The sequence below is a fragment of the Heterodontus francisci genome, chromosome 27 (genome assembly GCF_036365525.1).
Source record: "Heterodontus francisci isolate sHetFra1 chromosome 27, sHetFra1.hap1, whole genome shotgun sequence".
Taxonomy (NCBI): Eukaryota; Metazoa; Chordata; class Chondrichthyes; order Heterodontiformes; family Heterodontidae; genus Heterodontus; species Heterodontus francisci.
The window spans coordinates 51,513,816-51,585,904 of NC_090397.1; the positions used below are offsets into that span (position 1 = coordinate 51,513,816).

Consider the following 72,089-nt stretch of genomic DNA (forward strand, 5'->3'; position numbering starts at 1 on the left):
ATCCTCACTCTGTGTCTCTGATAATCCTTTGTCTGTGTCTCTGACAATCCTTTTTCTGTGTCTCAGATAATCCTCACTCTGTGTCTCTGATAATCCTTTGTCTGTGTCTCTGATAAACCTTTGTCTGTGTCTCTGATAATCCTCACTCTGTATCTCTGATAATCCCCGCTCTGTGTCACTGATAATCACCGCTCTGTGTCACTGGTAACCCTCACTCTGTGTCACTGATAATCCTCACTCTGTGTCTCTGATAATCCTTTGTCTGTGTCTCTGACAATCCTTTTTCTGTGTCTCAGATAATCCTCACTCTGTGTCTCTGATAATCCTTTGTCTGTGTCTCTTATAATGCTCACTCTGTGTCACTGATTATCCTCACTCTGTGTCTCTGATAATCCTTTGTCTGTGTCTCTGATAATGCTCACTCTGTGTCACTGATAATCCTCATTCTGTGTCTGTGATAATCATTTGTCTGTATCACTGATAATCCTCAATCTGTGTCACTGATAATCCTCACTCTGTGTCTCTGATAATCCTTTGTCTATGTCTCTGATAATGCTCACTCTGTGTCTCTGATAATCCTCACTCTGTGTCTCTGATAATCCTCACTGCGTCTCTGATAATCCTTTGTCTGTGTCTCTGATAATCCTTTGTCTGTGTCTCTGATAATCCTCACTCTGTGTCACTGATAATCCTCACTCTGTGTCTCTGATAATCCTTTGTCTGTGTCTCTGATAATCCTCACTCTGTGTCTCTGATAATCCTCACTCTGCATCTCTAATAATCCTTTGTCTGTGTCTCTGTTAATGCTCACTCTGTGTCACTGATAATTCTCACTCTGTGTCTCTGATAATCCTTTGTCTGTGTCTCTGATTATCCTCACTCTGTGTAACTGATTATCCTCACTCCATGTCTCTGATAATTCTTGGTCTGCGTCTCTGATAATGCTCACTCTGTGTCACTGATAATTATCACTCTGAGTCTCTGATAATCCTTTGTCTGTGTCTCTGATAATGCTTTGTCTGTGTCTCTGATAATGCTCACTCTGTGTCACTGATAATCCTCACTCTGTGTCTTTGATAATCCTCACTCTGCGTCTCTGATAATCCTTTGTCTGTGTCTCTGATAATGCTCACTCTGTGTCACTGATAATCCTCACTCTGTGTCTTTGATAATCCTTTGTCTGTGTCACTGATAATCCTCACTCTGTGTCTCTGATAATCCTCACTCTGTGTCTTTGATAATCCTTTGTCTGTGTCACTGATAATCCTCACTCTGTGTCACTGATAATCCTCACTCTGTGTCTCTGATAATCCTTTGTCTGTGTCTCTGATAATCCTCACTCTGTGTCTCTGATAATCCTCACTCTGCATCTCTAATAATCCTTTGTCTGTGTCTCTGTTAATGCTCACTCTGTGTCACTGATAATTGTTACTCTGTGTCTCTGATAATCCTCCCTCTGTGTCTCTGATAATCCTTTGTCTGTGTCTCTGATTATCCTCACTCTGTGTAACTGATTATCCTGACTCCGTGTCTCCGATAATCCTTGGTCTTCGTCTCTGATAATGCTCACTCTGTGTCACTGATAATTCTCACTCTGAGTCTCTGATAATCCTTTGTCTGTGTCTCTGATAATCCTCCCTCTGTGTCTCTGATATTCCTTTGTCTGTGTCTCTGATAATGCTCACTCTGTGTCACTGATAATTCTCACTCTGTGTCTTTGATAATCCTTTGTCTGTGTTACTGATAATCCTCACTCTGTGTCTCTGATAATCCTCACTCTGCGTCTCTGATAATCCTTTGTCTGTGTCTCTGTTAATCCTCACTCTGTGTCACTGATAATTCTCACTCTGAGTCTCTGATAATCCTTTGTCTGTGTCTCTGATAAACCTTTGTCTGTGTCTCTGATAATCCTCACTCTGTATCTCTGATAATCCCCGCTCTGTGTCACTGATAATCCCCGCTCTGTGTCACTGGTAACGCTCACTCTGTGTCACTGATAATCCTCACTCTGTGTCTCTGATAATCCTTTGTCTGTGTCTCGGACAATCCTTTTTCTGTGTCTCAGATAATCCTCACTCTGTGTCTCTGATAATCCTTTGTCTGTGTCTCTTATAATGCTCACTCTGTGTCACTGATTATCCTCACTCTGTGTCTCTGATAATCCTTTGTCTGTGTCTCTGATAATGCTCACTCTGTGTCACTGATAATCCTCATTCTGTGTCTGTGATAATCATTTGTCTGTTTCACTGATAATCCTCAATCTGTGTCACTGATAATCCTCACTCTGTGTCTCTGATAATCCTTTGTCTATGTCTCTGATAATGCTCACTCTGTGTCACTGATAATCCTCACTCTGTGTCTTTGATAATCCTTTGTCTGTGTCTCTGATAATCCTCACACTGTGTCACTGATAATCCTCACTCTGTATCTCTGATAATCCTTTGTCTGTGTCACTGATAATCCTCACTCTGTGTCTCTGATAATCCTCACTCTGTGTCTCTGATAATCCTCATTCTGTGTCACTGATAATCCTCACTCTGTCTTTGATAATCCTTTGTCTGTGTCACTCATCATCCTCACTCTGTGTCTCTGATAATCCTTTGTCTGTGTCTCTGATAATGCTCACTCTGTGTCACTGATAATCCTCACTCTGTGTCTTTGATAATCCTTTGTCTGTGTCTCTGATAATGCTCACTCTGTGTCACTGATCATCCTCACTCTGTGTCTCTGATAATCCTTTGTCTGTGTCTCTGATAATGCTCACTCTGTGTCACTGATCATCCTCACTCTGTGTCTCTGATAATCCTTTGTCTGTGTCTCTGATAATGCTCACTCTGTGTCTCTGATAATCCTCACTCTGTGTCACTGATAATCCTCACTCTGTGTCTCTGATAATCCTTTGTCTGTGTCTGTGATAATCCTCTCTCTGTGTCTCTGATAATCCTCACTCTGTGTCACTGATAATTCTCACTCTGTGTCTCTGATAATCCTTTGTCTGTGTCTCTGATTATCCTCACTCTGTGTAACTGATTATCCTCACTCCATGTCTCTGATAATTCTTGGTCTGCGTCTCTGATAATGCTCACTCTGTGTCACTGATAATTATCACTCTGAGTCTCTGATAATCCTTTGTCTGTGTCTCTGATAATGCTTTGTCTGTGTCTCTGATAATGCTCACTCTGTGTCACTGATAATCCTCACTCTGTGTCTTTGATAATCCTCACTCTGCGTCTCTGATAATCCTTTGTCTGTGTCTCTGATAATGCTCACTCTGTGTCACTGATAATCCTCACTCTGTGTCTTTGATAATCCTTTGTCTGTGTCACTGATAATCCTCACTCTGTGTCTCTGATAATCCTCACTCTGTGTCTTTGATAATCCTTTGTCTGTGTCACTGATAATCCTCACTCTGTGTCACTGATAATCCTCACTCTGTGTCTCTGATAATCCTTTGTCTGTGTCTCTGATAATCCTCACTCTGTGTCTCTGATAATCCTCACTCTGCATCTCTAATAATCCTTTGTCTGTGTCTCTGTTAATGCTCACTCTGTGTCACTGATAATTGTTACTCTGTGTCTCTGATAATCCTCCCTCTGTGTCTCTGATAATCCTTTGTCTGTGTCTCTGATTATCCTCACTCTGTGTAACTGATTATCCTGACTCCGTGTCTCCGATAATCCTTGGTCTTCGTCTCTGATAATGCTCACTCTGTGTCACTGATAATTCTCACTCTGAGTCTCTGATAATCCTTTGTCTGTGTCTCTGATAATCCTCCCTCTGTGTCTCTGATATTCCTTTGTCTGTGTCTCTGATAATGCTCACTCTGTGTCACTGATAATTCTCACTCTGTGTCTTTGATAATCCTTTGTCTGTGTTACTGATAATCCTCACTCTGTGTCTCTGATAATCCTCACTCTGCGTCTCTGATAATCCTTTGTCTGTGTCTCTGTTAATCCTCACTCTGTGTCACTGATAATTCTCACTCTGAGTCTCTGATAATCCTTTGTCTGTGTCTCTGATAAACCTTTGTCTGTGTCTCTGATAATCCTCACTCTGTATCTCTGATAATCCCCGCTCTGTGTCACTGATAATCCCCGCTCTGTGTCACTGGTAACGCTCACTCTGTGTCACTGATAATCCTCACTCTGTGTCTCTGATAATCCTTTGTCTGTGTCTCGGACAATCCTTTTTCTGTGTCTCAGATAATCCTCACTCTGTGTCTCTGATAATCCTTTGTCTGTGTCTCTTATAATGCTCACTCTGTGTCACTGATTATCCTCACTCTGTGTCTCTGATAATCCTTTGTCTGTGTCTCTGATAATGCTCACTCTGTGTCACTGATAATCCTCATTCTGTGTCTGTGATAATCATTTGTCTGTTTCACTGATAATCCTCAATCTGTGTCACTGATAATCCTCACTCTGTGTCTCTGATAATCCTTTGTCTATGTCTCTGATAATGCTCACTCTGTGTCACTGATAATCCTCACTCTGTGTCTTTGATAATCCTTTGTCTGTGTCTCTGATAATCCTCACACTGTGTCACTGATAATCCTCACTCTGTATCTCTGATAATCCTTTGTCTGTGTCACTGATAATCCTCACTCTGTGTCTCTGATAATCCTCACTCTGTGTCTCTGATAATCCTCATTCTGTGTCACTGATAATCCTCACTCTGTCTTTGATAATCCTTTGTCTGTGTCACTCATCATCCTCACTCTGTGTCTCTGATAATCCTTTGTCTGTGTCTCTGATAATGCTCACTCTGTGTCACTGATAATCCTCACTCTGTGTCTTTGATAATCCTTTGTCTGTGTCTCTGATAATGCTCACTCTGTGTCACTGATCATCCTCACTCTGTGTCTCTGATAATCCTTTGTCTGTGTCTCTGATAATGCTCACTCTGTGTCACTGATCATCCTCACTCTGTGTCTCTGATAATCCTTTGTCTGTGTCTCTGATAATGCTCACTCTGTGTCTCTGATAATCCTCACTCTGTGTCACTGATAATCCTCACTCTGTGTCTCTGATAATCCTTTGTCTGTGTCTGTGATAATCCTCTCTCTGTGTCTCTGATAATCCTCACTCTGTGTCACTGATAATCCTCACTCTGTGTCTCTGATAATCCTTTGTCTGTGTCTGTGATAATCCTCACTCTGTGTCTCTGATAATCCTTTGTCTGTGTCTGTGATAATCCTCTCTCTGTGTCTCTGATAATCCTTTGTCTGTGTCTCTGATAATCCTAACTCTGTGTCTCTGATAATCCTCAATCTGTGTCTTTGATAATCCTTTGTCTGTGTCTCTGATAATCCTCACTCTGTGTCTCTGATAATCCTCACTCTGCGTCTCTGATAATCCTTTGTCTGTGTCTCTGATAATCCTCCCTCTGTGTCTCTGATAATCCTTTGTCTGTGTCTCTGATAATCCTAACTCTGTGTCTCTGATAATCCTCACTCTGCGTCTCTGATAATCCTTTGTCTGTGTCTCTGATAATCCTCCCTCTGTGTCTCTGATAATCCTTTGTCTGTGTCTCTGATAATCCTAACTCTGTGTCTCTGATAATCCTCCCTCTGTGTCTCTGATAATCCTTTGTCTGTGTCTCTGATAATCCTAACTCTGTGTCTCTGATAATCCTCACTCTGTGTCTCTGATAATCCTTTGTCTGTGTCTGTGATAATCCTCTCTCTGTGTCTCTGATAATCCTTTGTCTGTGTCTCTGATAATCCTAACTCTGTGTCTCTGATAATCCTCAATCTGTGTCTTTGATAATCCTTTGTCTGTGTCTCTGATAATCCTCACTCTGCGTCTCTGATAATCCTTTGTCTGTGTCTCTGATAATCCTTTGTCTGTGTCTCTGATAATGCTCACTCTGTGTCACTGATAATCCTCACTCTGTGTCTTTGATAATCCATTGTCTGTGTCACTGATAATCCTCACTCTGTGTCTCTGATAATCCTCACTCTGCGTCTCTGATAATCCTTTGTCTGTGTCTCTGTTAATCCTCACTCTGTGTCACTGATAATTCTCACTCTTTGTCTCTGATAATCCTTTGTCTGTGTCCCTGATGTTCCTCACTCTGTGTCACTGATAATCCTTTGTCTGTGTCTCTGATAATCCTCACTCTGTGTCACTGATAATTCTCACTCTGAATCTCTGATAATCCTTTATCTGTGTCTCTGATAATCCTCTGTCTGTGTCTCTGATAATCCTCACTCTGTATCTCTGATAATCCCCGCTCTGTGTCACTGGTAATGCTCACTCTGTGTCACTGATAATCCTCACTCTCTGTCTCTGATAATCCTTTGTCTGTGTCTCTGATAATCCTTTTTCTGTGTCTCAGATAATCCTCACTCTGTGTCTCTGATAATCCTTTGTCTGTGTCTCTTATAATGCTCACTCTGTGTCACTGATTATCCTCACTCTGTGTCTCTGATAATCCTTTGTCTGTGTCTCTGATAATGCTCACTCTGTGTCACTGATAATCCTCATTCTGTGTCTGTGATAATCATTTGTCTGTTTCACTGATAATCCTCAATCTGTGTCACTGATAATCCTCACTCTGTGTCTCTGATAATCCTTTGTCTATGTCTCTGATAATGCTCACTCTGTGTCACTGATAATCCTCACTCTGTGTCTTTGATAATCCTTTGTCTGTGTCTCTGATAATCCTCACACTGTGTCACTGATAATCCTCACTCTGTATCTCTGATAATCCTTTGTCTGTGTCACTGATAATCCTCACTCTGTGTCTCTGATAATCCTCACTCTGTGTCTCTGATAATCCTCATTCTGTGTCACTGATAATCCTCACTCTGTCTTTGATAATCCTTTGTCTGTGTCACTCATCATCCTCACTCTGTGTCTCTGATAATCCTTTGTCTGTGTCTCTGATAATGCTCACTCTGTGTCACTGATAATCCTCACTCTGTGTCTTTGATAATCCTTTGTCTGTGTCTCTGATAATGCTCACTCTGTGTCACTGATCATCCTCACTCTGTGTCTCTGATAATCCTTTGTCTGTGTCTCTGATAATGCTCACTCTGTGTCACTGATCATCCTCACTCTGTGTCTCTGATAATCCTTTGTCTGTGTCTCTGATAATGCTCACTCTGTGTCTCTGATAATCCTCACTCTGTGTCACTGATAATCCTCACTCTGTGTCTCTGATAATCCTTTGTCTGTGTCTGTGATAATCCTCTCTCTGTGTCTCTGATAATCCTCACTCTGTGTCACTGATAATCCTCACTCTGTGTCTCTGATAATCCTTTGTCTGTGTCTGTGATAATCCTCACTCTGTGTCTCTGATAATCCTTTGTCTGTGTCTGTGATAATCCTCTCTCTGTGTCTCTGATAATCCTTTGTCTGTGTCTCTGATAATCCTAACTCTGTGTCTCTGATAATCCTCAATCTGTGTCTTTGATAATCCTTTGTCTGTGTCTCTGATAATCCTCACTCTGTGTCTCTGATAATCCTCACTCTGCGTCTCTGATAATCCTTTGTCTGTGTCTCTGATAATCCTCCCTCTGTGTCTCTGATAATCCTTTGTCTGTGTCTCTGATAATCCTAACTCTGTGTCTCTGATAATCCTCACTCTGCGTCTCTGATAATCCTTTGTCTGTGTCTCTGATAATCCTCCCTCTGTGTCTCTGATAATCCTTTGTCTGTGTCTCTGATAATCCTAACTCTGTGTCTCTGATAATCCTCCCTCTGTGTCTCTGATAATCCTTTGTCTGTGTCTCTGATAATCCTAACTCTGTGTCTCTGATAATCCTCACTCTGTGTCTCTGATAATCCTTTGTCTGTGTCTGTGATAATCCTCTCTCTGTGTCTCTGATAATCCTTTGTCTGTGTCTCTGATAATCCTAACTCTGTGTCTCTGATAATCCTCAATCTGTGTCTTTGATAATCCTTTGTCTGTGTCTCTGATAATCCTCACTCTGCGTCTCTGATAATCCTTTGTCTGTGTCTCTGATAATCCTTTGTCTGTGTCTCTGATAATGCTCACTCTGTGTCACTGATAATCCTCACTCTGTGTCTTTGATAATCCATTGTCTGTGTCACTGATAATCCTCACTCTGTGTCTCTGATAATCCTCACTCTGCGTCTCTGATAATCCTTTGTCTGTGTCTCTGTTAATCCTCACTCTGTGTCACTGATAATTCTCACTCTTTGTCTCTGATAATCCTTTGTCTGTGTCCCTGATGTTCCTCACTCTGTGTCACTGATAATCCTTTGTCTGTGTCTCTGATAATCCTCACTCTGTGTCACTGATAATTCTCACTCTGAATCTCTGATAATCCTTTATCTGTGTCTCTGATAATCCTCTGTCTGTGTCTCTGATAATCCTCACTCTGTATCTCTGATAATCCCCGCTCTGTGTCACTGGTAATGCTCACTCTGTGTCACTGATAATCCTCACTCTCTGTCTCTGATAATCCTTTGTCTGTGTCTCTGATAATCCTTTTTCTGTGTCTCTGATAATCCTCACTCTGTGTCTCTGATAATCCTTTGTCTGTGTCTCTGATAATGCTCACTCTGTATCTCTGATAATCCCCACTCTGTGTCACTGATAATCCCCACTCTGTGTCACTGATTATCCTCACTCAGTGTCTCTGATAATCCTTTGTCTGTGTCTCTGATAATGCTCACTCTGTGTCACTGATAATCCTCATTCTGTGTCTGTGATAATCATTTGTCTGTATCACTGATAATCCTCACTCTGTGTCTCTGATAATCCTTTGTCTATGTCTCTGATAATGCTCACTCTGTGTCACTGATAATCCTCACTCTGTGTCTATGATAATCCTTTGTCTGTGTCACTGATAATCCTCACTCTGTGTCACTGATAATCCTCATCTGTGTCACTGATAATCCTCACTCTGTATCTCTGATAACCCTTTGTCTGTGTCACTGATAATCCTCAATCTGTGTCTCTTATAATCCTTTGTCTCTGTGTCTGATAATCCTCACTCTGTGTCTCTGATAATCCTTTGTCTTTGTCTCTGATAATGCTCACTCTGTGTCACTGATAATCCTCACTCTGTCTTTGATAATCCTTTGTCTGTGTCACTGATCATCCTCACTCTGTGTCTCTGATAATCCTTTGTCTGTGTCTCTGATAATGCTCACTCTGTGTCTCTGATAATCCTCACTCTGTGTCACTGATAATCCTCACTCTGTGTCTCTGATAATCCTTTGTCTGTGTCTCTGATAATCCTAACTCTGTGTCTCTGATAATCCTCACTCTGTGTCTCTGATAATCCTCACTCTGCGTCTCTGATAATCCTTTGTCTGTGTCTCTGATAATCCTTTGTCTGTGTCACTGATAATCCTCACTCTGTGTCTCTAATAATCCTTTGTCTGTGTCTCTGTTAATGCTCACTCTGTGTCACTGATAATTCTCACTCTGTGTCTCTGATAATCCTTTGTCTGTGTCTCTGATAATGCTCACTCTGTGTCTCTGATAATCCTCACTCTGTGTCACTGATAATCCTCACTCTGTGTCTCTGACAATGCTCACTCTGTGTCACTGATAATCCTCACTCTGTGTCTTTGATAATCCTTTGTCTGTGTCACTGATAATCCTCACTCTGTGTCTCTGATAATCCTCACTCTGCGTCTCTGATAATCCTTTGTCTGTGTCTCTGATAATCCTCACTCTGCGTCTCTGATAATCCTTTGTCTGTGTCTCTGATAATCCTCACTCTGTGTCTTTGATAATCCTTTGTCTGTGTCACTGATAATCCTCACTCTGTGTCTCTGATAATCCTCACTCTGTGTCTTTGATAATCCTTTGTCTGTGTCACTGATAATCCTCACTCTGTGTCTCTGATAATCCTCACTCTGCGTCTCTGATAATCCTTTGTCTGTGTCTCTGTTAATCCTCACTCTGTGTCACTGATAATTCTCACTCTTTGTCTCTGATAATCCTTTGTCTGTGTCTCTGATGTTCCTCACTCTGTGTAACTAATTATCCTCACTCTGTGTCTCTGATAATCCTTGGTCTGCGTCTCTGATAATGCTCACTCTGTGTCACTGATAATTCTCACTCTGAGTCTCTGATAATCCTTTGTCTGTGTCTCTGATAAACCTTTGTCTGTGTCTCTGATAATCCTCACTCTGTATCTCTGATAATCCCCGCTCTGTGTCACTGATAATCCCCGCTCTGTGTCACTGGTAATCCTCACTCTGTGTCACTGATAATCCTCACTGTGTCTCTGATAACCCTTTGTCTGTGTCTCTGACAATCCTTTTTCTGTGTCTCAGATAATCCTCACTCTGTGTCTCTGATAATCCTTTGTCTGTGTCTCTTATAATGCTCACTCTGTGTCACTGATTATCCTCACTCTGTGTCTCTGATAATCCTTTGTCTGTGTCTCTGATAATGCTCACTCTGTGTCACTGATAATCCTCATTCTGTGTCTGTGATAATCATTTGTCTGTATCACTGATAATCCTCAATCTCTGTCACTGATAATCCTCACTCTGTGTCTCTGATAATCCTTTGTCTATGTCTCTGATAATGCTCACTCTGTGTCACTGATAATCCTCACTCTGTGTCTTTGATAATCCTTTGTCTGTGTCACTGATAATCCTCACTCTGTGTCACTGATAATCCTCACTCTGTGTCTCTGATAATCCTTTGTCTGTGTCTCTGATAATCCTCACTCTGTCTCTGATAATCCTCACTCTGTGTCTCTGATAATCCTTTGTCTGTGTCTGATAATCCTCACTCTGTGTCTCTGATAAGGCTTCATCTGTGTCACTGATAATCCTCATCTGTGTTTCTGATAATCCTTTGTCTGTGTCTCTGATAATCCTTTGTCTGTGTCTCTGATAATCCTCACTCTGTGTCACTGATAATCCTCACTCTGTATCTCTGATAATCCTTTGTCTGTGTCACTGATAATCCTCAATCTGTGTCTCTTATAATCCTTTGTCTCTGTCTCTGATAATCCTCAATCTGTGTCTCTTATAATCCTTTGTCTCTGTCTCTGATAATCCTCACTCTGTGTCTCTGATAATGCTCACTCTGTGTCACTGTTAATCCTCACTCTGTCTGTGATAATCATTTGTCTGTATCACTGATAATCCTCAATCTGTGTCACTGATAATCCTCACTCTGTGTCTCTGATAATCCTTTGTCTATGTCTCTGATAATGCTCACTCTGTGTCACTGATAATCCTCACTCTGTGTCTTTGATAATCCTTTGTCTGTGTCACTGATAATCCTCACTCTGTGTCACTGATAATCCTCATCTGTGTTTCTGATAATCCTTTGTCTGTGTCTCTGATAATCCTTTGTCTGTGTCTCTGATAATCCTCACTCTGTGTCACTGATAATCCTCACTCTGTATCTCTGATAATCCTTTGTCTGTGTCACTGATAATCCTCAATCTGTGTCTCTTATAATCCTTTGTCTCTGTCTCTGATAATCCTCAATCTGTGTCTCTTATAATCCTTTGTCTCTGTCTCTGATAATCCTCACTCTGTGTCTCTGATAATGCTCACTCTGTGTCACTGTTAATCCTCACTCTGTCTGTGATAATCATTTGTCTGTATCACTGATAATCCTCAATCTGTGTCACTGATAATCCTCACTCTGTGTCTCTGATAATCCTTTGTCTATGTCTCTGATAATGCTCACTCTGTGTCACTGATAATCCTCACTCTGTGTCTTTGATAATCCTTTGTCTGTGTCACTGATAATCCTCACTCTGTTTCACTGATAATCCTCACTCTGTGTCTCTGATAATCCTTTGTCTGTGTCACTGATAATCCTCACTCTGTGTCACTGATAATCCTCACTCTGTGTCTCTGATAATCCTTTGTCTGTGTCTGATAATCCTCACTCTGTGTCTCTGATAAGGCTTCATCTGTGTCACTGATAATCCTCATCTGTGTTTCTGATAATCCTTTGTCTGTGTCTCTGATAATCCTTTGTCTGTGTCTCTGATAATCCTCACTCTGTGTCACTGATAATCCTCACTCTGTATCTCTGATAATCCTTTGTCTGTGTCACTAATAATCCTCAATCTGTGTCTCTTATAATCCTTTGTCTCTGTCTCTGATAATCCTCAATCTGTGTCTCTTATAATCCTTTGTCTCTGTCTCTGATAATCCTCACTCTGTGTCTTTGATAATGCTCACTCTGTGTCACTGTTAATCCTCACTCTGTCTTTGATAATCCTTTGTCTGTGTCACTGATCATCCTCACTCTGTGTCTGATAATCCTTTGTCTGTGTCTCTGATAATGCTCACTCTGTGTCTCTGATAATCCTCAATCTGTGTCACTGTTAATCCTCACTCTGTCTGTGATAATCATTTGTCTGTATCACTGATAATCCTCAATCTGTGTCACTGATAATCCTCACTCTGTGTCTCTGATAATCCTTTGTCTATGTCTCTGATAATGCTCACTCTGTGTCACTGATAATCCTCACTCTGTGTCTTTGATAATCCTTTGTCTGTGTCACTGATAATCCTCACTCTGTGTCACTGATAATCCTCACTCTGTGTCTCTGATAATCCTTTGTCTGTGTCACTGATAATCCTCACTCTGTGTCACTGATAATCCTCACTCTGTGTCTCTGATAATCCTTTGTCTGTGTCTGATAATCCTCACTCTGTGTCTCTGATAAGGCTTCATCTGTGTCACTGATAATCCTCATCTGTGTTTCTGATAATCCTTTGTCTGTGTCTCTGATAATCCTTTGTCTGTGTCTCTGATAATCCTCACTCTGTGTCACTGATAATCCTCACTCTGTATCTCTGATAATCCTTTGTCTGTGTCACTAATAATCCTCAATCTGTGTCTCTTATAATCCTTTGTCTCTGTCTCTGATAATCCTCAATCTGTGTCTCTTATAATCCTTTGTCTCTGTCTCTGATAATCCTCACTCTGTGTCTCTGATAATGCTCACTCTGTGTCACTGTTAATCCTCACTCTGTCTTTGATAATCCTTTGTCTGTGTCACTGATCATCCTCACTCTGTGTCTGATAATCCTTTGTCTGTGTCTCTGATAATGCTCACTCTGTGTCTCTGATAATCCTCAATCTGTGTCACTGATAATCCTCACTCTTGTGAGAATAAGAAATACTGTAATGTTGTTTCTACAGTTTGTGGAAAGTTACCAAGAAGTCATTTGTGCACAACATATTGAAATCACTGACAAAGAGAACTGATAAGGGTATGTGGAGACCTTAAGACAGTACATCACTGACAAAGAATTGATAAGGGTATATAAGTGGAGACCTTGGGACAGTACATCACTTAAAAATTGTGCTTAGGCAGATAACAGAGAAACAGCAAGAGTTAGAACAACGGATGTAGTGAATAAGAAACTGCCCCACTAAGATAAAGGCTGACAGCTGCAAGTTAAAACACATAATTGGAGAGCCAAATAAGGTAAAACAAAAACAAGAGTTGGGGGCTAGAAAGTTAGAGTAGGGGGAGAAGTAAACAGAGGAGGAGACTGTAGCAACCATAGGATAGGTTAGTGTCATAATACGTTATAACCAATAATGTAAAATAAAGGCGTGGACAAATGGATTTGTATTGTATAAACATGAACTGAATATGTTGATGGGTGTGCCTGCTTGTAGGACACCAGATCTTGCAAGAACGTTAAATAAACTTACTTCTTCAGAGTTTGACTTGGTGTAAATTATTATTAAGTGGGCTACGTTTCTCACACTCTGTGTCTCTGATAATCCTTTGTCTGTGTCTCTGATAATCCTAACTCTGTATCTCTGATAATCCTCAATCTGTGTCTTTGATAATCCTTTGTCTGTGTCTCTGATAATCCTCACTCTGTGTCTCTGATCATCCTCACTCTGCGTCTCTGATAATCCTTTGTCTGTGTCTCTGATAATCCTAACTCTGTATCTCTGATAATCCTCAATCTGTGTCTTTGATAATCCTTTGTCTGTGTCTCTGATAATCCTCACTCTGTGTCTCTGATCATCCTCACTCTGCGTCTCTGATAATCCTTTGTCTGTGTCTCTGATAATCCTCACTCGGTGTCTCTGATAATCCTCACTCTGTGTCTCTGATCATCCTCACTCTGCGTCTCTGATAATCCTTTGTCTGTGTCTCTGATAATCCTAACTCTGTATCTCTGATAATCCTCAATCTGTGTCTTTGATAATCCTTTGTCTGTGTCTCTGATAATCCTCCCTCTGTGTCTCTGATAATCCTTTGTCTGTGTCTCTGATAATGCTCACTCTGTGTCACTGATAATCCTCACTCTGTGTCTTTGATAATCCTTTGTCTGTGTCACTGATAATCCTCACTCTGTGTCTCTGATCATCCTCACTCTGTGTCTCTGATAATCCTTTGTCTGTGTCACTGATAATCCTCACTCTGTGTCTCTGATAATCCTCACTCTGTGTCTTTGATAATCCTTTGTCTGTGTCACTGATAATCCTCACTCTGTGTCTCTGATCATCCTAACTCTGTATCTCTGATAATCCTCAATCTGTGTCTTTGATAATCCTTTGTCTGTGTCTCTGATAATCCTCACTCTGTGTCTCTGATCATCCTCACTCTGTGTCTCTGATAATCCTTTGTCTGTGTCTCTGATAATCCTAACTCTGTATCTCTGATAATCCTCAATCTGTGTCTTTGATAATCCTTTGTCTGTGTCTCTGATAATCCTCCCTCTGTGTCTCTGATAATCCTTTGTCTGTGTCTCTGATAATGCTCACTCTGTGTCACTGATAATCCTCACTCTGTGTCTTTGATAATCCTTTGTCTGTGTCACTGATAATCCTCACTCCGTGTCACTGATAATCCTCACTCTGTGTCTGATAATCCTTTGTCTGTGTCTCTGATAATCCTCACTCTGCGTCTCTGATAATCCTTTGTCTGTGTCTCTGTTAATGCTCACTCTGTGTCACTGATAATTCTCACTCTGTGTCTCTGATAATCCTTTGTCTGTGTCTCTGATAATCCTCACTCTGTATCTCTGATAATACCCGCTCTGTGTCACTGGTAATCCTCACTCTGTGTCACTGATAATCCTCACTCTGTGTCTCTGATAATCCTTTGTCTGTGTCTCTGATAATCCTTTGTCTGTATCTCTGATAATACCCGCTCTGTGTCACTGATAATGCTCACTCTGTGTCACTGATAATTCTCACTCTGAGTCTCTGATAATCCTTTGTCTGTGTCTCTGATAATCCTTTGTCTGTGTCTCTGATAATCCTCACTCTGTATCTCTGATAATACCCGCTCTGTGTCACTGGTAATCCTCACTCTGTGTCACTGATAATCCTCACTCTGTGTCTCTGATAATCCTTTGTCTGTGTCTCTGATATTCCTCACTCTGCGTCTCTGATAATCCTCACTCTTTGTCACTGATAATCCTCACTCTGTGTCACTGATAATCCTCACTCTGTGTCTCTGATAATCCTTTGTCTGTGTCACTGATCATCCTTACTCTGTGTGACTGGTAATCCTCACTCTGTGCCTCTTATAATCCTCACTCTTTGTCTCTGATAATCCTTTGTCTGTGTCTCTGATAATCCTTTTTCTGTGTCTCTGATAATCCTCACTCTGTGTCTCTGATAATGCTCACTCTGTGTCACTGATTATCCTCACTCTGTCTCTGATAATCCTTTGTCTGTGTCTCTGATAATGCTCACTCTGTGTCACTGATAATCCTCATTCTGTGTCTGTGATAATCATTTGTCTGTGTCACTGATAATCCTCACTCTGTGTCACTGATAATCCTCACTCTGTGTCTCTGATAATCCTTTGTCTATGTCTCTGATAATCCTCACTCTGTGTCACTGATAATCCTCACTCCGTCTCTGATAATCCTCACTCTGTGTCTCTGATAATCCTTTGTCTGTGTCTCTGATAATCCTTTTTCTGTGTCTCTGATAATCCTCACTCTGTGTCACTGATAATCCTCACTCTGTATCTCTGATAATCCTTTGTCTGTGTCACTAATAATCCTCAATCTGTGTCTCTTATAATCCTTTGTCTCTGTCTCTGATAATCCTCAATCTGTGTCTCTTATAATCCTTTGTCTCTGTCTCTGATAATCCTCACTCTGTGTCACTGTTAATCCTCACTCTGTCTTTGATAATCCTTTGTCTGTGTCACTGATCATCCTCACTCTGTGTCTGATAATCCTTTGTCTGTGTCTCTGATAATGCTCACTCTGTGTCTCTGATAATCCTCAATCTGTGTCACTGATAATCCTCACTCTTGTGAGAATAAGAAATACTGTAATGTTGTTTCTACAGTTTGTGGAAAGTTACCAAGAAGTCATTTGTGCACAACATATTGAAATCACTGACAAAGAGAACTGATAAGGGTATGTGGAGACCTTAAGACAGTACATCACTGACAAAGAATTGATAAGGGTATGTAAGTGGAGACCTTGGGACAGTACATCACTTAAAAATTGTGCTTAGGCAGATAACAGAGAAACAGCAAGAGTTAGAACAACGGATGTAGTGAATAAGAAACTGCCCCACTAAGATAAAGGCTGACAGCTGCAAGTTAAAACACATAATTGGAGAGCCAAATAAGGTAAAACAAAAACAAGAGTTGGGGGCTAGAAAGTTAGAGTAGGGGGAGAAGTAAACAGAGGAGGAGACTGTAGCAACCATAGGATAGGTTAGTGTCATAATACGTTACAACCAATAATGTAAAATAAAGGCGTGGACAAATGGATTTGTATTGTATAAACATGAACTGAATATGTTGATGGGTGTGCCTGCTTGTAGGACACCAGATCTTGCAAGAACGTTAAATAAACTTACTTCTTCAGAGTTTGACTTGGTGTAAATTATTATTAAGTGGGCTACGTTTCTCACACTCTGTGTCTCTGATAATCCTTTGTCTGTGTCTCTGATAATCCTAACTCTGTATCTCTGATAATCCTCAATCTGTGTCTTTGATAATCCTTTGTCTGTGTCTCTGATAATCCTCACTCTGTGTCTCTGATCATCCTCACTCTGCGTCTCTGATAATCCTTTGTCTGTGTCTCTGATAATCCTAACTCTGTATCTCTGATAATCCTCAATCTGTGTCTTTGATAATCCTTTGTCTGTGTCTCTGATAATCCTCACTCTGTGTCTCTGATCATCCTCACTCTGCGTCTCTGATAATCCTTTGTCTGTGTCTCTGATAATCCTCACTCGGTGTCTCTGATAATCCTCACTCTGTGTCTCTGATCATCCTCACTCTGCGTCTCTGATAATCCTTTGTCTGTGTCTCTGATAATCCTAACTCTGTATCTCTGATAATCCTCAATCTGTGTCTTTGATAATCCTTTGTCTGTGTCTCTGATAATCCTCCCTCTGTGTCTCTGATAATCCTTTGTCTGTGTCTCTGATAATGCTCACTCTGTGTCACTGATAATCCTCACTCTGTGTCTTTGATAATCCTTTGTCTGTGTCACTGATAATCCTCACTCTGTGTCTCTGATCATCCTCACTCTGTGTCTCTGATAATCCTTTGTCTGTGTCACTGATAATCCTCACTCTGTGTCTCTGATAATCCTCACTCTGTGTCTTTGATAATCCTTTGTCTGTGTCAATGATAATCCTCACTCTGTGTCTCTGATCATCCTAACTCTGTATCTCTGATAATCCTCAATCTGTGTCTTTGATAATCCTTTGTCTGTGTCTCTGATAATCCTCACTCTGTGTCTCTGATCATCCTCACTCTGTGTCTCTGATAATCCTTTGTCTGTGTCTCTGATAATCCTAACTCTGTATCTCTGATAATCCTCAATCTGTGTCTTTGATAATCCTTTGTCTGTGTCTCTGATAATCCTCCCTCTGTGTCTCTGATAATCCTTTGTCTGTGTCTCTGATAATGCTCACTCTGTGTCACTGATAATCCTCACTCTGTGTCTTTGATAATCCTTTGTCTGTGTCACTGATAATCATCACTCCGTGTCACTGATAATCCTCACTCTGTGTCTGATAATCCTTTGTCTGTGTCTCTGATAATCCTCACTCTGCGTCTCTGATAATCCTTTGTCTGTGTCTCTGTTAATGCTCACTCTGTGTCACTGATAATTCTCACTCTGTGTCTCTGATAATCCTTTGTCTGTGTCTCTGATAATCCTCACTCTGTATCTCTGATAATACCCGCTCTGTGTCACTGGTAATCCTCACTCTGTGTCACTGATAATCCTCACTCTGTGTCTCTGATAATCCTTTGTCTGTGTCTCTGATAATCCTTTGTCTGTATCTCTGATAATACCCGCTCTGTGTCACTGATAATGCTCACTCTGTGTCACTGATAATTCTCACTCTGAGTCTCTGATAATCCTTTGTCTGTGTCTCTGATAATCCTTTGTCTGTGTCTCTGATAATCCTCACTCTGTATCTCTGATAATACCCGCTCTGTGTCACTGGTAATCCTCACTCTGTGTCACTGATAATCCTCACTCTGTGTCTCTGATAATCCTTTGTCTGTGTCTCTGATATTCCTCACTCTGCGTCTCTGATAATCCTCACTCTTTGTCACTGATAATCCTCACTCTGTGTCACTGATAATCCTCACTCTGTGTCTCTGATAATCCTTTGTCTGTGTCACTGATCATCCTTACTCTGTGTGACTGGTAATCCTCACTCTGTGCCTCTTATAATCCTCACTCTTTGTCTCTGATAATCCTTTGTCTGTGTCTCTGATAATCCTTTTTCTGTGTCTCTGATAATCCTCACTCTGTGTCTCTGATAATGCTCACTCTGTGTCACTGATTATCCTCACTCTGTCTCTGATAATCCTTTGTCTGTGTCTCTGATAATGCTCACTCTGTGTCACTGATAATCCTCATTCTGTGTCTGTGATAATCATTTGTCTGTGTCACTGATAATCCTCACTCTGTGTCACTGATAATCCTCACTCTGTGTCTCTGATAATCCTTTGTCTGTGTCTCTGATAATGCTCACTCTGTGTCACTGATAATCCTCACTCTCTGTCTTTGACAATCCTTTGTCTGTGTCACTGATAATCCTCACTCTGTGTCTCTGATAATCCTTTGTCTGTGTCTCTGATAATCCTCACTCTCTGTCTCTGATAATCCTCACTCTGCGTCTCTGATAATCCTCACTCTGCGTCTCTGATAATCCTCACTCTGCGTCTCTGATAATCCTTTGTCTGTGTCTCTGATAATCCTCTCTCTGTGTCACTGATAATCCTCACTCTGTGTCTCTGATAATCCTTTGTCTGTGTCTCTGATAATCCTCACTCTGTGTCTCTGATAATCCTCACGCTGCGTCTCTGATAATCCTCACTCTGCGTCTCTGATAATCCTTTGTCTGTGTCTCTGTTAATCCTCACTCTGTGTCACTGATAATTCTCACTCTGTGTCTCTGATAATCCTTTGTCTGTGTCTCTGATAATGCTCACTCTGTGTCGCTTATAATTCTCACTCTGAGTCTCTGATAATCCTTGGTCTGCGTCTCTGATAATGCTCACTCTGTGTCGCTTATAATTCTCACTCTGAGTCTCTGATAATCCTTTGTCTGTGTCTCTGATAATCCTTTGTCTGTGTCGCTGATAATCCTCACTCTGTATCTCTGATAATCCCCGCTCTGTGTCACTGATAATCCCCGCTCTGTGTCACTGGTAATCCTTTGTCTGTGTCTCTGATATTCCTCACTCTGTGTCACTGATAATCCTCACTCTGTGTCTCTGATAATCCTTTGTCTGTGTCTCTGATATTCCTCACTCTGTGTCTCTGATAATCCTCACTCTTTGCCACTGATAATCCTCACTCTGTGTCACTGATAATCCTCACTCTGTGTCTCTGATAATCCTTTGTCTGTGTCACTGATCATCCTTACTCTGTGTGACTGGTAATCCTCACTCTGTGCCTCTTATAATCCTCACTCTTTGTCTCTGATAATCCTTTGTCTGTGTCTCTGATAATCCTTTTTCTGTGTCTCTGATAATCCTCACTCTGTGTCTCTGATAATCCTTTGTCTGTGTCTCTGATAATGCTCACTCTGTGTCACTGATTATCCTCACTCTGTGTCTCTGATAATCCTTTGTCTGTGTCTCTGATAATGCTCACTCTGTGTCACTGATAATCCTCATTCTGTGTCTGTGATAATCATTTGTCTGTGTCACTGATAATCCTCACTCTGTGTCACTGATAATCCTCACTCTGTGTCTCTGATAATCCTTTGTCTATGTCTCTGATAATCCTCACTCTGTGTCACTGATAATCCTCACTCCGTGTCTCTGATAATCCTTTGTCTGTGTCTCTGATAATCCTCACTCTGTCTCTGATAATCCTCACTCTGTGTCTCTGATAATCCTTTGTCTGTGTCTCTGATAATCTTCACTCTGTGTCTCTGATAAGGCTTCGTCTGTGTCACTGATAATCCTCATCCGTGTCTCTGATAATCCTTTGTCTGTGTCGCTGATAATCCTCACTCTGTATCTCTGATAATCCCCGCTCTGTGTCACTGATAATCCCCGCTCTGTGTCACTGGTAATCCTCACTCTGTGTCACTGATAATCCTCACTCTGTGTCTCTGATAATCCTTTGTCTGTGTCTCTGATATTCCTCACTCTGTGTCTCTGATAATCCTCACTCTTTGCCACTGATAATCCTCACTCTGTGTCACTGATAATCCTCACTCTGTGTCTCTGATAATCCTTTGTCTGTGTCACTGATCATCCTTACTCTGTGTGACTGGTAATCCTCACTCTGTGCCTCTTATAATCCTCACTCTTTGTCTCTGATAATCCTTTGTCTGTGTCTCTGATAATCCTTTTTCTGTGTCTCTGATAATCCTCACTCTGTGTCTCTGATAATCCTTTGTCTGTGTCTCTGATAATGCTCACTCTGTGTCATTGATAATCCTCACTCTGTGTCTGTGATAATCATTTGTCTGTGTCACTGATAATCCTCACTCTGTGTCACTGATTATCCTCACTCTGTGTCTCTGATAATCCTTTGTCTGTGTCTCTGATAATGCTCACTCTGTGTCACTGATAATCCTCATTCTGTGTCTGTGATAATCATTTGTCTGTGTCACTGATAATCCTCACTCTGTGTCACTGATAATCCTCACTCTGTGTCTCTGATAATCCTTTGTCTATGTCTCTGATAATCCTCACTCTGTGTCACTGATAATCCTCACTCCGTCTCTGATAATCCTCACTCTGTGTCTCTGATAATCCTTTGTCTGTGTCTCTGATAATCCTCACTCTGTCTCTGATAATCCTCACTCTGTGTCTCTGATAATCCTTTGTCTGTGTCTCTGATAATCCTCACTCTGTGTCTCTGATAAGGCTTCGTCTGTGTCACTGATAATCCTCATCCGTGTCTCTGATAATCCTTTGTCTGTGTCTCTGATAATCCTCACTCTTAGTCACTGATAATCCTCATAATGATCATACGCTCATTTTTAAATTTCTATCCTCAGAAATGGACTTAGAACACCTCCCTGATTTGGAAGATCATGATACTGAGGGAGGAGTTAAACAAGTACCTCTGAAACCACTTATAGATTATCATCAGTTTATTTACTGTGATGGGTCATCAATGATGATTAAAAAAGGGATATCCCAACCATCCTCAGCTGGGATGGGAATAGTAATAGGTACGTTTTGGGATTCTTGTTCTTTCTATCCAGAAGAATTACTGTCCATACCCCTTGGCCAACAGACAGCACAGTATGCTGAAGCTGTAGCATTACGGGGTATGCTTTAGAAAAGGCAGACCCTATTAAGGTTGCATTAATTTGTCCAGATAGTGACTATTGTAAATGGGCTTACAATCAAAACCTTGTGTTCTGGGAGCAAACAGGTTTTACCAATCATAAAGGTAAACCCATAAAACACAAGTCATTGCTGGAAGATATTTTCCATTTGCAGAAGGAGAAACATAATTGTCAGGTAATTCATGTACCCAGGCATACCACTGGTTCAGTACACTCAAAGGGCAACAGTCTTGCCACTGGACAAGCAAAACATTCAGTATGCATGACACCCCCTCGAGAGGGGCCTGCCATAGTTAATATAATCACTGGGCAGAAAGGGCAGCTAACCAGGCTGAGGAACTGATTCAGCTATTAGAGCTGACAAAAGGGAATCCAAAAGAATATCCATCAAAGTACTTCTGTCCGGAGACCTCGACTGGTATTGTACTGGTTAGGTAGCCCAGGGATCTCCAGGAGGTACCCCTGAATCACACACGAGAACAGCTTGTAAAAGAAGCTCACGCAGGTATAGGTCAGGCAAATAGTGGTGCCCGAACAACATTCTGTAAATTGATGCAGTTCCGAAGAAGGGTTACTGACCCGAACCGTTAACTCTGCTTCTCTTTCCACAGATGCTGCCAGACCTGCTGAGTGGTTCCAGCATTTCTTGTTTTTATTTCAGATTTCCAGCATCCACAGTATTTTGCTTTTATTATTATTATTCTGTAAATTGACTCCTTTATATTAGTGGCCAGGCATGCTTAAAGCCTGTGAAACATATGTGGCTAATTGTGAGCCATGTAATTTGATCAACAAATCACCACTTCTTCAACTGCCACCATTGGCTCCTGTGAAGCCGAATAAAGCAACGGAGAAATGTTTTGTTGATTTCATTGGACCACGACCCCCATCAATGGGGTATAAACATGTTCTCATTTGTGTTGATGCCTGCACTTCTTTCTGCTGGCTGGTCCCCAAAAAAACTGTTTCAGAAACCACACTTGTCAATGCTATTACTGATATTATTACTGTAGCTGGTGTATCCAAAATCCTACACTCTCATCAAAGCGGAGCCTTTGTTTCCAAGGTTTTTAAAGACCATTGTGTGCAAAGGGGGATTGGGTTTAAGTTCAGCACACAATATCATTCGCAATCAGCGGGACTGGTGAAATGTAAAAACCAGGAAGTAAAAAGGCTATTGACCAAACTGTTGAGAATCAGAGGGAATAAGTGGGCTGCCATCATTCCAGAAATATAGTTATCACTAAATAATGTGCCCATGTGCACATCAGGGACAGTGTTCCCTAGAACACCATATTATTTAACGTATGGTGTTGAAATGCATACACCACTTACTCGCAGTTGTTTTATTGCCCCTACGCTTTCTGACTCCTTGACTCAGCAGCAACAATTAGATTTGAAACATGAAATAGATCAAATTCATGAAATTGATCAGAGGATCAGAGAGAAGAATAGACAAAAACAGATAACTAACAAAGCTTGGCAACCAGTAACTGGGGAGTGGGTTCAGGAGAGAAAATTTGAACAGAAACCTGGTTTGAGACCTAAGTGGAAGAAACCTATTCAAATACATTCTGTTATTAATGAAATAATAGCCAAAATCTTTGCTAACCAGCCAAATGGCAAGAACTCTTTTAAAATTGTCTCTGTAGCCAACCTGAAGAGCTGTCCTGAAGGGTACAGGCATGGAGGAACAGTACAAGGTGCAGTTGTACACTGGCTTTCAGGATCCAGCCTGGAGGCTGGCATCACAAACGCCGCTAATCGAACTGAAACCAACTGCGTCAACATATGTTCCTCACCCATGCAGGACCTCACAGCACCTCAAAGGTGGATTTCACAGGGAACCACACTCGGACCAATGAGTGATAGTTAAGTCACAATGACAAAAGGAGGAAGCACTATGGGAATGGAATGACGTACTGCGGACTCTCAGTGATAAGACTTGCTCTTGAGTAAAGCAACGATTAAGGTACTGCTAGACTCTTTTGTTAAAGATCTTCTGGATGCAAGCAGTGCATGTGACATGCCAGAGATGTCTTACTACTTGAACACCTTACCCTATGCGAGTTCTTGCAGAGAAGCCGGAATAAAACATTTTACTGCATTTGCCCTGAGTGACTTTTGGAGGGGAGGCAATGCAACTAATGTTCTTATTCATCGCAACATTGGAAAAGTGTGCTGGTACCAAGGAGAACATGGTGGAATGGCTTTTCTTTGTATCGCCAAGTTAACTTCTGATGGAAAGTACACTTGTTATACAGATACTCAGGTTCTGAATAACACTTCTATCCATGTGACCTTAGAATTCCCTGATGTTAATCTCTTTTCATTTTATTCCTGGTATGAGGACATTGGCTGGAATGTTACTGACAATAGACGCAAGCACATTTTAGTTTATCGCAACAGGACTTAATTGGTTCAAGATCGAGTGGCAGCTATGGATCCTTACTTCACTACATCTCTATGTAATTTCATCAATTGTTCCTTGATGCTTGACATGTCGAGCTGCAGTCATCTTATTGAACATTTTGCGACCTCAGATCGTGGACGCTCCCCATAGTTTTATTCGGAACTGCGTACTGGAATTACAAGATTTATTTTGGGAGAATTTAGATGATCCATGTAAAAATGCGGACCATGATTGCTGTCAATGTATTCTTTTGTATTATTGTCCTGTTACACATAATAGGTTATAACATTTTACTGAATGTTTACATTTTAGGCATTGTTTAGTTAAACAACCTATCTTTGTTTCTTGTCTTTATACACATCAAGAGTGGGGTGTAATGGAATATAGGTATAGTAGGCTTGATTAAGTAGAATTTGGAAATAGTTAGTGTATTATGCCTCGAGAGTTAAAGATTGAATAATGGTTACTTTTCAGAGCTCACTGAAGTTCCTCTTTAAGATGGTAGAGTTAAACATTTCAAGGTCTCTGTTAGAATAGAACTGCTATTGTCAGGGGTTTGGAAGATAAACATACACATTGAAATATCCTGTGTGACCTCAGTAAAAGGTAGCAACAAAACCTAATTGGTTTATAGAGTTGCTGTTCAGACAGATCAGCTCCAGAGGTTGCTTTGGAGTGCCATGGAAAGGGTAATTAACAAGAAATGGAATGCACTCACAGGAACAAGTGAGATCAAGGAAAGACAATTATAAACACTTTGACCAGATAAAAGCTCACAACTTCAAATTCCAGTAAATCATTAAAGATATGGATTTTAAGAGGAACAAAGGAAAGTCACATCCAATGTAAAAGTCATATGACAACTTAGAAGTAGTATAAAAATACAAGGTTCTGAAGCAAACACTTAGGAGTGTCAAATCCTCAACAGCACTTCTCATCCCATGCCTTATTCGGGGATTTAAGGTACAAATTTACTTTAAATTTTGATGGATATTCTGGATACTCTAAGATAATTTTGTTGTAACATTAGCAAGGTTAAACTTTTGGATTCTATAACAGAAATGAGAATATGTGTTACATCTCTCAGTAATATTTGATATTGTGATATACTTATCCACTTAAGAAGTTTATTTCATGCTAAATTCTTTAATAAATATATAAAAATTAATAAATCTTCTCATAGTATTCTGTATACAACTACAAGAACCCTCTTCTCTGTATCTCTTGAAGTGGAGAGATATGTATTGAAGAGAGGTTCCCAGACCCTTATAATATCTGGGATAGTTATGACTTAGCCGTAAAAATATTAGAAATAGGCCATCCGAAAGGTGGTAAAATTCTCTGTTGGTTTTCTTTCTTTTAGGGAAAGCTAGTGCAATTCTTTGGACCCAAATCATGTCTGAGAATTTGTCTCGTTTGTACCTGTTTAAGGGAGATTTGTGGTAATGTACTCCTGATTTGGTTTAGTCCCTACAAGGGGTTATAGTCATATATCACTTCATGATATAAACATGCAAAATAGGGAGAGAAAAGAGTCGAAAAAAAGAGAAGTAGAACAGGCTGAGGCAATATCTTGTTACTGTTTCTCAAGCTTGCTGTAGTCCTTGATTGAAGATATGGTCTTGCATTTCTTTGGGGCCCAGTATTCATCTTTAAAAGCCTTGTTGATGTAGGAAACGGTTCTCTCTTGAGTTTCACGTGTTTTCACAAGATTCAGTTCTGTGGAAAGAGATGAAGGCAGGCAGACAGGAGAGGAGCAGTTCTCAGTCCCAGGAGAGGTCTTTACTCAATGAGCATTCATTGAGGCTTTTTCTGCTTCATCTTTGTTGGAAGTTCAAATTCAAAACTCCGGCCAGCTATTCATGTGACTAAAACTGGTTTGACCACTTCTGTGTATTGGGGAAGCAACTGCTGGGGCCACCATTGTTTTACTATTTGTCTGGTATTATGCAAATGTCCTTCAAGTCAAGGCTTGCGATTTTAAGTTTCTGTTCATGTGGCGAAATAATGTGGGCCTCACTCTTGGCAGGTGGGGGGGTGGTGGGGTGTTTGCCTGACAATAGCTGACATGCAATCACTGGAATCTTTCCATGCATGTCTGTGCAAGATATCGTGGAAGCTACCATGATGCTTATTATTCTATGATGCCTTCATTCTGCGCCAGTCACATTTCCCACAGGTTTTCACAGAGTGAATAGATGGCTCTTTGGAAACAAGGTCTACCCAAGGACGACCTGGCTGATAAAACCAGTGAGTAAACCTACCTGTGAAGCAGATAAAAGATACAACCAGAGTCACATGAGCACGAAGACACTCAGAGCGAAAGCTATTGGGTTGCTAAAAATTCAATTCAGGTGCTTGGATAGATCTTCAGTATGTACCAGCAAGTGTCTCCAGAATGGTAATGGTCTGCTGTGCCTTGCAGGATGAGGAGAAACCTGGTGTGTCCAGGCGCCTGCAGCCACTCACCCAGCTGCCAGAGAAGCTCGCGACGGACGCAATCAGGTACAATTCAGATAACTTGAGTGTGTGAAGCCTCATGACACAACAATGTTTAACCCATTGCCCCCCACCACCAGCCCCCGCATCCACCACCTCCCCCTCACTCCACAATACAAATGATTCCCAGAGTCAAAAAACCCACCATCTCATTCACACCCATTCCAATCTGGGTGTCATTCTCCTCAAGACTACTGTCCATTTAGAAGGCAGGATGATTGGAGATGACTGGACAATGGAGCCTTGAAATAAAGTGCTGCATTTATTAACATTTTGCAATACATTATCACACTGACATTTTCATAAGATACCAAATAAATCCAAGTGAAAAAAGTATTTTCCTTCCTTTCCCTATTATTTCTATGAGCTGCAACCCCTGCGGTTTCAGCAGAGCTAGAGGCAGGCTGCTCGTTCCCCTGCTCCAAAAGCTGAGATGCCCATGGCAGAGATCCACTGCTTTCGAGGCCAATGACAGCTGCACCAAAGATGCCCCTACCTGTTCCTGTGCAGGGGCAGACACAATCAATAGGGCAGGAGACAGCATGACTGAGGCTGGGGGTATTAGGGATGAGAATTGGGAGTAGAGTCCCCATTTCCATGTGCCCTTTCTTCATCTTCCCCCTCATGGTTCACCCACACTTTCCTGCTAGCTGGGAGCAGGAGATCACTTTGCTGCAGGTCAGGGAGGTGCTGAGTGGCCAAGGTGAGACTCTTCTCCATCCTGTGTAAAGTGGCAGACTGAGTGTGCAGGTCATTGGTCACGGCAAGCCTGCACTTGGTTGCCTGCTACATGTGATCCTCCACACAGATGACCACTTGCACCCCTGTGCTCGCTGATCTACATTGGCTCCCAGTGAAGTAATCTCTTGATTTTAAAATTCTCAACCTTGTTTTCAAATCCCTTCATGGCCTCAACCCTCCCTATCTCTATAATCTCCTCCACCTGATAACCCTCTGAGATATCTCCACTCCTCTAATTCTGGCCTCTTGAGCATCCCTGATGTAATCTCTGCAGGTACTTGAATGAGCAAGGCATAGAGGGATATAGAATTAATGCAGCCAGGTGTGATTAGTAGAGATAGGCATTATGGGTGGCATGGACGCGGTGGGCCAAAGGGCCCGTTTCTATGCTGTACGACTCTATGACTCTATGACCATTGGTGGCCGTGCTTTCAGTTGCCAAGGCCCTAAGTTCTGGAATACCCTCCCTACACCTCTCCAACCTCTCTTTCATCCTTTAAGACATTCCATCAAACCTACCTCTTTGACTGAAGCTTTTGGTCTTCTCCCCTCTTTTGGGCCTCCTTATCTCGAGAGACAATGGATACGCGCCTGGAGGTGGTCAGTGGTTTGTGAAGCAGCGCCTGGAGTGGCTATAAAGGCCAATTCTAGAGTGACAGGCTCTTCCACAGGTGCTGCAGAGAAATTTGTTTGTCGGGGCTGTTGCACAGTTGGCTCTCCCCTTGCGTCTCTGTCTTTTTTCTTACCAACTACTAAGTCTCTTCGACTCACCACATTTTAGCCCTGTTTTTATGGCTGCCTGCCAGCTCTGACGAACGCTGGCAACTGACTCCCACGACTTGTGATCAATGTCACAGGATTTCATGTCGCGTTTGCAGACGTCTTTATAGCGGAGACATGGACGGCCGGTGGGTCTGATACCAGTGGCGAGCTCGCTGTACAATGTATCTTTGGGGATCCTGCCATCTTCCATGCGGCTCACATGGCCAAGCCATCTCAAGCGCCGCTGACTCAGTAGTGTTTATAAGCTGGGGATGTTGGCCGCCTCGAGGACTTCTGTGTTGGAGATACGGTCCTGCCACCTGATGCCAAGTATTCTCCGGAGGCAGCGAAGATGGAATGAATTGAGACGTCGCTCTTGGCTGGCATACGTTGTCCAGGCCTCGCTGCCATAGAGCAAGGTACTGAGGACACAGGCCTGATACACTCGGACTTTTGTGTTCCGTGTCAGTGCGCCATTTTCCCACACTCTCTTGGCCAGTCTGGACATAGCAGTGGAAGCCTTACCCATGCGCTTGTTGATTTCTGCATCTAGAGACAGGTTACTGGTGATAGTTGAGCCTAGGTAGGTGAACTCTTGAACCATTTCCAGAGCGTGGTCGCCAATATTGATGGATGGAGCATTTCTGACGTCCTGCCCCATGATATTCTTTTTCTTGAGGCTGATGGCTAGGCCAAATTCATTGCAGGCAGCCACAAACCTGTCGATGAGACTCTGCAGGCACTCTTCAGTGTGAGATGTTAAAGCAGCATCGTCAGCAAAGAGGAGTTCCCTGATAAGGACTTTCCATACTTTGGACTTCGCTCTTAGACGGGCAAGGTTGAACAACCTGCCCCCTGATTTTGTGTGGAGGAAAATTCCTTCTTCAGAGGACTTGAACGCATGTGAAAGCAGCAGGGAGAAGAAAATCCCAAAAAGTGTAGGTGCGAGAACACAGCCCTGTTTCACACCACTCAGGATAGGAAAGGGCTCTGATGAGGAGCCACCATGTTGAATTGTGCCTTTCATATTGTCATGGAATGAGGTGATGATACGTAGTAGCTTTGGCGAGCATCCAATCTTTTCTAGTAGTCTGAAGAGACCACGTCTACTGACGAGGTCAAAGGCTTTGTTGAGATCAATGAAAGCAATGTAGAGGGGTATCTGTTATTCACGGCATTTCTCCCGTATCTGACGAAGGGAGAACAGCATGTCAACGGTCGATCTCTCTGCACGAAAGCCACACTGTGCCTCAGGGTAGACGCGCTCGGCCAGCTTCTGGAGCCTGTTCAGAGCGACTCGAGCAAAGACTTTCCCCACTATGCTGAGTAGGGAGATTCCACGGTAGTTGTTGCAGTCACCGCGGTCACCTTTGTTTTTATAGAGGGTGATGATATTGGCATCGCGCATGTCCTGAGGTACTGCTCCCTCGTCCCAGCACAGGCATAGCAGTTCATGCAGTGCTGAGAGTATAGCAGGCTCCCTGGTGTGCAGCAAGGTTAGACTCAGACCAAAGAAGTTGCATCATTCCAAGCAGAAGGGCCACCCGCGCATCAACACGAGCAGAATTTCTCATCCACAGCTGTTACAAAAATTTCTAAATTCACTTGTAACAGCCCTTCAAAACACTCCCACAGGGGATGCTGAGACCAAGTGAGCCCACATCAGAGATGCCATCTATGAGTCAGCTTTGACCACCTACGGCAAAAGTGCGAAGAGAAATGCAGACTGGTTTCAATCTCATAATGAAGAGCTGGAACCTGTCATAGCCGCTAAGCGCATTGCACTGTTGAACTACAAGAAAGCCCCCAGCGATTTAACATCCGCAGCACTTAAAGCAGCCAGAAGCACTGCACAAAGAACAGCTAGGCGCTGCGCAGACGACTACTGGCAACACCTATGCAGTCATATTCAGCTGGCCTCAGACACCGGAAACATCAGAGGAATGTATGATGGCATGAAGAGAGCTCTTGGGCCAACCATCAAGAAGATCGCCCACCTCAAATCTAAATCAGGGGACATAATCACTGACCAACACAAACAAATGGACCGCTGGGTTGAGCACTACCTAGAACTGTACTCCAGGGAGAATGCTGTCACTGAGACTGCCCTCAATGCAGCCCAGCCTCTTCCAGTCATGGATGAGCTGGACATACAGCCAACCAAATCGGAACTCAGTGATGCCATTGATTCTCTAGCCAGCGGAAAAGCCCCTGGGAAGGACAACATTACCCCTGAAATAATCAAGAGTGCCAAGCCTGCTTCTCCCCTAATATCTCCTTATTAGGCTTGCTGTCATATTTTGTTTTATAATGCTTTTGTGAAGCACCTTGGGATGTTTTATTAGCTTAAAGGTGCTATATAAATGTAATTTGTTGTTGTTATTGCACACTACATTTCGGCTACAGTCGTTCACTAGCTCCACAGCTACACTGGGGAGAGAAGTTATTTTCTAAAGTGGGGGAAACAGACTCATCTCCTCATTGTTAAGCAGCTGACTGGGATATAAGCTGCTCTGCTGTGATTGTTTTAAATTTACACAACAGTGAGGAGCATGGGGAGATGAAGTGGAAAGATCAGCATCCCTCAGGTTTGTAAATCCTTCACATTTACCTCAAATTGGAGATGGGCTTGAAGAGGAGAGAATTGCAGGGATACAGGGAAAGAGCAAGTTAGTGGGACTAATTGGATGGTTCGGTCAAAGAGCTGGCACAGACACGATGGGCCAACTGCCGTCCAGTTACATTATCTGACTCCATGAGATAGTTCCAAATTAACAACCATAATCTCAGCCCCTTCATAACTGACCTGTGAGTGTCACATGCCCATTGTGATAATCACAATGATCAGAAATGAGCATCTGTAAAAAACACTTTAATTTATCATGCTAGTTACAGTGTGAAAATAAACATGTGAAAATTGCCTACTTTTACTACAATCAGTAATGTAAAGATTGTCTGATTTTATTACAATAGTTCATTAGAAAGATCCGTCTTGGTCTGCCCACTTGTCAGTGTGAAACAGGATCTTTGCCAAAACAAACTCAGCCGCTGTCGAGCAGCTCAAACCAGCTCAGAATCTAAACATTCAACTCTCCATGAGCTTTATTTAACCCTTTTCAAATGGTCCTGTTATGAACCCTTCACACTTCAGTGTATTGCAGTGATGGTTTCTCAGGTGAATTGTTAACCCATTGACACCACAGCGATGACACTGCCAGCTGTAATCCAGGTCACCTCCTCTCAACTCTCTTGACTCCAGATTAACATAGGGATCATCTGTATTCTCAGCCAGTTTGCTGAGTCCTGCAACACTGATATCATACAAGGACACCATGACCCAGAACGATTTTTTTATAATTGTTCGTGGGATGTGGGCATCTCTGGCGAGGCCAGCATTTATTGTCCATCCCTAATTGTCCTTGAGAAGGTGGTGGTGAGATTGAACTGCTGCAATCCTTGGGCCGCAGATACACTAACAGTGCTGGTTTCATTCCTTTTCTTAGACTTTGTAGCAGTTTGATACAACTGAGTAACTTTCTAGGCTATTTCAGAGGGCATTTAAGAGTCAACCACATTGCTGCGGGTCTGAAGTCACACGTAGGCCAGACCAGGTAAGGACGACAGATGTCCTTCCCTCAAAAACATAGTGATCCAGATGGGTTTTTCCAACAATTTACAATGGTTTCATGGTCAGACTAGACTAGCTTTTAATTCCACATTTATAAATTCAATACAAATTCCACCAGCTGCCATGGTAGGATTCAAACCCCTGTCCCCCAAGCATTAGTCTGGGGCTCTGAATTACTAGTCTAGTGACATTGCCACCATGCCACCACCTCCCATAGCAAAGACCTGTTTGAAAGGCAGAAGGCAATGTTATAACACCTGACAGACAATTTTTTTTTTTATTCATTCGTGGGATGTGGGCGTCGCTGGCCAGGCCAGCATTTATTGCCCATCCCGAACTGCCCTTGAGAAGGTGGTGGTGAGCTGCTTTCCTGAACCGCTGCAGTCCATGTGGGGTAGGTACACCCACAGTGCTGTTAGGAAGGGAGTTCCAGGATTTTGACCTCGCGACAGTGAAGGAACGGCGATATCGTTCCAAGTCAGGATGGTGTGTGACTTGGAGGGGAACTTGCAGGTGGCAGCGTTCCCATGTATGTGCTGCCCTTGTCCTTCTAGTTGGTAGAGGTTGCGGGTTTGGAAGGTGCTGTCTAAGGACCCTTGGTGCATTGCTGCAGTGCATCTTGTAGATGGTACACACTGCTGTCACTGTGCGTCGGTGGTGGAGGGAGTGAATGTTTGTAGATGGGGTGCCAATCAAGCGGGCTGCTTTGTCCTGGATGGTGTCGAGCTTCTTGAGTGTTGTTGGGGCTGCACACATCCAGGCAAGTGGAGAGTATTCCATCACACACTTGACTTGTGCCTTGCAGATGGTGGACAGGCTTTAGGGAATCAGGAGGTGACTTACACGCCTCAGGATTCCTAGCCTCTGACCTGCTCTTGTAGCCACGGTATTTATACGGCTACTCCAGTGCAGTTTCTCGTCAATGGTAGCCTCTAGGATGTTGATAGTGGGGGAATTCAGCGATGGTAATGCCGTTGAATGTCAAGGGGAGATGGTTAGATTCTCTCTTGTTGGAGATGGTCATTGCCTGGCACTTGTGTGGCGCGAATGTTACTTGCCACTTGTCAGCCCAAGACTGGATATTGTCCAGGTCTTGCTGCATTTCTACACGGACTGCTTCAGTATCTGAGGAGTTACGAATGGTGCTGAACATTGTGCAATCATCAGCGAACATCCCCGCTTCTGACCTTGTGATTTAAGGAAGGTCATTGATGAAGCCGCTGAAGATGGTTGGGCCTAGGACACTACCCTGAGGAACTCCTGCAGTGATGTCCTGGAGCTCAGATGATTGACCTCCAACAACCGCAGCCATCTTCCTTTGCGCCAGGTGTGACTCCAGCCAGCGGAGGGTTTTCCCCCTGATTCCCATTGACTCCAGTTTTGCTAGGGCTCCTTGATGTCATACTCGATCAAATGCTGCCTTGATGTCAAGGGCAGTCACTCTCACCTCACCTCTTGAGTTCAGCTCTTTTGTCCATGTTTGAACCAAGGCTGTAATGAGGTCAGGAGCTGAGTGGGCCTGGCGAAACCCAAACTGAACGTCACTGAGCAGGTTGTTGCTAAGCAAGTGCCGCTTGATGGCACTGTTAATGACACCTTCCATCGCTTTACTGATGATTGAGAGTAGGCTAATGGGGCGGTAGTTGGCCGGGTTGGATTTGTCCTGCTTTTAGTGTACAGGACATACCTGGGCAATTTTCCACATTGCAGGGTAGATGCCAGTGTTGTAGCTGTACTGGAACAGCTTGGCTAGGGGCGCGGCAAGTTCTGGAGCACAGGTCTTCAGTACTATTGCTGGAATATTATCAGGGCCCATAGCTTTTGCAGTATCCAGTGCCTTCAGTCGTTTCTTGATATCACGTGGAGTGAATCGAATTGGCTGAAGTCTGGCATCTGTGATACTGGGGATTTCAGGAGGAGGCCGAGATGGATCATCAACTCGGCACTTCTGGCTGAAGATTGTTGCAAATGCTTCAGCCTTATCTTTCGCACTGATGTGCTGGGCGCCCCCATCATTGAGGATGGGGATATTTGGGGAGCCACCTCCTCCAGTTAGTTGTTTAATTGTCCACCACCATTCTCGCCTGGATGGGGCAGGACTGCAGAGCTTAGATCTGATCCGTTGGTTATGGGATCGGTGAGCTCTGTCTATCGCATTGCTGCTTACGCAGTTTGGCATACAAGTAGTCCTGGGTTGTAGCTTCACCAGGTACATCTGCAGCAGGCAGATTGGTGAGGACGATGTCGAGTATGTTCTTCCCTCGTGTTGGTTCCCCCACCACCTGCCGCAGACCCAGTCCAGCAGCCATGTCCTTTAGGACTCGGCCAGCTCGGTCAGTAGTGGTGCTACCGAGCCACTCTTGGTGATAGACATTGAAGTCCCCCACCCAGAGTTCATTTTGTGCCCTTGCCACCCTTAGTGCTTCCTTCAAGTGGTGTTCAACATGGAGGACTACTGAGTCATCAGCTGAGGGAGGGCGGTAGGTGGTAATCAGTAGGAGGTTACCTTGCCCATGTTTGACCTGATGCCATGAGACTTCATGGGGTCCTGAGTTGATGTTGAGGACTCCCAGGGCAACTCCCACCCTACTGTATACCTCTGTGCCACCACCTCAGCTGGGTCTGTCCTGCCGGTGGGACAGGACATACCTGGGGATGGTGATGGCAGTGTCTGGGACATTGGCTGTAAGGTATGATTCCGTGAGTATGACTATGTCAGGCTGTTGCTTGACTAGTCTGTGGGACAGCTCTCCCAACTTTGGCACAAGCCCCCAGATATCATTGAGGAGGACTTTGCAGGGTCGACAGGGCTGGGTTTGCCGTTGTCGTTTCTGGTGCCGAGGTCGATGCCGTGTGGTCCGTCCGGTTTCATTCCTTTTTATAGACTTTGTAGCGTTTAGGTACAACTGAGTGACTTGCTAGGCCTCCCAGACTTTCAGATCGTAAACAAGGAGTCAATGGATCTGAAAATGTCAATGCGAGTTGCAATTGCTAACATCTGGAAACAAAGCCCAGGTGATTCTGCTGTCACCAGACTTGTGGGCTCTGCAGATTGAAAAAGCAAATGACTACTGACTTTTACTTCTGGATAAATTCTACAGATTTTGAGAAATCTGCAGGCTGTAAGGAAAAGCAGAAGACAAAGACAGATGGCAAAGATGGCAGCCTCGGAAGAGGGGAGGAGAGAGAGAGAGAGATAGAGAGAGAGAGAGGGAACATCTCCTCTCTGAACACTGACACAACGAAAGGCGGCAAAGACTTGAACAAAATTTGAAAGTCGTGGTTTGCAGAGAAGAAAAGACAAACAGGATCACCAGAAATCACTGTATTCACGGATATCAAGGTTGAACGTGCTCGGAAAAAGTGAGCGGAGAGGACATTGATTTTGTGAAGGACTGGGAGGTCCAATGCAATGCAACTGAGAGGAGTTTGGGACTTTTAGCTGCAAGGATGTCATTTCAAGGGAGGACTGTGTAACATATAAACGTGGTGTGGGGTTTTCAAATGTTTTTAATAAATGAAGGAAAAATGCCTTTCTCTGTAGTTTGGAGTATTAACTACTTACAAAGTGCTGTTTAATTAATGGTGATTTTTCATTTAGTTGTTCTAATGAAAGTCTTAAAATGTGAAATCTTGTCAGGTAATTCATTAAATTGGTCTGAGTAGTTCATATATCGTGTTTTAAAGTTAATGGTCTCACTGAGGTTCTAATAACCCACCATTCACCTAATGGGAGCAGCTACAACACTCAAGAAGCTCAACATCAACCACAACAACAAAAACTTGCATTTATATTATGCCTTTAATGTGAGAAAACATCGTAACACGCTTCACTGGAGTGTTAGGAAACAAAATTTGATGCCAAGACACACAAATGACTCTATGACTCGAAAGAGATATTAGGACGGATGGCCAAAAGCTTGGTTAAAGAGGTAGATTATAAAGAGTGTCTTAAAGGAAAAGAGAGGTACAGAGGCAGCTAAGGCATGGCTGCCAATAATGGAGCGATTAAAATCGACGATGCGCAGGAGGCCAGAACTGGAGGAACACAGATATCTCAAAGCGTTGTAGGTCTGGGGGAGATTACAGAGATACTGAGGGACAAAGTCATCGTGAAATTCAAAAACAAAGATAAGAATTGTAAAATCGAGGCATTTCTGTAATGGGAGAGAATGTAGGTCAGCGAGCACATGGGTGATGGGTGAGTGGTATTTGACGTGAGTTTGAATATGGGCAGCAGAGTTTTGGATGAGGTAGAAAACTGGAGGAGTTCAAACATGGAGTTCAGGGAAAGATGGGTCTGGATTTGTGAAGTGACAACACATTCAAGAGCTTTGGAGAGTAAAGGGAGATTGCAGATGGGGTGCTAGTTTGCAAGGGATTTTCAGAGAGGGCTGATGATCGCATATTTGAAGGGGAGGGGGACAGTACCTGAGGAGAAGGACCTATTAACAATATCAGCTGACATGGGGGTCGTTAAGAGGAGATGGATGGTCAGCTGTTTCATGGGAATAGAATTGAGGGAGGAAGAGGTGGGTCTCATGGACAAGATGAGCTCAGAGATGGCACACGGGGAGATAGGAGAGAAACTAGACAAAGATGAGAGTTCAGGGTTAGGGCAGGGAGAACCTTAGAGGAAGTTTAGCCAGGTGGTCTAGGGGAAGGGAGGGTCAGCTGAACGGATGATATCAATCTTAGTGACAAAGAAATCCATGAGCTCCTCACACTTGTTATTGGAGATGAGGGTGCAGGGGACAGGGGCTTGAAAAATAGTTTGTATAGAAAAGAAGCCGGGGTTATCTTTGCATTTCAGGATGATCCTGAAATAGTGAGCAGTTTTAGCAGAGGAGAACAGGACCTAATAGTGTTTTATGTGCTTCAACCAAATCCAAACATCATGCAGGACAAAGTAGTACTATTGCTTTTATTATTAAAGTAGTATGATTGTTCAGTACCCCTGCTACTGTAATCAATATCCACCCACTCCACCATCAGCACATTGTGATTACAGTGATCTACAGGATGCAGCAACACACTAGGGCCACTTCAACAGTATCTCCATCCCCTGTGGCCTTTACCACTGAAAAGGACACAAACAGCATTGTTGTGGGACATCGCCTCCAAGTTCCTCTCAAGTCTCACAAACCATCCTGATTTTTACATATACCTCCATTTCTTCATAGTCATTGCATCAATACCTTGCAATTCTCTACCTACTCCATTATGGGAGCACCATCACCACATGCTCAAGTAGAAGGCCCACCACCACCTTTCCAGGGCAAGTAGGGATGGGCAATAAATGCAACCATGCTTGCAATGCCCACATTCTGAGAACAGATTAAAAAAATATGTCCCCTTCCATGATCGGGAATCAAATCTGGAATTTCAGTTCCAGCTAATCGCCTTACGCAATTGATTGGCCAGATCTGGTTTGCCTTTAAGCAGTGACTAAAAGTCCAGCATGGACATGATGGACCAAATGGCCTCCTTCGGTGCCATAAGTTTTTCTATATTTCTAATTCTACATCTTCTGTTAAAGAACAAGTGAGAACCGAGGAATGAAAAGTGAGAACTGAGGAATGAAAAGTGAGAACTGAGGAATGAAAAGTGAGAACTGAGGAATGAAAAGTGAGAACTGAGGAATGAAAAGTGAAAACTGAGGAATGAAAAGTGAGAACTGAGGAATGAAAAGTGAGAACTGAGGAATGAAAAGTGAGAACTGAGGAATGAAAAGTGAAAACTGAGGAATGAAAAGTGAGAACTGAGGAATGAAAAGTGAAAACTGAGGAATGAAAAGTGAAAACTGAGGAATGAAAAGTGAGAACTGAGGAATGAAAAGTGAGAACTGAGGAATGAAAAGTGAGAACTGAGGAGTGAAAAGTGAAAACTGAGGAATGAAAAGTGAGAACTGAGGAATGAAAAGTGAAAACTGAGGAATGAAAAGTGAGAACTGAGGAATGAAAAGTGAAAACTGAGGAATGAAAAGTGAAAACTGAGGAATGAAAAGTGAGAACTGAGGAATGAAAAGTGAAAACTGAGGAATGAAAAGTGAGAACTGAGGAATGAAAAGTGAGAACTGAGGAATGAAAAGTGAGAACTGAGGAATGAAAAGTGAAAACTGAGGAATGAAAAGTGAGAACTGAGGAATGAAAAGTGAAAACTGAGGAATGAAAAGTGAGAACTGAGGAATGAAAAGTGAGAACTGAGGAATGAAAAGTGAGAACTGAGGAATGAAAAGTGAAAACTGAGGAATGAAAAGTGAGAACTGAGGAATGAAAAGTGAAAACTGAGGAATGAAAAGTGAAAACTGAGGAATGAAAAGTGAGAACTGAGGAATGAAAAGTGAGAACTGAGGAATGAAAAGTGAGAACTGAGGAGTGAAAAGTGAAAACTGAGGAATGAAAAGTGAGAACTGAGGAATGAAAAGTGAAAACTGAGGAATGAAAAGTGAGAACTGAGGAATGAAAAGTGAAAACTGAGGAATGAAAAGTGAAAACTGAGGAATGAAAAGTGAGAACTGAGGAATGAAAAGTGAAAACTGAGGAATGAAAAGTGAGAACTGAGGAATGAAAAGTGAAAACTGAGGAATGAAAAGTGAGAACTGAGGAATGAAAAGTGAAAACTGAGGAATGAAAAGTGAAAACTGAGGAATGAAAAGTGAGAACTGAGGAATGAAAAGTGAGAACTGAGGAATGAAAGTAATTTTCTATCTAGTGTCAGTCAGTTAGTCAGTGATGTCACCCTCCTCAGCTGTCCTGTTCAGGAACATTAGAGTGTGGAGATTTTCCAGCACTTTATCTACCCACTCTGCGGTTGATAGCTTTCTTTATTTTGAGGTAGTCTTCCACATTATTATCGATGATGCCTCAGTTGGTATCATCTGGAAATTCAACAGCATACCTCAAATATTTGAGTCCAAATTTCTGCTGCTTCGCATCTCTGCCAATCCGATAAATTGCCCTTTACCCCTACCCTCTGTTTCCTATTTTACAACCATCTTTCAATCTATTCTCCTCCTTGTCCCTGCTTCCACACACCATGACCTTTGTCATCATTCATTATCAAAGGCCATTTGAAAAGCCATGTTTCCACATCTATTGTGTTCCCTTTGATGACTCCTTCTGTTACTTTGTCAATTGCTTTTCTCAGCCAATCCCATGAGTTTGTATCAAAAGAAAGATAAAGCCTGAGTTAAAAGCCTGTTGGTGTTATTAGTGGGACAAATGTTTAATACATTCCTCTCTCTGTAATTTTAGCACAGGAGATAATCAATTTAATTGGATCAAGACCTCAATGACAGCAGTGGATAATGGATTGTGATAGGCACAGGTCCAGTGTTATTGGATATTTCAGTGCCAAAGTGTGAAGTTGTGGGAATTATGTGGAAAAGGTTAAGCAAAGCTCATGGGGAGCTGACTGGACAGTTTCTAAGCTGATTTAAAAAGTCCAAGACTGACCTTCATCTGGTGTACTAACAACAGTTAATTTGCATAAGATTATTCTACGTAGCTCACCTCCTTCTGTTATCACATGGTTGTCAGTTTGTTTATTTTTCCACTGTAACTAGCATTTTTTTATTCATTCGCATGATTTGGGCATTGCTGGCATGGCCAGACTTTTCTGTCCATCCCTCGTTGCCTTGAGAATGAGGCGATACAGTTTTTGACACATCTGAGTGTTTTGCTAAGCCATCTCTGAGGTCAATTTAGGGTCAACCATGTTAGTGAGGGGCTAGAGTCACAAATAGGCCAGACTAGGTAAGCACAGGAGGCTTCCTTCCCTAAAAGACTTTATTGAATCAGCTGAGTTTTTATGACAATCCAATAGCTTCACGGTCATTTTTACTGAGACCAGCTTTTTATTTCCACTACTCAACCTCGCCCATCATATATCAATGACATAGCTCCTTGTGGGGGCTAAATGTCTTTTAGCAGGATCATGGAACTTGGTGATCTCCATCTGGAGTCTTCCCCCGTCAGGAGTGATTGCTATCCTCCTGGAGCCACTGCGCAGGAATCCGCATCTCCTTCAGTACAGCTCATCAGGCTGGTGGAGGAGAAGCACTGGTTCCAAGGTGACCAGAGTCAGGGATGTTCTGGATGGTGGAGGAATAGGCTGGATGTTGTGGGAAGAACTGACACAACGTGCATCCTTGATTAGCTTCCAGCTCGGGGCCAAAGCCAGACAGAATCTTAAAAATGTGGTACTGTTCCCTGACTGTACACAAGGTGCTGAGGTAGCTAGGGCAGGTGCAGTGCTCCCGTCAGAGCTGGACTGCATTCAGACAGGATTTCTCATCGGTGCCAGGTCCCAAAACCTTCCTTGGGATCTTCAGCACCACAACCTGAGCCATCTCTCGGAAATTCCCTTTGTGCCATTCAACTCTGCATGGAGGGTATTCCTGTACAGGCTGCCCTTGCGTGCTGTTCTTTTCCTCACCCTCATTGGTCATTCGGACACGCCATAGCGCTCTGTCCTGCTGTGTCGAGGAGGCGGGTGTTCGCAGTGGGAGGCACTCTGTATAGGAGTCCTCCCATTGTCTATTGGTAACTTGGCCTGGAGGGTGTTGCATGCGGCAGTCCTGTGCAATAGATGGTTAAGTTGATTCATGGCCTGTAATTTCTGTTACCAGGAGCAGACTGTGTTTCATATTTATACCAAATGCACAAGGTTACAGCCCATTTGACTATCTGAGGGGGCTGCTCTCAAATTCTGGCTGCACTCCAGTTCCACATTCCTGACCTTTGGCAACCTGGTACACAGAAGAGGCAGATCAGAGGACCTCCTCGTGGGATTGTTCCTGAGCCTGGCCAAGGTTGCCATCAACAGGTCCGGGCAGCAGGCGGTTGGGGAAGGTCATTCGGCCGACCTGCCTGCCTCTCTTCTCCAGTTACCGCCGTGCCTGTGTGTCCCTGGAGAAGGAGCATGCGGTGACTGCTGTTACACTTGAAGGCTCTGTGACTGGGGATGGGGAAACAGGGGGACTGGACTGCATCAACAGCCCAAGAAATGTTATTTTAATTTTAATTTTTAAGTTTCCTTTCAATTTTTGGGTTTTTGTTACTGACACTTAACGGTGCCCCTACATTAGGGGTACTTAGTTCTTCCCTTTTGGGCTAACCGGAAGCTTATTAAGTTTTTAAAAAGAGGTATAAAAATGACATTATTAACCGGCAGTCATTCTCTGAATCATTTATCAGTAAAGTAACAAACTTGTGATTCTACCCAGTCTGTTCAGCAACATGTGAAACTCATAGGATGGACTGGACAATACGTCAGGGAGATTTTTCAAAATACTTAAATGAAGGTACTGTGCAGAATGGATGGAGGGGCTGCTCCTGATGTGCTGATTGGAAAGTTATTCCAATATTTCAATAACATTTCTCACTGTCTTCAGGGTTATTGGGCCATAGGAAAATGTATAATAATCCAAAGATACCACCCTGCTGTCTTCAGAAAAGTTGACATGAGAAGCATATAACTGATGGTGGGACAAAATCGAATGAATATCCTACCATCTATGGGGAAGCTGTAGTTTAGCTCCCTGTGCACCTTACTGGCATCAAGGGAAGATGGTAGCATAGGGGTACCGTCACTGAACTAGTAATCTAGAGGCTTAGGGTAATACCCTGGGGATACGGGTTCAAATTCCATCACAGCTGCTGGTGGAATTTAAATTCAATTAATTAATAAATGCAGTTAATTAATTAAAAATTTGGAATTAAAAGCTAGTCTCAGAAAAAGTGCTATGAAACTATCAATGAATGTCATGAAAAAACCATCTGGTTCAGTAATGCCCTTTAGGGAAGGAAATCTGCGCTCCTTACCTGATCTGGTCTATGTGTGACTCCAGACCCACAGCAATTTGGTTGATGCTTAACTGCCTTCTGAAATGACCTAGCAAGCCAATCAGTTGTCAGGAGCAATTAGACAAGCACTACAAATACTGGCCTTACCAGTGATGCTCACATCCCATGAAACAAATCAAAAAAATCATGTAACTCAGTTGTCTCTCTGATAGAAGTGGACTTGCTGTGATGTCTGCCTACACCTCCCAGCTAGTATCAGTGAAGATTGCTACAGCCTTTGGTTTTTATGTGACGGATTCATTTCAGTCCCTGGGAGACACACTTTGGCTGTGAGCCAATGTACTGAGCACCAGTGTTGTCTTCAAAATGTCAGAAACTGACTTCTCCCTAAAATGAGGCACACAACATGTAAGGCTTATGTACATAGCTTCAAGGCCCATGCTGGCTTCTTGCCCCCTCTCCATTCCAGGTCCAGGTCTCATTATTCCATCATGGATTCTCTCCCACACCACCTATTGGTTCTGTGCCTGGAGAAACGTCAAGGAATTCTGTTATCTCAACATCCCTGAGTCGACTTTTCAAGAGACATCGACCCAGCTCCTTTATCAATGGTGATAATGATACCTAATTGACTTTTTTCTTTTTACAAATGGATAACAATCTCACTGCAGCCAGTGCATGAAGGAGACCTTCCGACATGATGTGAGACAGGGTGACATGATGGGGTGCAGTTTTATTACAAAAGGGATTGAATGGTATAAAAATCTTGATTTTGTAGCTGTTAGCTCTTTATTTTGGCAATTTCACCTGAATATAATCTTCACCAAATCCTCATTGATAATATTAATTAAATTTTGATATCATCAGTGCATTCTCTTACAGTCTGATTAATGGCGTCAAGAACCAACAATGCAATTTCCACTTCCCAGTGAGCAGTTACAGTGCCACGTTGTACAGACTCACATGCAGCTCACAAAATAGTCCCATGTCGTCAGCCTGTCCTGTTCTGAGATGTCAATCACTCATTGGTCAGCATAAATGTTGACATCATTACTGGTCCAGCCAATTGGATCTGATTTCAATAGTTTCAAGATTTGCGCTATTTTTATATATAAGCAGTAATACTCGAAACCTCATCGCATCAGACAACTGGGAGAGAGAGAGAGAGGTAGGAATGGGAGCAGGAAGTCCCCACCTTTAATTTGAAACCTTGAAACTGATGTATCTTTTTCTTGTATTTCAGGTTTGAGGAACTTCACTGCAGATATGTTGCTAGTAAAGGTTTTGCTGCTGAGTGCATTGCTTGCCAGTGCTGTGGCAGGTAGGGGCAAGTGATTCTAATATTATTACAAATATAGTACTGTTAATAATGAATAATGAAGAGTTGGAGTATAAGAGTAAGGAGCCTTACTGCAATTATAAAGGGCTTAGGTAAGACCACAGAATGGTTATGAAAAGAGTGCAAAAGTTGGGAATTAGGTGAGAGCAGGAATTTGGTGTAGCGGGGGAAGGAGGTGCTGCTTTTTGCCTCCAGTACTTGTATTGATCATGTAAGCTTGAGGCAATAAATATTTAAAACTTTTGTCCAGTGTTTTGGTGCTTCGTGCAAGTTAGAGTGTAGAAAAAAAAACTTACAGCAAATGAAAAAGTAGATATAAATAATATAAATAATCTGGACTAAGATATGGCAGAGCAAGTTGCATGACTGGACTGCAGCATGTGTGAGTTTGTGTACAGCATGACCCTGCCGAGCGAACACATCTATAGTTGCTGTCTCTGTCTCCAATCTCTGGCTCAGAGTCATTACGCTGGAGTGCAAGTTGGAGACACTCTAACACAGTATCTAGACAGTTTGCTCCAGACTTTGTGGAGAGAGGCAAGTTCAGAACGAGGTTGGTGTGACTGATAGTGTGCAGAGTAAGGGGAACCCAGGTGAGCTGGAGAATGAGGAACCTCAGAAATGGATCCGATCCAACTGTATGATATACTTGCAACCTGTGAGAATGATTGGGCGAACAATTGATAAACAGGAGTTATTAGAAAGGCTGGCTGTACTTAAAGTTGATCGCCAGAAGCAGATAGGATGCACTGAGGATGCTGAGGGAAGTAAGGATGGAAATTGCAGAGGTACTGGCCATAACCTTCCAATCCTCCTCATACAGGGGTGGTGCCTGAGGACTGGCAATTTGCAAATGTTATACCCTTGTTTAAAAAGGGCGTAAAATAAACCCAGCAACTACAAGCCAGTCAGTTAAACCCTGGTGGTGGGAAATCTTTTAGCACCAATAATCTGGGTTAAAATGAACAGAAATGTGGATTAAATAAGGAAAGACAGCAGAGGTTTGTTAAAGGTATATTGTGTTTAACTAACCTGATTGAGTTTTACTGATGAGGTAACAGAGAGGGTTGATGAGAGTAATGGGGTTTATGTTGTGTACATGGATTTCCAAAAGACATTTGATAAATTGCCACGTCATAGGATTGTCAGCAAATTTGAAGCCCATGGATTAAAAGGGCAGTGGCAACATGGAATCGAAGTTGGCTGAGTGAAGGAAATAGAGAGTAGTGGTGAACAGTTGTTTTACCGACTGGATGAAGGTATACAATGGGGATCTCCAGGGATTGGTATGAGGACCACTGTTTTTCTTGATATATATTAATGGCCTAGACTTAGTTGTACAAGGCATAATCTCAATCTGCAGATGACACAAAACTTGGAAGTATTGTAAACTGTGAGGAGGATAGTGATATGTTTCAAGAGGATATAGACAAGCTGGAGGAATGGGTGGACACATAGCAGACGAAATTTAAAACAGAGATGTCTGAAGTGATACTTTGGTTGGAAGAATGAGATAGTACAATCTAAAAATTACAATTCTGAAGGGGGTGCAGGAACAGAGTGTCCTGAGGATATTTGTACACAAATCATTGAAGGTAGCAGGGCAGGTTGAGAAAGTGGTTAAAAAAGGCATTTAGGATCCTGGGCTTTAGAAATAGAGGCATAAAACACAAAAGGAAGGAAGTTATGATGAACTTTTATAAGACAGTGGTTTGGCCTCAACTGGACTATTGTGTCCAATTCTGGGCACTGCACTTTAGAAAAGATGTGAAGGCTTCAGAGAGGGTGCAGAAAAGATTCACAAGAATGGTTCCATGGATGAGAGACTTCAGCTACCAGGATAGATTGGAGAAGTTGGGGTTGTTCTCCTTCGAGAAGGTTGAGAAGATTTGACAGAGGTCTTCAAAATTCTGAGGAATCTCGACAGGGTAAACAGGGAGAAACTGTCCCAAGGGTCGAGAACCAAAGGACACCAATTTATGGTGATAGGCAAAAGAAGCAATGACATGAGGAAAAACATTTTTATGCAGCAAGTGGTTACAATCTGGAATGCACTGCCTGTGAGTGTTGTGGAGGCAGATTCAATTACGGCTTTCAAAAGGGAATTAGCTAAGTACCTGAAGAGCAAAAAAAAAATGCTGGCTATGTGGAAAGGGTGGAGGAGTGGAACTGACAGAGTGGCTCTAGTGGAAAGCTGGCAAGGACAAGATGGGCTGAATGGCCTTTCAGTTCTGCAACCATTCTATGATTCTATAGTAAGGATAAAGACTGTTGGAGGGGCTGTGAAGATGTGGACCCTGGTACCTTTGAGCAGGAGGCTGTCCAAAAGGGAGGCAGGAGGAAGAGGAGCAAAACCCAATGTGGTAATTTTAGTTCCGAAGAAGGGTCACTGACCCGAAACGTTAACTCTGCTTCTCTTTCCACAGATGCTGCCAGACCTGCTGAGTGAATCCAGCATTTCTTGTTTTTGTTTCAGATTTCCAGCATCCGCAGTATTTTGCTTTTATTATATTATTGTGGTAATTTGAGTGGTAGTTTATTACATTCATCAATTAGCTGCTGTGGGTGGGCGGGGCAGGGTGCAGACAGCATCGTTTGTAATCAGGATGGAGAATCCCACGGGGTATGTTGCCTTCCTGGTGAGGGACATCTCGAACTGACTTAAAAGGATATTGGAGAGGAAGGGGAGGATCCAGTCATTGAAATCCACGTGAGGACCAGTGCATAGGCAAACAGTCTTGTTTGCAGAGTACCAGGAACTAGGATCTCAATTAAAGAAAAGGCCCTTCTGGATTATTACTAGAGCCATGTGTAAATTGGTGTTGGGATAAACAGATTAGGGAGGTGAACACGGGGTTGAAGGAATGGTATGGGAACGAGGGGTTCCATTTCATGTGACACTGGCAGCAGTACTGGGACAGGACAAAATTGTACTGTTGGACTTGCTCCATCTACACCGGACTGGAATCACGGTTCCAGCGGAAATGATAATAGGGCAGTCACAATAAATTAGTAAGTGAGGTGGACGGGGAGGTTAGGGTCCACAAAAAAAATTGGCAGAGTAAATTAATGATCAGATATTGTGCTTTAGACATTACAGGTAAAAGAAACTAAAAGATGTTAAGTAATTAAACCAGGAGCGAAAACTAAAAATGTGTGAGTACCGCATTAGAGCAGAAGCACAGGTAGGGTGTGTGGCTCAAATAAGCATTCTTTATATAAACATAGAGTATAAGAAACAAACTGAATGTATTGCGGGTGCAAATTCAACTTGGAGAGTATGATATGGTCACCATTACAGAGACATGACAGCACAGTGGTCAGGATTAGGAACTAAATATACCAATTTATAAGGTTGACAGAAAAGATCGGGAAAATGGAGCAGTCTTAATGTTTAAGGATGAACTCACTTATAAGTGAGGATATAATGAGTGGTAAGCAGGCACTGGTGACTTTATGAATAGAATTGAGAAACAGAAAAGGATTTAAATTGTCGTGAGAGTTTTGTAGAGGCCCCCGGTAACAGCTGTGAGGTGGTACATTGTATAAATGCTGAGATTAGACAAGCATGTAGCAAAGGCAGAGTGGTTTTAATTCATATAGATTGGGATAAGCAGCTCGCACATTTCAGCAAGATAGTGAATTTCCTGAGTGTGTGGGATAGTTTTCTGCAACAACAGGCAGAATTCTTGGTCCCACCCCACCCAAACCCTGGGAGTGAGCTGGAAGGTTGGGGGGGGGAACATAAAATCGAGTGGGAAGCAGGGGGGAAAATACAGAAGATCAGGGGGAGATGTTCAAAAAGAATTTAATGTGCTACAGCACAAGTTTATACTCTTAAGAGGCAAGATCTCTATTTCCCATAAGACAGCCATGGATAACTAAAGAGCTAAGGAGCATCATAAAAATAAAAGTGAAAGCACACAAAAATGCAAAATTAGCACAGGCCCCTTAAAAACTGATGACTGATTTTCAATGAAAAAAAGAAATGGCGGACATGTTGGATAATTCCTTTGCATTTGTATTTCCAGTGTAGGAAGAGGTCAGCATTCCAAACATCCCAAGGAAACTAATATTGAATCAGGGACAGGGCTCACCCAAATTAACGTAAGCAAAATGACAGTAATGAAGAAAATAGCGGCACTAAAGTACTAAAGAGTGACAGATCCCCAGGACCAGATGGTTTCCATCCCAGGTTTTTGAAGGAAGTTGATGAGATCATTGCAGATGCTCGAACAAGAATCTTCCAAAGTTCTCTCGATTCATGAACCATTCCTTTAAATTGGAAAATTCTGCATGTCCCCCTACTATTTAAAAAAGGACACAGGGAAAGCAGTGAATTATAGACCAGTTCACCTAATATCGGTTGTCAGGAAATTACTAGTCTATAATTCAGGATCGGGGTGACTGAATACCTTGCAAAAGCAAAATACTGCAGATGCTGGAAATCTGAAATAAAAACAGAAAAACACTCAGCAGGTCAGGCCGTATCTGGGGAGAAACAGAGTTAACGTTTCAGGTCGATGACCTTTTCATAAATATAGTGATTAGTTGCGGCCCTAATACAGATTCTTGCAGGACACCACTAGTCACATTCTATCAAGTAGAGTCCTGCCCATTATCCAAACTCTCTGTCTCCTGCTGTTCAATTTCCAATTTTATAAAAAGGGTTTTGATGAAAGGTCATCGACTTGAAAAGTTAAATGTTTCCACAGATGTTGCCTGACCTGTTGAGTGTTTCCAGCATTTTCTGTTTTTATTATGGATTTGTAAAGGGTAGGTCATGCCTGACAAATCTGATCGAATTTTTTGAAGAGCTGACGAAAGTAGTGGGCAGGATGGATGTTATTTATATAGACTTCCAGAGGGCATTTGATAAGGTCCCTTATAAGAGGCTTTTGGATAAAGTTGAAACTCATGGAATTGAAGGCCAATTATTGATCTGTGTTGGGGTCTCAACTATTCCAGGTATGTATTAACAATTTAGATGATGGAATAGAAAGCACATATCCAAATTTGTCGATGACACAAAGATAAGCAGAGTAGACGGAAACGTAACTTTTCAAAGAGATATTCATAGATTAAGTGAATAGGATAAACTGTGGAAAATGTAGGTAAATGCAAGGTCCTTCACTTTGCACCTAAAAAGGATAGAAAAGGTTATGTGCTAAATGGTGAAAAGCTAAAAACCATGGCAGTCCAAAGAGTCTTGAAGTTCCAACTACATAGATGATTAAAATGCCATGAATAAGTACAGAAAATAATGTAAAAGGCAAATGAAACACTGGCCTTTATATCTAGAGTGATAGAATGCGAGGGGTAGACATCACTCTTCAACTATATAATGCACAGATTATACCATACCTGAAGTATTGTGAGTAGTTCTGGGCATCACACCTCCAGAAGGATATATTGGCCTTGGAGGGAGTGCTGTGTAGATTTACCAGAATGATACCTGAACTCCAAGCATTAAGTTATGAGAGATGATTACACAAACAAGGGTTGTATTCTTTGGAATATGGAAGGTGAAGGTTTGAATGAAGATTCTCAGGTATTAAGGGGAATAGATAGGGCAGACAAAGAGAAACTACTTCCACTAGGTTGGGCATCCAGGACTGGGACACAGTCTAAGCATTAAAGACAGACCTTTCCGGAGTAAAATTAGGAAACACTTCTGCATGCAAAGGGTGGTAAAAGTTGGTAATTCTCTTCCACAAACGGCAATTGATGCTGAATCAATTGTTAAATTTAAGACATTTGTTAACCCATGTACCCATCCTGTAATAAAAGCAAAATACTGCAGATGCTGGAAATCTGAAAGAAAAACACAAAGTTCTGATGAAAGCCAAAAGAATTGCAGGTTGGTAGGTAAATTGGCCGTTACAAATTGCCCCTTGTATAGGTAGGTGGTAGGGAAGTATAGGAACAGGTGGGGATGTGGTAGGAATATGGGATTAGTGTAAGATTAGTATAAATGGGTGGTTGATGGTCGGCACAGACTCGGTGGGCCGAAGGGCCTGTTTCAGTGCTGTATCTCTAAAACTAAAACTAAACTAAACCTGAAATATTAACTCTGATTCTCTCTCCACAGATGCTGCCTGACCTGCTCAGTATTTTCAGCACTTTTTGTTTTCATTACCCATCCTGTGCATCGTCCTACCTGTGTCCTTCTGCCTGTGCACCCTCCCACATGACCCAACACTGCACCACATCCCTGCCACCCTCCCATGCGCACCTCCAGCCGACATGCCCCAACCTTGCACACCTCTCCTCTGCATGCTCCTTCCTGTATGCACTACCCCCCTCCCTGCCCGAACGCCACTCTACCCAAAGCACCTAACGCCAACCTCTCCCCCATGGGCTGCCTCCCCACCTGCCCCCTGCATCTTCTTCTTGTTTGGCCTCCTTGTCTCGAGAGACAATGGGTAAGTGCCTGCAGGTGGTCAGTGGTTTGTGAAGCAGTGCCAGGAGTGGCTATAAAGGCCAATTCTAGAGTGACAGACTCTTCCACAGTCGTTGCAGATAAAATTGCTTGTCGGGGCTGTTACACAGTTGGCTCTCTCCTTGCGCTTCTGTCCTTTTTTCTGCCAACTGCTAAGTCTCTTCGACTCACCACTCTTTAGCCCCGCCTTTATGGCTGTCCGCCAGCTCTGGCGATCACTGGCAACTGACTCCCATGACTTGTGATCAATATTACAATATTCTCCGGAGGCAGCGAAGATGGAATGAATTGAGACGTCGCTCTAGGTTGACATACGTTGTCCAGGCCTTGCTGCAGTAGAGGACACAGGCTTGATACACTCGGACCTTTGTGTTCCGTGTCAGTGCATAATTTTCCCACATTCTCTTGGCCAGTCTGGACATAGCAGCGGACGCCTTTCCCATGCACTTGTTGATTTCTGCTTCGAGACAGGTTCCTGGTGATAGTTGAGCCTAGGTAGGTGAACTCTTGAACCACTTCCAGAGCGTGGTCGCCGATATTGATGGATGGAGGATTTCTGATGTCCTGTCCCATGATGTTCATTTCCTTGATGCTGATGGTGAGGCCAAATTCATTGAAGGCAGCCGTAATCCTGTCAATGAGTTTCTGCAGACGCTCTTCTGTGTGGGATGTTAATGCAGCATCGTCAAAGAGGAGGTCCCTGATGAGGACCTTCCGAACTTTGGTCTTCGCTCTTAGATGGACAAGGTTGAACAAACTACCATCTGATCATGTGTGGAGGAAAATTTCTTTTTCTGAAGACTTGAACGCAAGTGAGAGCAGCAGGGAGAAGATCCCAAACAGTGTAAGTGCGAGAACACAGCCCTGTTTCACATCACTCAGGATAGGAAAGGGGTCTGATGAGGCACCGCTCTGCTGAATTGTGCCTTTCATATTGTCATGGAATAAGGTGATGATACTTAGTCGCTTTGGATATCCGATCTTTGCTAGCAGTCTGAAGAGTCCACGTCTGCTGATGAGTTCAAAGGCTTTGGTGTGATCTATGAAAGCAACGTAGAGGGGCATCTGTTGTTCGCGGCATTTCTCCTATAGCTGGTGAAGGCAGAACAGCATGTCAATGGTGGATCTCTCCCCTGTAAATCCTGCACCTGTGTGCCCTCCCCAGTGTACTGTCTCCCTGCACAGGGCCCACCCTTTGTGTGACCATCAAATTTCCAGGCCCACAAACCAGAAATAAACTGAAGGTTTGGGGATTGCTGTTGTGATTTACAGAACCTGTTTTAACCAAATTCTCTTTAATTGATTCTCTGAAAGGAACCTTGTGGAAGCAGCCAGCTAAGAGACAAGCAAACCCCAAGCAAGGACCCTGTGACGAAGGCTGGGTTAATTTTGCTGCACTATCCTCCTGTTATCAGGTTTTCGATGACAAAGAATCTTGGAAAACTGCTGAGGTAAGTCCCTGAGTCAATGACCACATAATCAGTTATGACTAATGTTTGTTAAGGGATAAATATAGACCAGGACACCAAGGAAAACTCTCCTGCTCTTTGATTAGTGGCCATAGATTCATTTCTGTCTAAGAAGGCAGATGGGGGTCTCAGTTTAACATCTCATCCAAAACATAACTGACAGTACAGCACTCCACCAGTACTGCCTCCATGTCAGCATATTCTCCAATCTTAGAGTGGGACATGAGCCCCTGACCAGTGGCCAGAGTGCTATCAGCTACAATTGATAGCATGATGTACATAGTTTTGTGATATAAATACTTTATATTCATCATTCATTTACACCAAATCCTAGTGAGGTATAGGGAGCCCCCAGAGCCTCACCCTCTGGTAGGGATGCCTGTGGATACCCAGTATATCCAGATTGCTTTAACTGAAGTTTTAGGTGAATTGCTCCAGGAGGGCCAGGGAATACTGGTCCCCAAATTAGCTCATTCCCATTCATTCATTGTTTCTGGATGATTTGTGTGCTCAACCCAGGCCTGCAATGTGTCCATAAGTTTCTGGATGTGTATCAATGGAACCATGGGCACCAGTTTCTACTGATCAGATTAACAGGTGAAATATTGCTGAGTCTGGGGAAGCTGCATGTTTATATATATTTTGGCTCTGCCACCTAAATAGTTTCAACAGCGAGAACTCTTTTTTTAAGAGAATGAGAGTTAGAAGTAGTGGATGCCAAGCCCCCAGGACCTGATGGCATGCATCCAAGTGTCTTAAAAGAAGTAGTTACTGAGATTTGGGGTTGAATCTTGTGGTCCCGGGTGAGCATGAAAGATTGCAACTGGCACGCACAGGCCACCAGCTGCCACGCCACTGCAATCTTGAGGCCAGTGGATCATTACCACATGCAGGGAGGCCACCCCCCCACCCCCCCCCACTATCACGTGGGGGGCATGCTTGGCAATGGCATGAACAGTCAACTGTTTCTGCGCAGGCGCTGGTGTCATTTTTAAAGGGCTGGCAGACATACAAAGAAACTGCAGAGTTGACCCCTTCCCCCCCAACCACCCCACTACACAACAAATGCAGACATCACCCCTCACCTCCCCACCACCTCCATGCCACTACTGTGACAATACAAATGCAGTGTTCTCCCCTTCCCATATCAGTGGCATCAGCTTTCCCTGGACGGGAAAGTGAAAGTGCGTGAGCGATGCACGTCACGCTGAGGATTCGGAACTGCATGCAAGATTGCTCTGGTTTTCATTTTAACTCGTGCAAACAGGTAATTTAAATATGTAAAGTCAGGTCCAGTCGCAGAGCGACGAAGGGCCCGTCATGGAGCTTCCCCACAGCCGGGAAGATTGGTCCTGGCAATCCTGGCGTCGGGTTCTGTGGTGGGCTACCGACACTCCGAACTTCCAGCCCCACCCCGCCACGGAGCCCAACATGGAGGAGAACAAGATCCCGGCCTTGGTCTTCCAAAAGGCGTTTGATACATTGCCACAAAACAGACTTGTGAACAAAGTTATAAGGGCAATTCTCAAGAGCAATTAGGGATGGGCAATAACTGCTGGCCTGGCTAGCGTCGCCCACATCCCATGAATGAATAAAAAAAAACTCATGGAATAAAAGGGACAGTAGCGACATGAATACGGAATTGGTTGTGTGACAGAAACTAAGAGTAGTGGTTAACAGATGTTTTTCGGGCTAGAGGAAGGTTTGTAGTGGAGTTCCCCAGAGACCCAGCGTTGGGACGCTTGCTTTTCCTGATATATATTAACGATCTAGATCTCGGTATATGGGGCAAAATTTCAAAGTTTGCAGATGACCCAAAACTTGGAAGCATTGTGAACTGTGAGGAGGATAGTGTAGAAGTTTAAAAGGACATAGACAAATTGGTGGAATGGGTGGACAGATGGCAGATGAAGTTCAATGCAGAGAAATGTGAAGTGATACATTTTGGTAGGAAGAGCATGGAGAGACAATATAGAATAAAGGGTACGATTCTAAAGTGGGTGCAGGAGCAGAGGGACCTGGGTGTATACGTCCAAAAATCATTGAAGGTGGCAGGACAGGTTGTGAGAGCGGTTAATAAAGCACACAGTATTCTGGGCTTTATTAATTGGGGCATAGAGTACAAAAGCAAGGAGGTTATGTTGAATTTGTATAAGACACTAGTTCGGCCTCAGCTGGAGTATTGCATTCAGTTCTAGGTGCCGTACTTTAGGAAAGATGTGAAGGCATTGGAGAGAGTGCAGAAAAGATTCATGAGAATAGTTCCTGCGATGTGGAACTTCCATTATGAAGATAGATTGGAGAAGTTAGGACTCTTTTCCTTGAAGAAAAGAAAGCTGAGAGATTTGGTAGAAGTATTCAAACTCATGAGGGGTCTGGATAGAGTAGATAGGGAGAAGATGTTCCCACTCATGAAAAGATCGAGAACGAGAAGGCACAGATTTGAAGTGATTGGTAAAAGAAGCAAAAGCAACATGAGAAAAAACTTTTTCACACAGCAAGTGGTTAAGGTCTGGAATGCACTGCCTGAGTATCATGGAGGCAGTTCAATTGAAGCATTCAAAAGGGAATTAGACGGTTATCTGCAAAGGAAGAATGTGCAGGGTTACGAGAAGGCGGGAAAATGGCACTAAGTGAATTGCTCATTCGGAGAGCCAGTACAGACATAATGGGCCGAATGGCCTCCTTCTGTGCTGTAACAATTCTTTGATTCTGTAATAGTAGATGCACTGATTGCAATTTTTCAAAATTCCTTGGAAAGATCCCATCACATTGGAAAATAGCAAATGTAACTCCTCTAGTCAAGAAAGGAGGGAGACAGAAAGCAGGAAATGACAGGCCTGTTAGCCTAACATGTGTCATAGGGAAAATGCTAGAATCTATCATTAAGGAGGTTATAGGTGGGCACTTAGAAATTCTTAATACAATCAGACAAAGTCAACATTGGTTTTCTGAAAGGAAATGGCGCATGACTATTCGAGTTCTTTGAGGAAGGAAAAAGCAAGTTGGATAAAGGAGAACCTGTAGATGTAGATGTACTTGGATTTTCAAAAGACATTTGGTAATGTGCCACATCAAAGGTTAGTACACAAAAGAGCTCGTGGTGTAGGGGGTAACACAGTAGCATGGATTGAGGATTGGTTAGCTAACATGAAGCAGAGAGTAGGGATAAATGGGACATTTTCAGGGTAGCAAGCTGTAACTAGTGGAGTGCCACAGGGATCAGTGTTGGGGCCTCAACTTTTACAATCTATATTAATGACTTGGATGAAGGGACTGAGCGTATGCTTGCTAAATTTGCTGATGACACAACGATAGGTAGGAGACTAAGATGTGAAGAGGACATAAGGAGTCTGCAAAGGGATGTAGATAGGTTAAGAAAGTGAGCAGAACTTTGGCAGATGGAGTATAATGTGTGAAAATGTGAACTTGCCCTCTTAGGCAGGAAGAATAGAACAGCAGTATATTTAAATGGAGAGAGCTTGCAGAACACTGCAGTCCAGAGGGATCTGGATGTCCTTGTACATGAATCACAAAACAGATACAGCAAGTGATTAGGAAGGCAAATGGAATGTTGTCATTTATTGCAAGGCGAATCAAGTATAAAAGTAGGGAAGTTCTGCTACAGTCATGCAGTGCGTTTGTGAGACCACATCTGGAGTTCTGTGTACAGTTTTGGACTCTTTACTGAAGAAAGGATATAATTGCATGAGAAGCACTTCAGAGGTTCACTCAACTTATTCCTGGGATGAGAGGGTTTCTTATGAGGAAAGTTTGGATAGCTTGCGGCTGTATCCATTGAAGTTTAGAAGAATGAGAGGCGATCTTATTGAAATATATATCCTGAGGGACTTGACAGGGTGGATTCTGAAAGGATGTATTCCCTTATGGGTGAAACTAGAACTAGGGGGCACAGTTTAACAATTACGGGTCTCCCATTTAAGACAGAGACAAGGAGAAATTTTCTGTCAGAAGGTTGTTAGTCTGTGGAATTCTTTTCCTCAGAGAGCAGTCGAGGCAGGGTCAATGAATATTGTTAAGGCGGAGTTAGATAGATTCTTGATTGACAAGCGAGTCAAAAGGTTACAGCAGGTAGACAGGAAAGTACAGTTGAGGCCACAATCAGATCAATCATGATCTCATCAAATGGTGGCCCAGGCTTAAAGGGCCAAATGGTCAACTCCTGCTCCTAATTCATATTTTCATATGTCTGTATGAGAGTTGCCATAATTTCCAACTGCAGGATCACACTATTTACTGATGCACTTGTAGGACGATGAAAGATGCTGAAATACAAATCCTCAACAATGAACTATTTCTTTTATTTAAAGAAATACTGCGAGGATGATGAACATTCGGCCCACCTGGCATCAGTGATGACAGAAGAGCACAACACTTTCCTTGGAAAATTGATTGAGCAAAAAGGCATAACAGATCATTCTGCTTGGATCGGCTTAAGTGACAGATGCAAGGTAAAGTTTCCACATTACATAGAAGTACAGAAACAAGACATTTGGCCCAACAGATCCATGCTAACATTTGTGCTCCACACCAGCATATTTCTGTTCTACTTCATCTAACCCTCTCAGTATAATTATATTTCCCTTTCCCCCCTTATGTGTTTATCTAGTTTCCCCTTAAATGCATCAATTCTATCCACATCAACTGCTCCTTGTGTTGTCAAGTTCCACATTCTAAACACTCTCTGGGGTAAGAGATTTCTCCTGAATCTCCTGTTGTGTTTATTAGTGACTATCTTACATTTCTGGTGCAAGTATTGGTCTCCTGCACAAGTAGAAACAACTTCTAGATGTCTACCTTATTGAACCTTCATAATCTTAATGACTGCTATCAGATCACCCCTCAGTCTTCTATTTTCAAGAGAAAATGGCCCCAGCCAGGTCGATCTTTGCCGTTAAGTTCTGGTATCATCCCCTTGCAAATATTTTTGCCCTTCACCAGTGCCTCAATATCCTTTTTATTATATTGAGTCCAAAACTGTGCACAGTATTCCAAATGTAGTCTCAACAAGTTTAACATAACTTCTCTGTTTTTAATTCTATCCATCAAGAAACAAACCCCAATGCTTTGTTTGCATTTATATGAACTTATTAACCTGTAGCCCTAGATTTTACCATCCCTAGGTCCCTTTGTTCCATTTTGACTCTTATCTTCCAAGGATTTAGGCGGCCATCATTTTCTTCCTACTAAATGGACCACCTCATATTTATCTATATTGAAATTCATTTGCTGATTACGTTCTCCATTTATTTATTATTTTTATTTTATTTAGAGATGCAGCACTGGAACAGGTCCTTTGGCCCACCGAGTCTGTGCTGACCGACAACCACCCATTTATAGTAATCCTACATTAACCCCATATTCCCTACCACATCCCCACCATTCCCCTACCACCTACCTACACTAGGGGCAATTTGCAATGGCCAATTTACCTATCAACTTGTAAGTCTTTGGCTGTAGGAGAAAACCGGAGCACCTGGCGGAAACCCACGCGGTTACAGGGAGAACTTGCAAACTCCGCACAGGCAGTACGCAGAACCGAACCCGGGTCGCTGGAGCTGTGAGGCTGCGGTGCTAACCACTGCGCCACTGTGCCGCCAAGTTTGATGTCTTGTTTTATACTATTGCAGTCCTTCTCATTAACTATACCCCCAATGTAGTATCTTCTGCTAATTTTGAAATTTTATTTGATTCTTGAGACAAAACGATGGTCCCAACCCTGATCCTTTTCGAGCAATTCTTCCCAACTTTTGCCCATCTGAGCAACTACATTTCTTTTTTGTAGCCAGCTTACTATCCATTCTACTTTACAACTGAGTCTACTATGTGGCACCTTATCAAAAGGTGTTGAAAATCTAAATATATTACATCTGCATTACCCTTGCTTATTGTTACTTCAAAAAAACATGAAGTTTGGTCAAGCATGGCCTTCCTTTTTGAAATCAGTGCTGCCTGTTCTATTATTCTCAAGCTTTTTCTATTACATTTTTGAGTAAAGATCTCATTATCTTTCCTATCATTGACATTAAGCTAACTGGTCTATTGTTCCCTGAACTTGTTCTATCTCCATTTTTAAAATGATGAATAACAATAGCTGTCTGCCAGTCTTCTAGCACCATTCCCTTCTCTAATCAATTTTTATATGTAATCGTGCCTCTGCTATCTCTGACCTAGCTTCCGTAAAATGTGTGGATGCAAACCATCTGGACCAGCAATTTTATCCTCAGTTTGATTAGTTTATCAATTATCTTTACCCCCAACCCCACACCCGCTTTCTATCTCAATGCCATTATACCGTCTATAATCTCTCCTTTTACTGTCATGTTGATCTTGTTGTTCTCACTGCTAAAGACGGAGGCAAAGTAATTATTCAATATTCTGACATTTTGCTGTCATTACCTGAGTTTATCTTGTGTGTCCCTTAGTGGCCCTATTCCTGATTCTTCTTTTGTTATTTATTTGTCTGCAGAATTTTTTTTTGTATATTCTTTGCTAATTTAATGTCACAGCTCCTCCTTGCTTTCCTAATTTTTTGACTCCTTTCCTTTGTATTCTGCGTTGCCTTTGTTGTCCATGTACTTCATGTATGTCTTTTTCTTTCGTTGCAATTTTACCCTCATCTCTCTATCCAGTCAGTGTTTCATTATTGGCTAATTGGTTCTCTGCATGTAGCAGAATCTATTTCTCCTGAACTCAACTGATCAACTTTTTAAATCTTTCCCACAATATCTTTTGCCATTTTTTTTTCAAGTTTATCTTCCCTAGTTACAATCTATGACTTTGGTCATTGCCATTATTTTAAACCTTAGTTTGTCATGATCCCTATGGTTCAGATGCTCCCCAAATGTATTTCTTTTATCTGCTCTGGTTCACTTCCCATCACTAGGTCCAGCAGTGATTTCTCTCCTGCTGGACTTCTTACATACTGGGTACGAAAGGAGTTCTGTGCAGACTGTAAAAGCCTCTTATTTGCATCTTTAATGACCACATCTTTCCAGTTCAGGCAAGGATAGTTGTAATCTACCATGATTATTTTGTCTTTTACTCATTTCATAGATTTGCTCACATATTTCTTCCTACACTTCCCTTCCATTACTAGGTGGTCTGTAGCATACCCCTATTAACGTGATTAATCCCTTATCCTTTATCTCAATACATACAGAATCTCTTTATAACTACATGTTAATTATGTCCCTTTTGTACTGCTATATTATCTATAATTAGCACAGCTCCCACATGTCGCCTCCTGTCCTTCCTTCCCTACCCCTTTATGTTGTCATGTTTCAGTTATTCTTAATACATCTGATTCCTCGCTATGAATTATTGCCTCCAGTTCCTGTTTTGGTTCCGATGGAAATTCAATTTATTTTTATGAATTGTATCTCCCACTTTATGTTCCCCTTACCCCTTTGCTGTCACCTATTTCTTTTATCCTCTGGATTATGTTATTTCCACCAGATCCTGCTACCCATTTTACAAGTTTAATGTCTTATCCACAGCCCTATTTATCCATTCCACTAGGATTCTGGTCCCATTCCTGCTCAAGTGGTGCCCATCCCAGTGGTACAGCTCCTTGCTTGCCCAGTACAGGGCCACTATCTCATGAAATAGAAAAAATATTCAGTATTATAACAGAAATAAAGATTGATTAATACCTTGCAGGAAGGGACATTCAAGTGGAGAGATGGCTCTTCGTTAAGTTTCAGCAAATGGGCCAGCAATCAACCCGACAATTACCAGGGAAAGGAACACTGTGTGCACATTCGTAAGTGTAACATAGTTTACTGGTAAATTAATTTTAGACACAGATTAACTAATCTTCATTCAGATTTGAACTGGAGGTTATCTCAATAAGCCTGATGATACACAGAGGATGTGAACCAACTCAGTCAGTGCCCACACATTGCAGGATTGTGCAGACTGCTTGTAACACTACAGATAGAGGAACATACATTTTGGGCAGCACTGCAGATAGAGGAATGCATGCTGGGAGTATAGTACAATTCCCAAATTTAAAATGATATAATCAGGACACAGACATTCTACCTCCAGAAAACACAGACTTTACTCTAATTGTATGAAGTCCATGCAATGGGGAAGGAGTAAAAAAGAAATGCTGGAAATACTCAGCAGGTCTGGCAGCATTTGTGGAGAGAGAAGCAGAGTTAACATTTCAGGTCAGTGACCCTTCATCAGAACTAATGGATCAATCAATGGGGAGGGAGACTGTTTAACCCTGGGTGTGAGGCCTTGTTGTCCACCCCACACAGGTAAATCCAGCCCATGGTGAGCTCAGCATCTTCACACAGGAGCTGGCTAAATCCTTTTCAGTGGCGCACACATGGCTTGCAATTGGGATTATAGATTCAAATGCCGCACGCTATTTACAAAATGAACTCAGATCAAGACGGAGGTAAAATTAATGCATGACAGACACTGACTCAAACAAGTTGGTCCAATGCAAATATTTCACAAATAGTAGCCTGATTTACTCAGGAGTAAATGTTTGATTCAATTTTTCTCTTCCAGGCAGTGATGATTTTTGGAATGATCTACCGTGTGAATGGAAATTGCCTTTTGTTTGTTCCTACAAATACGACTGACGTTAAAATAATGTAGTGATGATCCACAGATCCCTTTCAGAAGCAGAGTCAGTGTCTTAATTTGTTTGTAGCCTGTAATGACTTAGTCTTTCAGCCAATAATAAATGTGATTGCATCTTGAGCGATGTGTTTAATGCTGTGTGAGTCTAGTTTATCACAGCCTTCCTGTCCCACTGCAGCTTCCTTCCTACCTCTTCACTCAATACTGCATTAGGGAGAAGGTGACAGACATCATAAAATTAACTTGCAATATATGGTTCAGCCCCAGCTGGAGTAATATGACCAATTCTAGGGGCCAGACCTCAAGAAGAACATGAAGGCTTTGGAGAAGGTAGGTATTTACTGGAATGGTTCAAGGAAGAGGATAGACTGGAGAATCTGAGGTTGTTCTCCTTGGAGCAGGAGGTTAACAGATTAGCTAGAGGTGTTTAACATCATGAAGAATTTAAATAGAGAGAAACTTATTCCAGTGGCTGAAGGATCAATAACCAGAGGACACAGATCTAAGGTGACTGGCAAAAGAACCAGAGGCAACATGAGGAAAAACTTTTCCATGATTTGGAATGCACTGCATGACAGGGTGTTGGAAAGAGATTCAATAGTAACCTTCAAAAGGGAATTCGAGAAATACTTGAAGAAAAAGTTGCAAGGGTATGGGGAAGAGCAGGGACATAGGATGAACTGAATTGCTCTTAGAAAAGCTGGTACAGACATAATTGGTTGAATGACTTCCTTCACTGATATACCATTGTTGGATTCTATATGTCTTTAAATTTTAAAGGGATGAAATCAAATGAAAATAAATGAATTGGTAAATATTATTGAAAGGACTTTCATTGGAAGATGGAACACAGGTAAACCTGCTCTGAGTGTGCAAGATGAATATATACACCCAAAAATAACTAAACTAAACAAAGGTCCCAGAGAGCACAGGGAATTAAAATGGGAAGAAAGTTCAACAAACCACACAGGAATGCATGGAAAATGGAGCTCTGGGAGTACAAGAATTTACTGAAACAGATGAAAAAGATATTGTTGGGAATAAAACATGGGGAATAAACCCTGGCCTTGCCAGTGACGCCCACATCCCGTGAATGAATTAAAGAAAATTTTAAGAATAGCCACATTGCTCCAATGTTAACCACTGGGAATGTACACTTGTCACTCTTGTTTTCTATTTATTTACTGAGCTTTGAGTCAGTCCTCCAAGTTCAGTCACCAAACTACAAACTCACGCACACATGTGCAGACGGGCTGGGGAGCATCTCACACACACAGTCTGACCAAGGGAGTAGCTTTCTGTTCTGGCTGTGTATCAGTGGGTCCTGGATCTCCAAGGCAGCAGAAACTGAGGGGTGGGGACAGTCAGGCTGTTATCTGCAGCACACATCAAGAAACAACAAACCTGGAGGTGGCGGAGAGACCTCCTGACCTGGTCAGCTGCATCTTCTCTATTGAACTGCTCTATCCAGTGGTATTACTGATGACAAGACATGTTCTGCAGTAAAGTTAACGCCAGCTTTATTTATTTAGTTCAAGCACTTACGTCTCTCCTGCCACTCCACAGGCACCAGCAAACCTGCAGTGCCTCAGCCCAGTCATCCTTCTTCACCCATTAGCCCAAACAGCAAGTGAGAGTGAGGCATTTGGTTGCATGGGGTTTTACATAGAGGCCCAATCTTGTCTTCACTTGGAATTCCATACAGATAGGATCACCAGACAGTGATCAGAAGCAGGAACCCTGGCTGATTTCCCCTCCCTTGGTTACTCAGAGTTCACAGGACAATGATCAGAAGCAAAAACCCTAGCGGCTTTGCCATCTCTCTAGACCAAGGGGAAATCCAGTTGAACCCACCCGTGTTAGATCAGCTGATCACGGCTTAAACCAGAGACCATCCTAGTTTGTATGGCTCAGTAGCACACTGCCTTTATATTATTTCATCATGTTGAGGGCGTGCCTTTATTAAAAAAACACTTTGGTTATCATCTACTTGGGTAGTTATCTGTCACCAATCATGGAATCAGTTTTAAAATAACCTTCAGTAGTCCTAGGAGGACATGAGTGAGGGCGCAGTTAATCGGAGAAAGGCGTGAATGGGTTTACTCATGTTCAGCACTCAGTGGCGGCCTAACATAAACCACTAGGTGAGTCATATATTACAATTAATGCTTCATCATTAAAGTCCCACAATTGGCTCAGAGTTCATCGAAATCAATAGACTACATATAAAAAAAACAGTTAAACTGAACATCTCAACCAGCTGGGAGACCTGATGGGGCAGAGGAAGGACTGAGACATGCAATCCGTGAAAAACTACACAAGCTCAGCAACATCACTAAAGTTCCTTGAAAAGCAGCCATGGCCCACAGCTCCACATAGCACAGTTTATAGAAAAGATATTTTCCTCTTCTGGCCTATAAAAAATAAAATCGATCTCAACACATGAATAGACTTTGATTTGTATGTCAGTCTGTGTCTGAGAGACATGTATGGACAGCAGCCTAGTGATCAACTCCGAAATGGTCATTGGCAAATCCCGAGTGAATGCAAACATTTTAATTTTAAAAAAGCAAGAATAGAATAATGGAAACATTTTAAATTCAAGTACAAAGTTTGAGAGTGATTCCCATCTGAAGTGACTTAAGCGAATATTCTCTTCTGTTCAAAGTAGGCTTCCAGTCTGTACAGGGCATAATCCTGAAACACACACAGATTTCACTTCAACATCATTCTTTCCAGAGTATATAAACCTAGTCAAATAGCAAGCTAACATTTCTGATGAACTGTATTTACAGTTTGCCCACGATAAAAGCATCACCTTAGTTGTACTGAACCATAGAGCCCTACAGAGTGAGAAATACTGCCCCTAATTGAGGAAGGATACTCCCCATTATAACACTAAATGATCATAACTTTCATCCCCAGCCTGTCCCCAGTTAGCATATCTCAGCTGGAACAGAAACAGTGATATCATAATTGGCTTCAGTCCCCCTTGTGAACATTAGGGAAGAATAAATTGGTCAGCCAGGACTCCTGCTTAGGATCCAGCGAGCCCTGCTGGAAAGTGTCACACACATGCATGGTGAGGGTGGGTGAAGAAGATCCACTTGCTATCAGATGTCTGTGTCCCCTAGCACCTTTATCAGGAGGGCAGGAAACTGGGAAAACCCAACTATCCAATAAAAATTAAAGTCCCATCGGTACCTGACTGCACTCCCCTTTTCAGGAGTAGATGCAAGGGCAGAAGCTATTTGGTGGGGTTCTGGGTGCCCACTAGTGTCACTGGGAGGCCAAGCAGGCAGAAAATTAGGATAACAAACTTCTACCCAACTCCCAGTTCCCATGCCATTTGAGGTCCGCGACCGACCTGCAACCCCAATGAAAATCTGCCACAAATCTCAACGTTGTGGGGGGGGGAGGGGGGGTGAGTGCAAATGCTGATGTTCTTGCACATTCTCACCAACATATAGTCGTTGCTGCACTTTTTAAACAGGTGGAGGGGAGAGCATCACACACACTCCCCAGCTGCCATGATGGGATAAATTCAATTAATGAAATAAATCTGAAATAATAGGCAAGTGTCAGTGATGTTAACCATGAAACTATTAGATTGTCTTAAAAGCGCACCTGGTTTATCAATGCCCTTCAGAGAAGCAAATCTTCTGTTTACATGGTCGGGCCTCGATGTGACTCCACATCCACAGCAATGTGGTACAAAAACAAGAAATGCTGGAATCACTCAGCAGGTCTGGCAGCATCTGTGGAAAGAGAAGCAGAGTTAACGTTTCGGGTCAGAGACCCTTCTTCGGAACTGACAAATATTAGAAAAGTCACAGATTATAAGCAAGTGAGGTGGGGGTGGGGAAAGAGATAACAAAGGAGAAGGTGCAGATTGGACCAGGCCACATAGCTGACCAAAAGGTCACGGAGCAAAGGCAAACAATATGTTAATGGTGTGTTGAAAGACAAAGCATTAGTACAGATTAGGTGTGAATATACTGAATATTGAACAGCAGCAAGTGCAAACCTGAAAAAAACAGTGGGTAAGCAAAGGGTCACTGACCCGAAACGTTAACTCTGCTTCTCTTTCCACAGAAGCTGCCAGACGTGCTGAGTGATTCCAGCATTTCTTGTTTTTGTTTCAGATTTCCAGCATCCGCAGTATTTTGCTTTTATCACAGCAATGTGGTGACTACTTATCTCTGAAATGACCTAGCAAGCCATGCAGTTTATCAAACCACAACATAAAAGTCTAAGAATAAAAAAAACAAATGGACCACCTGGCATTGTCTTCAGTGTCAGATATGGCAAAGGCACACCCAGCCTAGTTGACTGTGCAAAGTCCTCCTCAGTTACATCAGAGGACTTGTGCCTAAATTGGGAGAATTGTCCCACTTACTATTGAACCAACAGCTTGACACAGCCATACTCCATCACCATCCCTGGTCTGTTGAGATGCTTCCAGGTGTTCTTTTGAGAGAGCACAGGCTTTAAAAAGTCTCTCGAAAAGTGGACACATAATTTAGGCGTGAGGCTTCCTCCCTTTGATCCAGCAGTTTCTCTTGAACCAGTTTCAGGGGGCCTCTCACCTCACGTCCAAAAAACAATTCCAATGGGATTCATTTGGTGAATCTTTGGTAGCAAACAGCAAGAAAACTATTCCTTTATCGGAATGAGTAGGGTCTGTACCTCTGAGCAGGACAACTGACTCGTCTGTCTCCTCAGGGGAGTATGGGGACACCTTTCCATTTAAAACAAAATCCTGATAACCTTCAGGAATCCTTTCTACTTCTGCCACATTTAGGGCAGTATCCTTTCGAGGGGTCCATTACTGTGGTTAGGATCACAGGCTTGTCTGCCTTGTTGCCTGCTTGGGTATCCTTTTCTAGACAAGCCTTGTGAACTCCTACAAAATTTATTGGCTTCCCCTGTAACTTCCAGCAGTCACCTTTCACATGCCATGTTTCACTGCAATGGGATCACACACAAGTCTGTGGAAAATATTCCTGCCCTCTGCACTTTCCTTACTGCTGGAGGGCTTCTTGCATTCTCACTTTTGGTTCCCTTTTCACTAACACCCCATCTTTTATCATTACCCCAATTTAGATCCTGCCCAGAGCTCTGGGGATTGTTATGGAAGGGTTTTCCGAGAACAGATTTATGAGTAAGCTCAAAATTGTCTGCCATTGTAGCAGCTTCTCTTACTCTTGTAATTATTTGCTTCTCAATATGAGTCTTTATATTAAAGGGGATGCTAATAATGAATTCTTCTAGTAAAATTACTTCTTTTAAATTTCCATATGAGAGGTCGAACTTGAGAGATCGGATCCAGCAATCAAAAGCATTTGTTTAATCCTTTCAAATTTGATAAAATATGGGAAAGTCTTTTCCTAGCATTTTGAGACTGTCGCTGATAGGCTTCAGACATTAACTCATATGCATTTAATATTGCAGTTTTTGTCTGTTCATAATTGAGAGAGTTTCCTCTCGAAGCTCCACGAGCTCTACCCACCAATTTGCCTTGTAAGAGGAGATTCCAACATTCTTTTGGCCGTCCTAGTCTGGTAGCTATTTTTCCTCTTCCTCCTTAAAATTTTGGCTAGGAGCCCATCCCTTAAAGGGACGACGTCCCTGACAGTGGGCAGTCAATTTTCTACCTGTCGTTAAATAGCAATGGGGTCCAACAGTGGGCTGAGGCTGCCCCTGCCTTCCGTCAGTTGCTGAGACCCCTGTCGCCGGATTAAAATCCGACCTAAAGCTAAAGGCACCATCTGAATGCATGAAGCATTCACAACCAACAGATCAATTAGCAGCACGGATAGAAATTAATGGGTTTGATCTCATTAACATTAGGGCGACGTGGTTGCAGAGTGACCAAGGTTGGGAACTAAATATTCCATGATACTTGTCTTGTAGAAAAGATAGGAAATTTGGAAATAAAGGATGGGATAAAGACAGTAGGGAGAAAGGATCTTAACTCAGAAAATCAACTGCTGACCTCAAACTAGGGTGTCAACTGACATTGTAGACAAAAGACACCTGCATGAGATACTTCCTATTAACACTTCTACTGATACTTACATCACTTATCTGCTGTTTTTTCACTTGTTAAACTACTTGTTACAATAAATCACAAGACACACAGCTTGGACTTAAACACTACCCGTTGCAAAGCAAGGTGATCAGTCTCCCTCTGATGGGTTCTCTTCATTGAAGTGGACTCAGGGTTCCCTTTTCGCGATGGTCCTGCAGGTCTTCTCCCTTTGGAGGCTCCGAGCCTCCCCATTTTTATCCAGTTGTTCCCAGCCTCGAGAAAGTCCTTAGTCACGTACACTCCTGACTTGGAGTCATCAGTTTTGCTTCGTGCTAGTTAAAAGCAAAACAAAATACACCTGCTGGCCTTGTTCTTGCTTTCTGTCCTTGTCTAGCAGTCTCAATCAGAGCACATCTGATCATATCATAGCATGCTGGGTTCGTTAAACAACTACTGCCGCTGTTTCACAGTCCTTCTCCTTCTGTAAAGCTGGCAACTTTCCCCTTCATGCTTTGCACAATTTTAGCTGTTAGCCATCCGGCTACAGTCCCCCCCCCCCCCCCCCTTTGATCCATGAAGCTTTAGCAAATTGGATAATAAAAGAGCCCTGATCATACCCCAACTCGCAACATCAGATATTCACGTCCATGCCGTGTTACATTTAGTTATATCTATCATTCGTTCACGTTTTCGCACATACCAGTCCAATTCCAACTTCCCTTCCATTTCAACTTTCCAACGTTTAAACATAATCAGAGTGTACATTTGATACATCAAAGTCATAATCATACCAATAATCACAATGTGCAAAACAATTCTTATCCGTGGATGTATATGTATTTCGGTATCCCAATTCAAAATATCGTCCCACCAGTTGCTTATTCTACTTGTTTCAACCTTTCGTCCGGTTCCCTCGACTTTCTGAATGACTTTGACAAATGTCTGGTGGGTTTCAGCTAACTTGATCCATTGCAAGTCCAGGTAAATACTGAACCAGTTGCCTCGCCATCCAGTTGTGGCCCCGGGAATGGTCCATGATATGGATAACCCTTACCTTCCGATACATCACGGGTTGAAGCCACTTTGTATTCTCCGGATATCATGACCTTTCCATATGGTTGTTCTCTGAAAGTGTGGGTCAGGTCAGAACTTGATGTGGTATTTGGCAGTCCATACATCACAAACACTATTAACAACATCATTTCAAATGACTTATTATCTGCAAAACATAAGGTAATTTCTGCTCTTATTTAGTGTTTCTTATTATAGCCAATTAATCTGGCTGAGATCAATATCATCATTCAGGCAATTTAAACGCTTGTTCCCTCGCAAGAGAGTCCAAGTCGGGGAGATCGGTATCTGCCTAGGCCTTCTTCGCCTTTGGCCCTGATTCAGGTGTGGTTGTTGTTGTTGTTTAGTTTAGTTTATAGTGATACAGCACTGAAACAGGCCCTTCGGCCCACCGAGTCTGTGCCAACCATCAACCACCCGTTTATACTAATCCTACACTAATTCCATATTCCTACCACATCCCCACCTGTCCCTATATTTCCCTACCACCTACCTATACTAGGGGCAATTTATAAAGGCCAATTAACCTATCAACCTGCAAGTCTTTGGCATGTGGGAGGAAACCGGAGTACCCGGAGGAAACCCACGCAGACACAGGGAGAACTTGCAAACTCCACACAGGCAGTACCCAGAATTGAACCCAGGTCGCTGGAGCTGTGAGGTTGCGGTGCTAACCACTGCGCCACCCCTTGAACGTTCCCTATGGCCTGCCCCGCTTGCGGCACTTGTGGCAATGGCAAAGAGATAGGGGCCGGAGATGACGCTTCGCACGCGTCCATCAACACATGATGCTGGTGGTTACTCTGCCGAACAATTTTAATTGGTTTACATGATACCATTGGTCTTCCCAGAGTTCAGCAGGACTTTGTATACCGAGAGACTAGCTGTGTCCACTATGGAGTGGGGGCTGAAATACTTAGGGGACAGTAATGTGCCTGGCTGGTGGACCTGGAGCATAACTTTCTGTCCTATATCATATTCAAGAGGCTTCACCTTGCTGTCGAAAGTCTGATTGACAGTGACTGCGTTTACTTGCTCACCTATTGGGAGTTACGATGGCTCTCCGTCTCGGGCGCCTTGCTTTGCCAGTTCGTCTGCTCGTATGTTCCCAGCTGGGGAAGATTCAGGGAGCACATTCACTTTGATTATACCATTTTCTTGTCCTTGGGCTCTCTGGATAATGTGTTTTACGAGGGGTGTCGATGGTAAAGGTTTGCCGGCCACTGATACAAAGCCTCTTGCTTCCCACAAGGGCAGGACATCAGTTAAACTGCTGCATACATACATGCTGTCCGAATATAGATCTACTGGTGGGAGAAATTTGTTGGGGTGGCTGACCACATATGCTATGCTGCTAACTCGACAATCTGAGCGCTCATTTTAGCTGGCAGTTTTAAAGCTATCTCTGCTAGCGGTGTACCTTGGTAGTCTTCTGCATAAATGCCACATCCTGTTTTCCTAATTCCATCCTCCACTATGGAGGATCCATCAACAAAAATTTTTTTAGGGTCTGATTGCCAGGTTTCCCCCTTTTTGTTTTGGCACAAATGGTCCCTTGGGATCATGCGCTGTCAATACCTGACATTCATGCGTACACCATGACGGATCTATTCCTTTGGATGTGTTAAGGGTGGTGCGGGAACCTCCATCCAGCTACACAAGAAACAGAATCAGTTTGGGTGGAGCTCAGAAACAACAAGTGGCACAAAACAATGGTGGGAATAGTTTATAAGCCCATGGCAGTAGTTGTAGTGTCAAAGTATAAGTCAGAAAATTAGAAGTGCATGTAACAAGGGTAATATAGTAATCAGGTGTACTTTAAAGTTCATATAGACTGGTCAAACCAAATTTGACCTAATAGTGTGAAGGATGAGTTCATAGAATGCGTTCAAGATAGTTTCCTAGATCAGTATGTCAAAGAACCATCTAGGGAACAAGGTATTTTAGATCTAGTATTGCATGATGAGACAGAATTAAGTATTAACCCTGTAGTTAAGAAGCCGCAGAGAAAGAGGGATCATAACTGGATAGGCTGGGTTTGTTTTCCTTGAAGCAGAGAAGGCTGAGGGAGACCTGATAAAGGTATACAAAATTATGAGGGGCATTGATAGGATAGATAGGAAGAAGCTTTTTCCCTTAGGGGAGAGGTCAATAACCAGGGGGCATAGATTTAAGGTAAGGAGCAGGAGGTTTAGAGGGGAGTTGAGGAAAACATTTTTCACCCAGAGGGTATTTGGAATCTGGAACACACTGCCTGAAGGGGTGGTAGAGGCAGGAACCCTCACAACATTTAAGAAGTATTTGGATGAGCACTTGAAATGCCATAGCATACAAGGCTACAGGCCAAGTGCGGGAAGATGGGGTTAGATTGGATGGGTGCTTGTTGGTCGGCGCAGACGGGTTGGGCCGAAGGGCCTGTTTCTGTGCTGTATAACTCTGTGACTCGATAACATGATAGAATTTTATGTTGAGTTTGACAGTGATTGAGTTAAGTAAGAAACTAGGGTCTTAAATCTGAACAAAGAAAACTAGATAGCTTGGAATTTTGCATTGGCGAAAGTAGATTGGAAGATTAAAAGATATTATGATAGACCCACTGAAGAAATAATTCATAATTCGCAACAATCATACATTTCATTAAGGAATGAAAGCCCTGCAAGAAAAGTGGTCCAAACATGGTTCACAAGAGAAGTTAAAGATATTGGATTAAAGGAAAAGGTTTAAAATGTTGCTAAAAAGAATAGTACACCTGAGGACTACGAGGATTTTAAAATTCAACAAAGAATGACCAAGAAATTGGTAAAGAAGAAAATAGGATCGGAGTAAACTAGCTAAAGGCATAAGAACAGACTGTAAAAGTTTTTACAGGTATGTAAATAGGAAGAGAACAGCGAGAGTAAACATGGATCCATTAGAGACAGAGACTGGAGAAATTATAACATGGAATAAGGAAATGCCAGAGACATTGAATGAATATTTTGTATCTGTCTTCACAGTAGAAGACACAGAAAACATGGGAAACCAAAGGTCCAGTGAAAATGAGGAACTTTAGGATATCAGTATTAGCAAAGAAATAGTTCTAGAGAAATTAATGGGACTAAAAACCAACAAATCTCCAGACCGGACGGCCTCCACTCTAGAGTCTTAAAAGAGATGGCTGAAGAGATACCAGATGCATTTGTTATGATCTTCCAGAATTCTCTAGAATGATCCTCATGAATTGAAGGTAGCAAATGTATCCCCACTGTTCAAGAAAGGAGGGAGAGGGAAAACAGGGAGTTATAGGCCAGTTAGCCTGACATCAGTAGTAGGGAAAATGCTAGAATGTATTATGAGGGACATAAAAACAGGGCACTTTGAAAATCATGGAACGATTAAGTAGATTCAATATGGATTTATGAAAGGGTAATCGTGTTTGACAAATTTGTTTTCTTGAGGTTGTAACTAATAGGGCAGAGAAGGGGAACCAGTGGATAGAGTGCATTTGGATTTTCAAAATGCATTTGATAAGATGTTGCACGCGAAGTTACTACACTACTAATGGGATTGGGGTATTATATTAGCTGTGTTTGAGGATTTATTAATGGACAGAAAAGAGAGAGTGGGAATCAATGGATCACTTTCAGAAAGACAGGATATAACTAGTAAAGCACTGCAAGTCAGTATTGGGCCTCAGCTATTCACAATCTATATCAATCACTTAGATGAGAGGACCGAGTATAATCCTTGTAATTTAGGTGGGAATGGTAAACTGTGCAGGGGATGCAAAGAGGCTACAAAAGGATTCAGGAAAGGTTAAGTGATTGGTCAAGATCATGGCAAATGGAATACAGCATGGATAAATGTGAAGTTATCCACTTTGGTAAAGAAAATAGAAAAGTAGTTTTTTTTTATAAATGGTGACAGACTGGGGGACATGTTGGAATTCAGAGGGATCTAGGTGTCATTATAGACAAAATCACTGAAATCTCACATGCAGATACAGCAAGCAATTGGGAAAGCAAATAGTATATTCACCTTTTTTATGAACGGATTGAAGTAAAAGAGTAAAAGAAAGAAAATAGGAAGAAAAAATACAAGTTCAGCTACCACTGAACCAAGTGACAGCTCCTTCATGGAAGCACCACAGGGCAGATGGGTTGAATGGGGAAAAGAGCAGAGAAATAAAATTATACATAAAGCTCTTTCTGAGAGCTGCCACAGATCCGATGGGCTGTATGGTCTCCTTCGTTCTGTCAACTTGCCAAGTAGGTGCAGTACCACTAGAGGTCTACAAGTGGTGATGGTGCGATACAGGAACATTGTCTTGCAGTGCCACCAGGAGGACTATCCTTCGTTGCACTTCCTCTATGGCAATAATATCCTCCCTAAGGTAAGGGGACCAAAACTGCACACAGTACTCCAAGTGCGGTCTAACCAAGGTGCTAAAAAATGGAAGCAAGACTTCACTACTCCTGTACTCAAATCCTCTTGCGATAAAGGCTAACATACTATTAGCCTTCCTAGATTTAGATTTTTTTAGATTTAGATATACAGCACTGAAACAGGCCCTTCGGCCCACCAAGTCTGTGCCGACCATTAACCACCCATTTATACTAATCCTATACTAATCCCATATTCCTACCACATCCTCACCTGTTCCTATATTCCCCTACCTATACTAGGGGCAATTTATAATGGCCAATTTACCTATCAACCTGCAAGTCTTTTGGCTGTGGGTGGAAACCGGAGCACCCGGAGGAAACCCACGCAGGCACAGGGAGAACTTGCAAACTCCACACAGGCAGTACCCAGAATTGAACCCGGGTCGCTGGAGCTGTGAGGCTGCGGTGCTAACCACTGCGCCACCCCATCTTCCTAATTGCTTGCTGTACCTGCATGTTAGCTTTCAATAATATAAAAGCAAAATACTGCAGATGCTGGAAATCTGAAATAAAAACAAGAAATGCTGGAAGTACTCAGCAGGTCTGGCAGCATCTGTGGAGAGAGAAGCAGAGTTAACGTTTCGTGTCAGTGACCCTTCTTCGGAACTGGCTTTCAGTGACATATCGACAAGGACACCCATGTCCCTTTATACATCTACACTTTCTAATCTCTTACCATTTAAGAAATACTCTGCACATCTGATCCTCCTACCGAAGTGGATAACCTCACATTTTTCCACATTATATTCCATCTGCCATGTTCTTGCCCACTCGCCAAGTCTGTCCAAATCCCCTCCCCAAATGAATCACCTTACACTTCTCCGGGTTGAATTCCATTTGCCACTTTCCTGCCCATCTGACCAGACCATCAATATCTTCTTGTAGCCGACAGCTACCCTCCTCGCTATCTACCACATGGTCACTGTTTGTGTCCTCTGCAAACTTCTTGATCATGCCCCCTACATTTACATCCAAATCATTAATATATACCACAAAAAGCAGGAGACCCAGTACTGAGCCCTGCGACCACCACTGGAAACAGCCCTCCAGTCGCAAAAACACCAGTCAACAATTAGCCTTTGTTTCCTGCCACTGAGCTAATTTTGCATCCACCTTGTTGCA

At 42.6% G+C, this 72,089-nt stretch overlaps 1 protein-coding gene across 1 annotated transcript; it reads left to right on the forward strand.

The window, feature by feature from the left end:
• Window positions 1–26,550: 26,550 nt before the first annotated feature.
• Window positions 26,551–59,558, forward strand: LOC137384947 (C-type lectin BjL-like). Its single transcript, XM_068059658.1, has 6 exons — window positions 26,551–26,629; window positions 42,807–42,884; window positions 50,659–50,795; window positions 55,145–55,285; window positions 58,497–58,599; window positions 59,364–59,558. Exons 1-6 carry the CDS (start codon window positions 26,551–26,553, stop codon window positions 59,435–59,437), a joined length of 612 nt encoding a protein of 203 aa, XP_067915759.1. The 3' UTR covers window positions 59,438–59,558.
• Window positions 59,559–72,089: the final 12,531 nt, after the last annotated feature.

Bases quoted from the DNA above. Each gene is read 5' to 3' on its own strand.
- LOC137384947 (XM_068059658.1), top strand. From the start codon at position 26,551: ATGAGGAGAAACCTGGTGTGTCCAGGCGCCTGCAGCCACTCACCCAGC. The intron at 42,885-50,658 runs GTAGGGGCAAGT...ATTCTCTGAAAG, and splicing joins GCTTGCCAGTGCTGTGGCAG to GAACCTTGTGGAAGCAGCCA. The intron at 58,600-59,363 runs GTAAGTGTAACA...TTTCTCTTCCAG, and splicing joins GGAACACTGTGTGCACATTC to GCAGTGATGATTTTTGGAAT.